The 72,089-nt window shown below is 34.1% G+C and overlaps 5 protein-coding genes, 1 long non-coding RNA gene and 1 pseudogene across 11 annotated transcripts; 1 reads left to right on the forward strand and 6 right to left on the reverse strand.

The window, feature by feature from the left end:
• The first annotated feature begins 3,793 nt into the window (after window positions 1-3,793).
• On the forward strand, window positions 3,794-10,935 carry LOC110657949 (SUMO-activating enzyme subunit 2). Its single transcript, XM_021815418.2, has 11 exons — window positions 3,794-4,118; window positions 4,231-4,320; window positions 6,197-6,280; window positions 6,366-6,584; window positions 7,041-7,142; window positions 7,693-8,151; window positions 8,256-8,485; window positions 8,880-8,973; window positions 9,074-9,256; window positions 9,361-9,458; window positions 10,344-10,935. Exons 1-11 carry the CDS (start codon window positions 4,086-4,088, stop codon window positions 10,681-10,683), a joined length of 1,932 nt encoding a protein of 643 aa, XP_021671110.1. The 5' UTR covers window positions 3,794-4,085; the 3' UTR covers window positions 10,684-10,935.
• Window positions 10,936-11,047: 112 nt separating this feature from the next.
• Window positions 11,048-11,966, reverse strand: LOC131179929 (protein OXIDATIVE STRESS 3-like). The gene is made up of 2 exons (XM_058147143.1): window positions 11,645-11,966; window positions 11,048-11,517 (listed from the first exon to the last, which is right to left on the reverse strand). The coding sequence occupies exons 1-2, from the start codon at window positions 11,707-11,709 to the stop codon at window positions 11,307-11,309; spliced, it is 276 nt and encodes a 91-aa protein (XP_058003126.1). The 5' UTR covers window positions 11,710-11,966; the 3' UTR covers window positions 11,048-11,306.
• Window positions 11,967-13,403: 1,437 nt separating this feature from the next.
• On the reverse strand, window positions 13,404-16,728 carry LOC110657466 (probable receptor-like protein kinase At4g39110). The gene has a single exon (XM_021814705.2). It carries the CDS (start codon window positions 16,380-16,382, stop codon window positions 13,812-13,814), a length of 2,571 nt encoding a protein of 856 aa, XP_021670397.1. The 5' UTR covers window positions 16,383-16,728; the 3' UTR covers window positions 13,404-13,811.
• A 143-nt stretch (window positions 16,729-16,871) lies between these two features.
• LOC110657808 (bifunctional phosphatase IMPL2, chloroplastic) lies at window positions 16,872-21,405 on the reverse strand. The gene is made up of 9 exons (XM_021815214.2): window positions 20,904-21,405; window positions 20,126-20,204; window positions 19,801-19,895; window positions 19,661-19,710; window positions 18,606-18,730; window positions 18,340-18,406; window positions 17,791-17,880; window positions 17,266-17,377; window positions 16,872-17,127 (listed from the first exon to the last, which is right to left on the reverse strand). Exons 1-9 carry the CDS (start codon window positions 21,247-21,249, stop codon window positions 17,057-17,059), a joined length of 1,035 nt encoding a protein of 344 aa, XP_021670906.2. The 5' UTR covers window positions 21,250-21,405; the 3' UTR covers window positions 16,872-17,056.
• Window positions 21,406-33,368: 11,963 nt separating this feature from the next.
• On the reverse strand, window positions 33,369-35,511 carry LOC131179930 (uncharacterized). The gene is made up of 3 exons (XR_009148898.1): window positions 35,155-35,511; window positions 34,356-34,412; window positions 33,369-33,781 (listed from the first exon to the last, which is right to left on the reverse strand). It is a non-coding gene; the product is annotated as an uncharacterized LOC131179930 (long non-coding RNA).
• Window positions 35,512-50,667: 15,156 nt separating this feature from the next.
• Window positions 50,668-51,986, reverse strand: LOC110657876 (embryogenic cell protein 40-like; annotated as a pseudogene).
• Window positions 51,987-52,188: 202 nt separating this feature from the next.
• LOC110657535 (uncharacterized) lies at window positions 52,189-57,655 on the reverse strand. 6 transcript variants are annotated; one of them, XM_021814802.2, is made up of 5 exons: window positions 57,492-57,655; window positions 56,081-56,526; window positions 54,315-54,361; window positions 53,229-54,204; window positions 52,189-52,494 (listed from the first exon to the last, which is right to left on the reverse strand). In XM_021814802.2, exons 2-4 carry the CDS (start codon window positions 56,394-56,396, stop codon window positions 53,251-53,253), a joined length of 1,317 nt encoding a protein of 438 aa, XP_021670494.2. In that variant the 5' UTR covers window positions 56,397-56,526; window positions 57,492-57,655; the 3' UTR covers window positions 52,189-52,494; window positions 53,229-53,250. The 6 variants fall into 6 exon arrangements, with proteins under 6 accessions (XP_021670494.2, XP_021670792.2, XP_021670570.2 ...); XM_021815100.2 differs by having other exon boundaries at window positions 57,442-57,641; XM_021814878.2 differs by having other exon boundaries at window positions 57,439-57,641.
• Between the last annotated feature and the right edge of the window lie 14,434 nt (window positions 57,656-72,089).

Raw genomic sequence — 72,089 nt, forward strand, 5'->3', positions numbered from 1 at the left:
CCAAAGAGCAATAAAATTGTAAAGACCCAAAAATTATGATTTGCAAATATTATTTCAATTGTTAAATTATTGTTATTATAAATTATACACCACTAAATGTTATGCTTAGCGCGTTGGTTTCCAATCGCATAGGCACTGGAGATCAGTCCTAGCAGCCGCAACAGCAGCACTAGTAGTGCACTGACAGAGCTCTGACCAGATCTGCCACTGTTTATAGTCACCTCACCGGTCTTTTATATTTTGGTAGAGCCCATGTATAGACTAGTATTTTGGTTCATTATGTCTAGTCATGATGTATTTCATTTTGGACTTGTAATTAAACTTTGAGATTGAAATGAAAACTTGTAATTTATTATCTATGAATTTCTATATGAATGCAATATATGATATTTCATTTTTAGATCTCATAAATAATTGTAAATGATATGATACAAGAGAATATGATATGGAAATGTGTGAAATGAATATGGACATGTTAACAGGTAATTAGTGGAACCCGCCAGATGCTAATAAAATAAGGGAGGTTCTGTTCGGGTCTCCACAGAAATAAGTTATAAAAAAAAAAATTTTACCCATTGATTACTACTTTTAAATGATATTAAAAGCTTACAATAGATATGATAAAACAAGATAGGGTGCTCAGGCACCGAATGTGGCACTTCTTGCTCGGTTATACAGTGGACAGGTAAGGGGCGTCACAAAAGCCCTGTGTGTTGCTGTTGTTATGTTTTCTTGTAGGGGAGTTAGGTCCAGTTATAAGGGATGCCTTACTAAAATTTTAGTAAGACCTTCGGAATTATTCTTACTTCTTTAATTAAATTAATTGATTAATTATATCAGCAAATTGATAGAGGTCATTGTGTCTGTAAAGGTGATCGGTGTCAGCTAGCATTTTTTCTTTTCAGCCAGACTAGTTGCAATCAGATCACCAGTATGTGAGTTTGTTATTGATTATTTTTATAATTTTAATATTATTTATATTCTTAGCATGCTCATACATTGTGTGTGTGTGTGTGTATATATAAGATGACAATCACAGATAATTAACAACAATTGAGTTTGGTATTGATTATTTTTATAATTTTAATATTATTTATATTCTTAGCATGTTCATGCATTGTGTGTGTGTGTGTATATATATTTATATATATTTCATACTTAGTTAAATAAATTAGAAGCATTCTTATTGCAGCACATTTAATTGTTGTTAATTAGCTGTGATTATATATATATATATATGAATGTGGATTGGACGGGTAGTCGCGGCTTGGGCTAGTCTTGTTAGAATTTGGTCCTTATGGATATAGAAAATCGAGGTGAGGCACGTCTTTGAGTTGATCTCATTGGCTCCCGCTCTTGGATTTAAGCAAAAGTCCAGCTTAAGTTGAGCTCACTTATAAGATTTGAATTGAGAGAGTTGTATAAGAGATTGGCTGCCATTTTTTTGTACAGTGATGTGATACACTGGATGTGTGAACAACTCCAAATTATTTACTCATGCGAATATTGGGTAGATTAATTGTTTTATGAGGATTGGAAGGATAGTCGCGGCTTGAGCTAGTTTCGCTGAAACCTTATCCTTATGGATATAGAAAGTCAGGGTGAGACACAGCTTTGAGTTGATCTCGATGGCCCCCGCTCTTGGATTTAAGTGAAAGTCCAGCTTGAGTTTAGCTCGCTAGCAGGATTTAGATTAAGAGAGTTGTATAAGGGATCAGCTCCCATTTTTTTATGCACTGATATGATATATTGGGTGCGTGAGTAGCTCCAAATTATTTACTTATGCGAATATTGGGTAGATTATTTATTTTATGTGATAGATGTGCATTTCATGGTGGGTTTGCACTAGTTTTAGGTAGTTATAGAAATTGCATCTATAATCAATATCTAAACTCTTTGAGTCGAAAGCTCATTCCTATTCAAATATTTTTCTCAAGTTGCAAAAGGTGTAAGTTTATTTTCGGATTTAACCTGTATTTTTCTTCTCAGGTTATGATGCTTCTTAGTTAATAGTTTTTATAGTTTTTATTTATTTATATATTTATTTAATTATTAGAACTCCACTGTAACACGATTGTATTTATGTATTATATTAATTAATGGAGATTAAGTTGTTTGTGCATGATGGATATCAAGATTGAGCTGAGTTCCCATAGTTTTGATTTTTTGATAGTTATTGAGTTGAGTTGGCCTAAATAAATTTATAATATTTTATTTTATTTACATGTTAAGTCTTGAATTTGGTCATGATTATAGGTTTGGAAATAGTGTAACTTACTACGGGTCTCGAAGCCTTTATGCCAGCTCCAATTCTAATGCTGGTCTGGTACACACAGTTGGATCATGACATTAATAACAGAGTGCAATTAATTCGTCCCTAAAAGATTGTGATGTAATTGTTAAGAATAAGGATGTGATAGAATTGTAAAAATTGGCAAAGATTAGATTTTTTTGATAATTTTTCTTTTTTTTTTATAAATATATCTCTTAAAAGAATACTAAGGAAACACCATGCAAAAATATATGGCTAATAATAATTTTAATTTATATATTTTTTTAAATTTAATATATAAATATAAAATAATGCCCTAAATTTATTATTAATTACTTAATATTTTATTTTTATTACTTTTATGTAGATTAAATTTTCTACCTCTTAATTTAATAATTTCATGGTAAGAATAATAGAAATATAGCAATATTATAACAACATTTATTAGATATACTGAATAATTTGACATTGTTTAAATCATATCATTATTTTTATCACTTTAAAATATTAAAATTTTTTATATTCTATAAATATATTATATAAAGAAAATATATTTAAGTATCATCTTTATTTAGTGATATTAATAATGTTTTAAAAATAAAATCAATACATAAAAAAGTCTAAAAATAATATAATAAGAATATATATATAAAATAAATATATGTCAATATATTATAATTGTCTAATAATAACAGTAATTTATTAGAGTATTAAAAGGATATTTATTAAATAATTTTTAACTTATATATATATAAATAGTAAATTAATAATTTAATTATGATTTAAAATAATTAAATATTAAATTAATAAAAAATAAAATATATGAGAAAATTAAATATATTATATTTTATAAATTAATTGTCACTTATTTTTTATATAATAAATATCACATCACAATATATATAAATTATATAAATAAATAAATAAATACATAAATTTATCTTTTTCTATTATTAATATTAATAATAATTTAAAAAATACACTAAATATATATATACTTAAAAAGTTATAAAGTCTATATCCTATCATTTCTCTTGAAAGGAAATGAAAGGAAATGATAAGTAGGCCAATTTCTCTTTAATTTCTTTCTTTTTTTTTATCATCTAATTATATAAACAAGTTTTATTCTTGCGCTTCAAAATGATGCTATTCTCACTTGTATTTTAGTTGTATTTTTAATTTTATAATAATTTAATTTATTCTATTATCATAATTATTAATAATAAAAATTGAGTGAAATTTAATAAATTAAACTTTAAAATTATAAATTAATTATATTAAATTTTTAATAAATATTTACTATTGAATTTTCTTTAGTTATAGAATGTATAATTAAGTAGCAGATCATTTTATTTATTTAATTGTTATTTTTTATTTTGAATAATTTGTCTATTTTTTTTTATTACACTTTGTCTTTTCCTATTAAAAAAAGTGTATTTATTTTCTTAAAAGCAAAATTAATAAAAAAAAATATTGTAATTATAGGACAAGACTAGTAATAAAGAGGGGTGGGGTTGTGGCTCCCAATGTATCACAGATGGGATGGGTGTAGACTGCGAGAGTGGCCTCCGCTACCCTTCCAAGCAATTGCCTAATACCGTACACTGTCAGTCTCATCTCATGCCGCCCTTTCATAAACCCAGACCAGATTCTCCACATTCCTTGACGTCCCGTGTTCGATTCTCCACTCTCCCTTTTCTCTCTCTCGCTGTCTCTTTCTATTTATTTTTATCGGTAACTAACCATTTTAATAACAAACTCCAACTTCTTCGTCACTCTTCTTTGTTCCTCTTTTCTCTCTCTCTCAATCTAAATGGCTTCCCTCCACCACTCATCCGCTGTTAAGGTACCATAATTACTTTAACCTGCTTCTATTCATTCTTTGTTAGTTTTTTTATTTTTTGGTCCCTCAATTTGGGGAAAATTTTAAGGGTTTTGTTCCGTTTCTGGTTTTTTAGGCCGCCAAAGTCCTTATGGTTGGAGCAGGTGGTATTGGCTGCGAGTTACTCAAGACGCTAGCTCTCTCTGGTTTTCAAGATATTCATATCGTGAGTATTTCACTTTCCCTTACCTTTTCCTTAAGTGGGATTTTAGAAATGTGCTTTTTTTTTTTTTTTAAATTGTGGTTTTAGGTTTTTAGTTTTCTGGGTTGTACTAGTGCTTTTAGAAACAGACTGATTTTCACCTTTTTAGACTCATTTAATGTTTTGGGAATTATTTTTACATTTTGTTCATAAATTGGAGTTGAACCTGTGTAATTCGGAATGAAAGAGTTTCACAGTTAGTAAGGGTTTCAATATTTAATAGTCTGTAGAAAGATTTCTGAGAATTTTGTTAATCTTTTAGGAATTTTAGTTATGAGTTTATGAAAATTGGAAAGCACCAATGATCGTGAAATGGCTTCCCCGTAATGCTACTTGTGTAAGAATATAAATTCTGATGTTGCAAGTACAAGTATAATATAATCTATGATTAAATGTAAATTTGAGATGGTGCAATTATTTGGTGGCTAAAGGTGGTCTTGCATGCCACATGTGGAGCTGGCAGGGTTTGCAGTGTTAATGAGGTGTTGAGGCTATTTTCCATTTCAGTGGCCCTTCGCTGTTGTGAATAGCTTAATAGCTTGTTATGCATGGTACGATCCAGTGAGAGCTAGTGATATGAATCTGCCTAATTCTACCTCAAAAGCTAGCTCACAAGGGAAGATTTGCAATCTCATATATACAACACCCAAACCCTAACTGCAAAGCCGACGTGGGATGCATAATTCCCGACCCCTTTAAACAGAACGTCCTTGTGAAGCAACTGGGGATATGATTTGTTCTCCCCAACCTATCCTGAAGAACCTTTGTACATGGCCCACCAACCTATACAGAGTGAGGCTCTAATACCAAATGATATGAACCTACCTAACTCTGCCTCAAAAGCTAGTTCATAAGGGGAGGTATGCAAAACCCATATATATATAAGAAGCACCCAAGACCTCCCTGCAGAATCGATGTGGGACGCATCAGCTAGGGTGGTGAGTTGGCAGAGTTTGTGTATGAGAACTAAACATGGTCCCAGGGCAGTTGTAAATGTGCTTATGTACTGATGGTGTTTGTGACGTGCTAGGTAAGTAGGAATGATATACAGCTTAAGATGGTGGGATTATGATTCACTGATGGTTTGTGTTTGCTTTTATGGACTGTTAAGAGGCAGTGGCCATGGATTGCCGAAGCAGTTTCATTAGTATGTAGTGGTGGTTAATGGGTAGAAGTCCTTATGAAAGAGGTTGGTGAATTTTGATGTCTTGTTAGGGTCAAAGGTAGTGGTGGAAGTGGTTTTAATGATCTGTGTGTTAATGGATGGTAATGAGAACAAGGAGGAGGAGGCACCTAAGATTTAAGATAGTGGGTAACTAGGACTATGTCACTCTTCACTACCCCTTAAAAAATGCGTAATAGGTTGATAGATTTTTTTTTTTTTACTGTTGTAAAATTGTAATTCTTATGTTGCTAAATTCAACTTAAACCAATTGCTCAATGAAAAATTTGGAAGTAAGAGTATGCTGGGACAAATAATTGCTTTCTTGGTAATTTATTTATGGGTTGTATCATGATTTAAATTTCATCAACAAACCAGCATGTGTGATGGATACTTCTGAAAAGTAATAGGATGCCGGACTAAATGATTGCTTTATCAGTAGGCTAATATTTGCTTGTAGCTACATGACTGCTTTTGTGGTAAGATATCTATTTTCTCATGGAAAAGTTAAGTTTTATTGCTTCTAATCTTTAATTTCTAAAAAGCCAAAATTAAGGAGATGTTATAGTCTCAACGATGAAGAAATGTTTTTGCATTGAAATTTCAATTACCCCAAGCATTTGCATCTAGATATCTTTTGCAATACTGGTTGATGTATTTTCTTGTACCTATCTGTAGATTGACATGGATACAATAGAAGTCAGTAACCTTAACAGACAATTTTTGTTCCGGCAATCACATGTTGGGCAGTCAAAGGCCATGGTAACTGTTTTTCGCTATCTATTTTGCTCACATGGGAAGTATTCAATTGTACATTGATATTATTTCTAATAAATGTTTCATCCAGGTTGCTCGGGATGCTGTGTTGCGATTTAGGCCTAACATAAGTATTACGCCATATCATGCAAATGTGAAGGATTCTGACTTCAATGTGGAGTTTTTCAAACAGTTTAATGTTGTTCTGAATGGTCTTGACAACTTGGAAGCAAGGCGGCACGTGAACCGTCTTTGCTTGGCCGCTGAAGTTCCTTTGGTTGAAAGTGGGACTACTGGCTTCTTAGGACAGGTGATCTTTTTTGTTACATGTCCTTTGTCAGGAATTCACTAAAGACGTTCTTTTGTTAATTGTCTGTTATTGATAACTAGTTTGTTCTCATTTTTTTTCATCTTTTTTGCCCTTCTTCTTTTGGTCTCCAAGTTATGACCAATAATTTGAGGTTTCTGGCTTTTCTTTTGCCAAAAAATGTTTTGATTAACAAAGAAACAAATAGATTGTGAACAGGTTGTGAATTTGGAATATTATGAGTATATGGAGGTGGCTAATTAAGCAGCTGAAAGAATTGGTTCTGCTTCTCTTCGTGGATGTAGCTAAATTACTTATTCTCTATTGCACTTAACTATCTATCACGCTTATACACACACTCAGCAAGTTAATTTTCTTGATGTTATTTCTTCATATGTTTCTGATAATGATGATAATATATATGTATATATCTTTTCTTTTTCTGTATTACGGAGTCAGGTCACCGTACATGCAAAGGGGAAAACTGAGTGCTATGAGTGTCAGCCTAAACCTGCCCCAAAGACATATCCCGTGTGTACAATTACTAGTACTCCATCCAAGGTACATGGCTATTGAGCCTTGTCGCATAATTTATTATTATTATTATTATTATTATTATTATTATTATTATTTATTTATTTATTTTGGGGAGCGGTGATGATGGATGCTATCATTGGTTTGTTTGGGCTTGCAGTTGACAAAGGCAATTAAACATACCCTAGATCTTAGGCTTACTGTAAATTTCTTTAGTTAAGAGGAAATATCTCAAAACACGGAAGAAATGTGGAATTATGTGGCATTAAATTTTAAATGTCTCTGAGCTGCCTTTATTCTTGTTTTCTGGAATTTTTTGGGAAACTCCCCTTTGGATAGATGTTGACAAATAGCTAATTGAGAATTGTGTTTACCTGGATTGTTGACTTCCACAGTCTAGAACCTGCCTTAATGATATGTTACCAACTCCCTTTTCAATGTGGAAATTAAATCATTTACTTCTAAGATAATGTTTGATCTGTGAGAATTATGATATTCTTCACATAATTATCAAGAAATATATCAAGACAATGTGCCTCATGTATTTGATATTTGTTGTCTTGGTTTAAAACTGCAGTTTGTTCACTGTATAGTTTGGGCAAAGGACCTACTTTTTGCAAAGTTGTTTGGAGACAAGAATCAGGAAAATGATTTAAATGTACGGTCTAGCGATGCTTCCAACTCACCAGAAAATGGAGAAGATGTATTTGAAAGGAGAGACAATGAAAACATTGAGCAATATGGAAGGAGAATATACGATCATGTGTTTGGTTATAACATTGAGGTAGCTTTGTCTAATCAGGAGACATGGAAAAACCGTAATAGGCCAAAACCTATATATAGTAGGGATGTTCTTCCTGGAAAACTGAATCATCAAAATGGCAATGTTGATAAAAGCTGTGCAACTGATGATCTTTCATCAGTGTCTACCATGGCATCTTTGGGCTTGAAGAATCCACAGGATGTATGGAGCCTTGCAGAAAATACAAGAGTTTTTCTTGAATCTTTGAAACTATTTTTTGCTAGTAGAGAAAAGGTTTGCTGATATGTTACTTTTAAATAATTGATTGATAAAATCCTTTGACCTCTTGATGATTTTTTTTGGCCTTTCAGATGAACAATTGAGACTTTTTGTGGCAGGAGATTGGAAACCTGAGTTTTGACAAAGATGATCAGTTGGCAGTGGAATTTGTTACTGCTGCTGCAAATATTCGAGCTGCTTCATTTGGGATTCCTTTGCATAGCCTTTTTGAAGCTAAAGGTATTGCAGGTAATATTGTGCATGCTGTGGCAACAACTAATGCTGTTGTAGCTGGTTTAATTGTCATTGAAGCAATCAAGGTGTTGAAAAAGGATATTGACAATTACAGGTGGGGCTCAATTCCCTTTTCCTCTTTGTGAACTTCATTTCTCGTTTTTAAATATATATCAGGTGGCTTTGTATGGTTGAGGGGTATGCCTGAGGAACTGAGGCTGGTCTTTTTAACTGTTTCTGAATTACTCAACTAGTCAACTGTCAGCTAAGACTCAGTTTCAAGACTCAAATTTCTTTGTCTTTCCATACTAGGAGGGGAAAGAAGGTTTGAGGTTGGACATGATGCTTTCTCTGTTTTCCTTAGATGTATAGTCTGGCTATCTTTTACTTTTGTTTTGTGAAAGTAAGGCTAGTGGTGTATAGTTTCTGTAAATTTTTATGCATTCTGAAATATTAGCTATGATTATTTTGCAGCATTCTTGTTCTAATATTATCTACTATCCATTCAGGATGACATATTGTTTAGAACATCCATCAAAAAAGATGCTTCTTATGCCAGTGGAACCCTTTGAGCCTAACAAATCATGCTGTGTTTGTTCTAAGGTAGAGCTTTATTTATTTACTTCAGAACTTTGTGGAAGTACCTTTACACGTGTTTTGATTCATTGGTTTCCTGGTGCTTATATTCTCATGGTTGTGACAGTCACCGCTATCACTGGAGATTAATACTCATCATTCAAAGCTGCGGGATTTTGTCGAGAAGATAGTTAAAGCCGAGCTTGGCATGAACTCCCCAATAATTATGCATGGAGTAACCCTTCTTTATGAAGTTGGTGATGATCTTGAAGAAGATATGATAGCAAATTATACTGCTAACCTGGAAAAGGTATTTAAACACTCAGTGCCTGAATAGTAGGTTGCCAAAAGTGCAATTAATGTGGTATATTTAGTTATTTCAATATGTTGCCCTCTTCCATCGTTCCCTATCAGGTGCTATCTGAGCTTCCTTCTTCAGTTATTGGTGGCACAATGCTCACAGTAGAAGATCTTCAACAGGAGTTAACTTGCAATATCTATATCAAGCATAGGTTTGTGTTTATCTTATTCTTTCACACTTTCTCACATTATGTTTGAGAAAGGTTTTCAGTCTATTTACTGTTCAAATCTGTGGATGGTCTCAATGGAAAAATTTTGCATTCTGCTGTTGTTTCTATTTCATCTTTGTCCTACTTATAATATCATTAGCTTGGTTATGTAGGGATGGTGTTTGGAGAGGTTCTTCATTAACTTTTTCTAGAAGTTCTTGGTGCTGTAAATATTCTTTCTCAACTTGTTCATCTTGCTATAGTTATCAGATCAAGTTGTTCCTTGTTTAATTTTTTTGTCGCCAAGCTTGCTCTCTTGGGTTACAAATGGTGTTTTCTGATGATTAAATCACATGGTATCGGGTGTACTTTTAGGGCTTAAGAAAATAGCCATAATTATTTTTCTTTCATTTATTCAAGTAAGGATACCATGACAGTGTGGTGTAACTTGTTGTATTAGCAATGAAGAACATCCAAACTTGTTTGCATCGCCGTTCAAGTTGATTTTTTTTTTGGGTATGTTTGTATTTGATTTTGAGGGCCTGTGGTCATACTAGAAAAACTGTTTTTAAGTTGTCTTATGGTTTAGTGTCTTGGATCAAATTTTCTTTTGAATTGAGACAACGTCTACTATCCATTTTAGTGGACTATTAGAAGTCGTCTTCTTTTGTAGTTATCTAATTAAATAGCTGTGATGTTATATAGATTAATCAGAGACCAATTTAGTTTTAGTGACAATAAATGCATTGCTGCCTGAAATCTTTGCATAAAATTAGACTGTTAAAAAAATTTAATTTCAGATTGAATATGATGTTTTATAGCTGATTTATTTATCTTCCCTGTCCTGATGTTGGATTGGCTATTTTATACACTCTTGATTCCTTTCAGGGAAGAATTTGACGAAGAGAAGGAACCTGATGGAATGGTTCTCTCTGGATGGACACAAGCGCCTCTTGAGAAGAAGGATGATAACAAGAAGTTGGTTGGCAATGGTGGGAGCACATCAACGGCATTGCCAACAGAGGGTCAAAAAGAAGTCGAGCTTGTTGAAATTTCAGAAGAGACTGAGATTTCTGGGAAGAAGAGAAAACAGCCTGGGATTTCAGGAGATGAAACTAATAATCACAATGAAATCCAAAAGCTTGATGTTGTTGACGATGGTGAAGATGACCTTGTGATACTTGATCAATGCGATATAGACAAGAAGAAGAAGAAAAGATTGCAGTAGTATTTTGCTTCAACTTTTGTTAGGGCTTCTTACATCCTAATTTTGTAAAATTAGGGAGAAATGGTGATTCTTTGGTGCTCATAATTGCTATTAGGTCGCAGCTTAGTAGTGTTTTTGGATGAGTAGATACCATTAATTGTATCCCCATTTCCCCTTTGTGGCTAACTGGTGTAGTAACAATGTGCATTCTTCCTGGCTAGCTGAGATTAACAGAGTGGAAAGTAAAATCAGTGTTCAAACTTGTTCGTAATATTCCTATCCTCTTTCCGTATTCAAACTTGTTCATAATATTGCGTTGTTTTAATATCGAGTTGAAGGAAAAATATTATATATGCATATCAAATTACCGGCTATATATTAAATCTAAAAACATTAAACATTATATATAGAGTTTCTTGTTTTGATAATTGTGAACCCGGCTAAATAACTACAAGGGAATATATGAGTTCACTCTTGAATTTTATTAAAAAAATTTCATGTACATCTTCTGTTTACTGAATTAAGATATTATGAGATATTTTAAAAGTTTATTGTGTTACCATATTTTTTTAGTAAATTCAGGGGTGAAGTGTTGTATTTGGCGTGACTACAAAATCGTTAACTAATTTGGTTGGTCAATTAATCTACACACCAACATAAAGCGTGGCACATTGGGTGGTGCTAGATATCCTTCGACATGGATATGGAGGAGCTTGCATTTCCCTCCCCTCTGAATATTTCTTCCTTTTCTTGGCATCTGGGTGTTCTTTTTTCTTTAAATCTTCAAGACACTGAACATCTGCAATGCATGTAAATGATCTTGATTTGCCTGAGTAGTACCTTGACAACCCTCTCCTGCTGAAACAAACAAATTATAATTAATGGGTATCAATATAGTTATACCAAGAAAAAAAAAAAGAGAGATTATGGAGTTTGTGATCAGATAAAAAGGAATTGAGGATGAAAGAATTTGTATCCTTACTTCTTTGGAAGATTGTTTCGCAGTGAATCCAAGTCGAAGGTCATCGTTTCAACTGGTTTCTCCATTTCTGTGAGGGAAAGAAAGGTTTGAGAGCATTTATATGAGAGAAAACAGTTGGAATCATGGGAATGGCAATGGGGATAAGGACTCACCCGTCATGAAGATGACTAATGATTAAGGGATGGTAAAATGGAGTTTCGACAAAGGTGTTGAGCCTCAAAAACAGAACTATTATTCCACGTCTTTTATCGATACTCTCTCTTGTTCATTCAACTCTTAACCCATAAATTCACTTTTTTAAGGCATATCTCACTGCATCTTCTTCTTTTCTAATTTTTTTCACCCAATTATTTGCATCGAAGATAAATACGCGTACACACATATTCAAAAAAGGGACATATCCTTAATTAAAGCTCATTCATATTAACTACGTATAAATTCCTGGTATCTACAAACTTTTCTTTTAAAACAGCCACTAATTAAGTCTCCAGCTATAATATAATGTTATTTAGTCATTCAATAATTAAATGTTTGTTTTAAACAATTTGATATAATTTGATTAGTTTTCCTTTACTTATAAGTTGTAGGAAAGGAAAAGTCTCGAATTTGAATTTTCTATTACTTATTTTAAGATTTTTTATCTTTATAGTAAAACAAAAATATTTCTTATTGTATAGTTTATCAATTATTACTTAGTTATTGTACTTCTTTTGAATAAAAAAAATGTTTGTTTCGTTAATACAATATTATGTTGGGTTCAAATTTTGTCAACCCCAATAATTCGTGAAGTATTAAAAAAAGAGAAATTATTAAATGCACTCATTGCACATGTATTATCTATCACAATCATGTGTGACTCACTCTCTATATTATAGGGAGGACTCACTTTTCTGTGAGAGAGAATATTATTTTTTAATACTCTCAATATATCTAATAATTAATAATAAAAAAAAACTCTAATAGGTTGAGAAGTAAGATATTTATATCTATGGTCTACACAAATATAATAAAATTGGTATCTAAAATAGTTCACCTAAAGGAAACAAGTGTCACTCTATTAGCCTTTTTTTTTTGTGTATTTGTCAATTTTATCCTATTTTATTAGTAAGACTATTTAATATGAATTTTTAATTTCTTAACGGTTAATATAAAAATTTAAATGAAATTAATATATATACATATATATTATAATTACAAAAGAGTACATGTGCTAGGGCGATGAAGTTTGGGCAAATGTGGCGGACTGCAATAGGGATTGTTTGTTTATTTTTGGAGTGATTTAGAGCACAATCAATAGTAAGTGGGGTTTGTTGCTTCTAGTTCCAGAGTCTAGCTGAGTTGATGTAAAAGGCGGTGGCTTTTGGTTAGTAGGAGATTTTCCTATTATGTTGTGAAAGCTTCTGTTTGTCAGCTCTCCAGGTTGCTCTAGCTTCTGTTACAAGAATTAGCGACACTGAATAGGTTCTTTTAGCAAATAAAGTATTTTTTTAAGCAAAAATCAGAACAATTTCTTTTAAGGGATACCTTGAATTATATAATTAGAAGGCAAAAACTTTACTGAGTGAATGCACTTAGTTGTTTAGTAATTGCATGGAAGTCTCTAAAATACACAGAAATACCATTAGCTACTGCTAGTCCAATAGCAGCAAACAAGCAAGTAAGATCTTGAAATTGAATGAGCTAATTTTCCAACAGTAGGGAAATCAAATGATATGATTGCAATTAGATGAAGATGTTCTTTGTTTGCTGCTAAGAGAATGATAATTACAAAATTTGCAGTAATAACATAAGTGGAAAAATGATATATATATATTGCTGCAACTATGAATCTATCCATCCCAGTTAATAAAAATGGCGTCTTATAATAGATACAAATCTCTACAACCACGAAATCAAATACTAAGAAAAGGCAAAAATAGCAAGATTAAAAAAAATGGATAGAACACTTAGCTAGATACACCATCATATATATAAAAAGTATATGAGCAATCCTAGCCCTTGAGAGAGCTCTCCAATGCTGCTAAGTATTATCCAGTTTTTGAAGCAAACAGCAAAAGCTACCAACAGTGGTGGGTGCTCCTCAGATAGTACAAAGATGAAGTCAAATGCTTGAACCGTTACTGATTTAAGGGGCTCTTCAGTTAGTGAAGCACATTTTTACAGGGTTTTATCTACCATTCAACCCTGAAAATTGGGCAAACATTGCAGTTCCTGAATGTTCATTAATGGCCCTAACTTCAGCAGGGCTATTGTTTTCATCAGGTACAGAAACAGGACGATCATCAGTAGTGGGAGTAACAGGACTTGGAGTTACTACAACAGGGGAGGCTGCTACACCTGTGGATGATTTAGTTTCATCCTCACCTTTCCCTTGTGAGAAGGCTTCCTGAAGTTGTAAGGCATACTCCAAGTTCCAGAGAACATCTCCCATTGAAGGCCTGTCAACTCCATGTTCAGCCAGGCACTTCTCTGCAGCCTCAGCAAATTTCTTCATTGATTCAGGATTGATTGTGCCTACAAGTAGAGGGTCAATGATCTTTTCAAGCAATCCTTTTCTCTTCCATTGCATAGCCCACTCAGCCAAGTTAACTTGTTCTCTAGGGAGTTGTGGATTAATGGCAGGCCTTGCGCATAACACCTCGAGCAGCACCACCCCAAATGAGTACACATCTGATTTATCTGTTAGTTGTTGTCTCCTGAAGTACTCAGGATCTAAGTACCCAAAGCTTCCCTTCACTGCAGTGCTTACATGGCCTTGACCCATAGGTGCATCTTTAGAAAGTCCAAAGTCTGCAACTTTGGCAACAAAGGCATCATCAAGCAAAATATTTGTGGTCTTTACATCCCGGTGAATGATACCTTGTGCAGTGCCAGTATGCAGGTAATGAAGTCCACGGGCAGCTCCAATAGAGATCTCTAATCTCTGCTTCCATGACAATGGAGGTAAATTCTTACCATATAGATGATCCCTGAAAGGCCCATTAGACATGTACTCATAAACTAGGATCATTTCATCGTTCTCATCACAATACCCAATTAATGACACCAAATGCCTATGTCTGAGCTTAGATAGCATCTGAATTTCTGTCTGGAACTCTGTAATTCCTTGTTCAGATTGTGGATTACCTCTCTTGACGGCAACTTGTGTACCTTCATCAATCACACCAAGATAGACATTGCCAAACCCACCAACTCCAATTATTGCAGTTTGATCAAAGTTCTTGGTGGCCTCCTGCAACTCTGAGAAGGAGAAATAACGACCTAGACCAAGAGAAGATTTATGAGAGCCCATTGAGGTTTTGCTATTCATGAAACTATTATCACCAGCATGGATAGGAAGCAACCAAGAAGAGAAGCTATTCCTCTTTTGCCAGTCTTGGGGTCTCTTATGCCATTTGATCACCATAGCACCAAGACCAACAAATGCACCAAACATCATAGCAAAACCTACAGCTGCAACCGTGCTACGACTGGCAAAAGCCACCCTGCCATCAACCCCAAACTCTCCATCCAAACTATCAACTGAGCTGCTCATTTTCATGACCTCCAATCCATTTAGAATAGCATTTATGGTACCTGTAGCCTCACCCATTGGACCTACTTGAACATTCAGTCCATTAGTCATCAACGTTGAATTCACCACAATGTCTTTAAAATAGGGAGCTGCCAATTCGCTCGTGAGGGATGACAAATCCAAACCAGAAATTGCCATTTTTCCATTAACATACACATTGAAGTAAAGATCATTAAGTGATTTACTCACAATGTCACAAAAATGTAGCCGAACCAGGTAATTAAACGTTGTATCAACCTCAAATTGCCATGTTATATTGAAATTTGCCTGCGATGTTTTTGCATCAGCCATCTCCTGAGCAGATGAATAAACTGTTGCAGGTGCAATCAGAGGCGAGATACCTGTTCCATACTTGATGGAGGAAGTAGGGATGGATACGTTCTTAGCCAAGGCTATGTCTTTAAGGTACTTATTGTCATTTTCCCAAGTCCTCCCAAGGGTATCATTTGCTGAGGTAATCAAAGGTCCTCCAACATTAAGCCTGTACACAACCTGGTATGCATAACTGGTCAAGCCTGAAAAGCTCGAAATGGGGAAGAGGCCAGTGCCTTCATCAGGGAGCAAAACATCGGGGGCAGAAACAACCTCAATGGCATTGATGAAAGCAGCAGAATTCTTTATAGGTTGAAAGTGAAGGGAAAACTTTGGATCAGTCACATTAATAAGGTACTCCCTGAGGAAAGGTCTAGTTTCATTGTTGACGTTGAAGTTGTGGAGGAGAACATACTTATCGGCAGTGACTGAAAACGTAGCTGTCTGGAGATCAAACCGTGTGTTCTTGAGCGGGAAGAAATGGAGGCGTACCCAATGCCATCCTGGAGTTTTCATTGTAAAGGTATAAGTGGCTTCCTGAACAAAAATCCTGGCAGATAGATATATAGGGGAAGGAACATCTGCAGAAGGGACAGAAACTAAGATATTCTCTTCAGTCTGTAAGTAACTTTCAGCTTCATGGTCAGTCTTAAAGACCCTTCCATCAGGAATGGCTGGCAGGCTCTTAGAGCCACAACTGATAAGAATCTGATCAGCAGGAGCAAAGGTGGTGGTTTCTGCAGAGGCAGCAACGAAGAAGGCATAGAGGAGAGCCAGGAGGATAGCCATCGAAGATGACGACAATGAGGAAGATAGAAAAAGATTGAATAAGTGTTTCTTTTCTATCTCCATCCCTCCTGGGCGAGGGTGGATGATGGTTTTAAAATTTAGAGTAATTAAGAGATTTTGAGAGAAAAGTGTTTTATTCCCTATAATGAGAATTGGAATTGGGCGTCGTTGGTTATTTTCATTTTCTTGATTATAGGTGAAGCAGAAATGACTTTGTTTTTCCTGATAAGGAGGCAATGTTTTAGGAAGGAGAGCTTTTGGTCATGAAAATTTTAACACCTTCTTCTAGTTGCTGCTAAAAGGATAACGGTCATAACTGATTTACATTATTTGGAAATGGTCAATCACCATTCCTCTCTCTCTCTCTCTCTCTCTCTCTCTCTCTCTATAGAGAAAATTTGACCGAGTTGTTTTTTTGTTTCCATTTAATTTAAGAATAAAGATTGTTGATTTTAAACAAAAGGACTAATTAGTTAACATTTTAAAAATTAAATATTTAAGTTTTTAAAGCACAGAGATAACCTTACTAATTTTGTCAAACCTCAAAGATACTTTTGTGAAGTCAATTTATTTAACTCTTGCTGCCACTTTGTTCATTTCTACAGGTCATCTACCTACCCTAGATTGCACTAAACTAAATAACAAAATGTAGAAATTTTACAATTCAGAGCACATAGTCCCACCAATTATCCCCAAGCAATAGGGGAGAGGAGGGCTGCACAATTCTGTGGAAATCTTCAATGCCATTGTAATGAATCTAGTGCTTGTTGGTGAATCTGTTTGTCCCCAGCTGCCACCACGTTGAAACCTGAAAAATAAATGAAGAATTGAAGGAAGTTTTCCGTCTGCAAATAATTGGAAGACTAGGCTCACAACTTTTGGGATGAATCCTGTGTCAAATGAAGGCAAATCAGAATAATGTGACCTTGAAAGAATGGAAACCTACTTGTTGCACGAGAATCTGGAGAAGCATCCCAATGAAGATGATGTCCTTTCCAATCAGTTATGATACCTCCAGCACCCTCTATCACGGGTACAAGGGAAAGGAAATCGTATGGCTGGTAAAGGAGGAGGGGGAAAAAAAAGGATAAATTTCATCATATATACAGAAAATCCAGAACACATGATTTACAGGGTATGAAAATGAAACAAGACCAACATGCTATTGAATCAAATTAAAGAGAAGAAAATATGTAAATGCAAAAAGCTTGATCTAGATTTGCATTGTTTAGTGCATTGGGCAGTTTCACAATATTCATTACGAAGATGCTGTATAAAAAGAATATTAATAATGATAAAAAGAAGGTCTCCAGTTTCTATTAAATCTTCATTTCCTGGAAAAGATCTGCCACCTACAATGAAACTGAATAGTTAGGACAGTCCTTTGTTCTCCATGAAGACTGAACCATGCATGTCAAGTGTACTGATAACTGGCCAATCAACAATGCAGAAGAAAATGAGCACCACATACCTTGAGACCAGACTCAATGACAAGATCCACATATCCCGAAGCCAAAAGGGCATAGGCATAACAGTCACAGCCATATAATGGCACTTTCACCTGCAAAAACAGGGAAAGGGAGTTCAAAATAAATAAATAAAAATAAAAAGGATCAATGAAACTAAAATGCTTTACAAAAGTTCAATTGTTCATTGAGAAAACATTGCAGTTAGGCCTCTAGGAATCAAGCTTGGTCTGGCTACCAAGAAGTCTTGCCAAAGAGTTAATCAAATGATGCAAGTTTGAATTAGCCTACAAAAAATATGAATTTCAATACTGATTTGTCATGATTATGCAAAAACACAAAGTAATGGTAAGACATTAGAGTGAGAATTGATATAGATTCTGAATTTGAAACTTGTCAAATTTAAAGAAGAGCAGCAAAGTAATGTTGCTTTGTTATTCTATAATTATGATTCTCTATGTATTTCCGTTACATGTATCAATATTCCACCGGTACAAAAGTATATCAGCTAGAAATATCTTAGCCAAAATCCATTTTGAACAGATTATACGGACCTTACTTCTGACACGAGCAAATGCCTCTTCAGCATCCCCACTGAATAGATGTGGGCTGGTGGTGTACCTGACCAAGGGAGGGAGAAAGAGAGAGAAAGAGGTAGAAAGAAGAAAGAAGAGTTAAAGATACACATTACTCATGTGAAATGCATGAGAAGAATCAACTAGATCACCAGCAGTGCAAATACTTTAATTAAGTCACTTTGATTCATGAATGACAACCCTTTTTTATAAGTAGAAAGATAAACAAGAGCATGAGAACGTACAAATATGCCTGTGACAGTTTTGCACAAGTCCGTGTAGACAATTCCTCCCCATTCAGTGTTGTCCTCCTTCCACTTATCCCAATCCATCTTTCCCTCAGTATAGGTTGATCAATTATGCCAACAATCTGTGAAAAGATTTTTGGCACTTTAGGAAGAATAAAACACTCATAAAAGCTGCGCACTCAAAACTTACCATGCATTTTTCTAGCAAATAAATATTATAGTGAGATTAAATGCTTAAAATATTACAAGGATATGCAAACCAACAAATGAATAAAGATGAGTGATGCTTTTATCAACCATTCATAAGACATGCTCTGATAATATTACATGAAGAGGACTGTTGCCTTGCTATGTTTGCACCAAAGAAAAGTTCAGGGGAGAGAACTCTGTAGACACTCCTATTCTTCCCTATTTTCCTGAAGTTGGTTGTTCTCATGCCTTAGACCTGTGACTTGGTAATTGCAAACCTAAGACTTTTGCACAACATAATGCCCTTTCTGAAGTGATAAATAAATGAACAGCTATAAAATAATTTAAGCAAACCAATTAGATCTATAATGATGTAAGGAATTGGTAAGCTATACAATCAACTGTTGTCAAGCCCAAAGTTACTGCAAACAAGCCCTTCTTTATAGTTATACCAGAATGACAACATTCTAGTTCTTCTATAAAAGACAGGAACAATTGTAGCTTGCTCAATGTTAATGAACATTGCCCTTCTTAAAGATCCAATAAATGCACCGAAGTTATCCAGTCAGAAAGGAGAACATGAGTTGCAATGCCTTATTTCCTACAACTCCAGTTCACCCTGCCTTATAAATTTTTGAGAATATGATACTATTAACTTAGGTAAGCCTGATCATGTAGGTACTTTCCTCTATTTTCAAATTTAAGAGGGGAAGAAAAGCATCTTCCATTCCAAAAGCTATAATACACAAAAACAAAAAGTTATCTTATTTTTATTTATGCAAAATACTGCAACAAGCCTATTTACTCTAAAAACCATTCCTTTCTTTCTTTTCTTGCAACCAGAAGGCAGGTGGTAGACTTACTGGTTTGCCCCTATGTAGCAGAGCAATGAGTGTACCAAACAAGGGCTTACCTGAAACAATTGAAAGTAGCATTGAATTACTTGAGAAAATTCTTCAAAGATCGTAACTTGATGACAGAAAAGGAACAGATAGAGGCACACCAGTAATAAAACTCTTTGTCCCATCTATTGGATCTAAAACCCAAACATAGTCAGAGAACTTCTCTTTACACCTCCAACCATTCTCCTCACCATAACTACAATCAAAATTCTTCTAAAAGTTAAAGCAGAAATAAACCAACTATTGAACAGGTTTATTAAGTTTAGCAACTCAACCAAGTATCCATTTGAGTTGATTAAGCAAGTAATTCAATTTCTGGGATACAGAAAAGCCACAAAATAAAGATTGGAACACTTCCCCCCTACTTTTAACTCAGCAATCAAACAGAAGTGCTACATGGGTTTAAGAATATGATGAGCAACTCACATTGCATGAGATGGAAAATTCTCCAATATAATTGAGACCATAGATTCCTCTGCTGCTTTATCCGCAATTGTTACAGGACCTTTAGTGAATTGAACACCAGAATAATGAGGATATAAATAGAAACTAACAAACGCACTAAGTTACAGATGCCAGACACAATCATTATTAGCGTTAAAGGAGCAGAATAAGAAAAGAAATAAAGATAGGTGCCTAGATGTTAGGCAATTTGAGACTAAAGAAAAGGCTTGTCTGCCCTTCAAGTAAACCAGGCAAGGACTTGGCTTAGTGATTTAATTACTTTATAATAAAAATCTAAAACAGAAGCAAAAGAGAAATTTCCTAGAACCAGCGTTTCTTTTTCCAAAATACTCTCATTATAGAACCGAAGTTAAGGAATTTGATCAAGCTACATTTTAATATCAGATAATCCTTTATTAGAATTTCGAAACCTCTACGCAAATATCAGCAAAACAACCATTATTGAACAATTTAAAGGCGATAGTCCAGAAATATGAAGGTTCTAATTGCTTTCAACTTAGAAAAGCTTGCTAGAACTCCATTGAAGCAACATAAATTACAAAACTAAAAAATTTCCAGTCTTTTCCCTTCCCTTTCCCACATTTTCTAGACAACAAAATGAAACGAAGCCCGCCATTCCCCATTGTCAATAAAAACTCAAATTCAGCTGGAAATACGATTACTTGAGGTAGCAAAAAATACTACACACATCATAAAAGTAAATATATTTAAAAAAACACATATTATACATCGCACATACTCGAATCCTCCTTATCAAGAATTTCAAATTTCTTTCGGAAGTACTTGCGAATGACTTCACCAGAGGCATCAGCAAGCTTGTTGGCGACATGAGCGAAGCGGTCGAGGTCGGCGTCGGAGAGTAGTGACTGAAGAGTATCGGAGTGATCAGAAAATTTTGAATTTGAGGTCATTGTAGAAGCGAACTTAGGGTGGATTTGAAGAGAGAGAGGAGAGTGAAGTTTGAGGGCTGGAAAAGAGAGTGTAGTGGCGGTGGCGGTGTTTGCAGAGAAGTGGAGGGAGTGGGAGGGAAAGAATTTCGGGGATTGAGAGAGGAAATAGGATTGAGATTGAGATTGAGAAAGCATTTTGGAAATATGAAGAGGATATATATAGGCTGGAAATACACAGAGGGAAAGACGAGAGAAAGTGAGTGAGTGAGTGACGACTGACGACGGCTGAGAGAGGGAAAGGGCAGTGCGGAAGGTGGTGGATGCGGGGATCTCGTGATATCCGACCCGATCTGACTAATAATTATTATTATTATAATAATTATTATTATTATAATTATTATGACGTAAAAAAGTAAGTTTTTCTGTTTATTTTTTCATTTACCACGATATCTTTATGTCCATTCGGCTTGCTGACTGCTCTAAGACTGCTTCTCCCAAGAATCGAATCCTAGGTTCTCTCTTTCCATTTTAAATGCTCTAGTTATCAGCCGCCATCAAATATTGTAATTGACGTGAGTAGATTAGGTGTACAAAAATTTATATACAAAAATATATAAATAGGGTTAATTTATTAAATTTTATATATTTTTTTATATGCAATATCTTTTTAATTCTTTATGATTTAAGTTTTAAAATTTATAATTCTCTCCCTTTTATTATTGGTCATTTAATTAAATATCGTTAACTCTCTATCTTATTATATTTCACCAATTATTCAATCAATAAGAGGTCATTCTACCATTTATTTAATTCATCAGAATCTATTATTTATTTAACCTATCAGAATCTACCACTACTCTAACTAATAATGGCACATCTTAACCTCTAATTCCATAACGGATTCTCAAGTAAAAGACTCCATACCTATCTGAAGTATCCTCTTCATGTATCCATTTTTGATTTTTTTTACGAACTAAATTTATATTTTCCATCTCATACATCCTTCAAGTTCTATAACAATGAGTGATGGGCACTCACAAACAGCACCTAAGTTCATCTATCCAACAAGGCAGACTTTGCATCCACTCAAAACAATATCAACCAATGTGATAAGACACTAAGAAGAAATGCAGAAGAAAATGTATTGATCAAGTGTCAAGATACAATTAAAACCTGTCTAAGAGCAACTTGATCATCAAAATAAGATAAACAATGTGATCAGATTGCTTGAATCCAAATTCTTACAAGAAACAAGGAAGAAAATACAAGCTCACTTATTCAATAATGGTGACAGAATTCTCTGCAGTATTTTCTCTCAAAAATGACTCTTCAAGTTGCCTAAAAAAAATAAAGAAGACAGGTATATATAGATGGGGCACCAACAGAATGCTGCCTACATGGCACTAGAAGACAAAAGAAATGAAAATATCCTCTTTAAAATGTGGCATCTGGTATGGGAAAGAATATTCCAAATTTGGGATGGTTGTCATGGGAAGAACATTCCAGATTTGCTCAATTGGCCAAATCATCTAAAGCCATGTGTACTGGTAAGATGGCAGCCAAGTAATCTCTAAATGCCAGGCTGGCCAAATGTGGGAGTGACAAGTCATGTGGCACTCCTTACCCGACTACAGTGCAGTCGAGCGAGGCATGTCACACTCAGTGCCAGAGCACCCTATCTTATCTTACTTTATTCCTTTAAAAATTTTGAATTCGTTTAATTTAATATCAATTATTTTTCGACAGAGAAACTAATGGAGTTTCTCCTATTTTATTAATGTTTGACGTGTTTCACTATTCACCTGCTTGAAATTCAATAATATTTTCACAATAAAATCTTATCCATGCCAATGATAATTATTTCATCAATCATTCTCATAATTATCTCATATTTCAAATCTCATCCATATATTTCAATTTCATAATCATTTCTATACATTTCCATTCATACTCAATTCATATGTAAAAATTTTCAAATTACATAAATTTATATGATTTATAAACTAATTACACTAGTTCATAATTTACATAATATACAAAAATACATAAAATAACTTATATGGGCCCTATCTACATGCATTGTTGAGGAGGTGACAACCTTGAGCATTTCTAACACTTTTGCAGATCAAAACTCCAAAATCTCTGTTTAATATTTGCTAGGCTTTACCTTCAGTACCTGCGTGAGGAAACAAATCCATCGCACTAAGCATTACTGCTTAGTGGTGCGATAATATAACAAGAAAATAATATATACAACATTCATTTATTTAACAATATTAAATTTAGTCTTAATTTATTATGAGAGACACATTTGTAACATTTATTTACGTTCTACTTCTTTTGCAAATCTTCTTATCATTTCATTAATTTATTTCCAGGTATTTTGAATCATTGCATAGTAAATAAAATTTTAAAACAAATTCTAGTATCTTTCTTATTCATTCATTTAATTCACATTATTCTTAGCAAATTTCACTACCCAAGTAACCTATGACAGGCTGACTAAACTAGATAACTGGTCGTTGGCACTGGACACCGCAGTGCCTCGGGCTGTCATACCATGGGACGCGGAATGTCAACCACGTATGCAATCAGAAAGGCTAAAAAGCCATGATAACACATAATCAGGCATAAAAGCCATGAGTGCGGGCATAAAGCCATGAATACGGGCATAAAGCCAAGAATACAGGCATAAAGCCATGAATATAGGCATAAAGCCTTACGCAGTACTGCTAAAACAATACTCTATTGGCATGCCAATCTATCCAATCTGACACACGTGTCTAGGCAATACATGGGCACATTAGTACGATTAAGAGTTTATATGTTTCATCATTTCATTATATTTTTCATTTATATTTTTATAGCATTCTAATTTTGTTTATAGTGGAAGCATAATTTCCAAATTCACATTTATAGGTAATTTATGCATTCATCGTAATATTTATACTAATTACAATTTACATTCATGTGATCTACCATTCACATTCAAAACATCTTTCCTTTCTCTCTTGATGGTAACCTAAATCCCAAATGACACTTTTATCTCATTTATACATTCAACAATCTATTCATGTAAATTACATTTTATACTTCAAGTTGTATTGCTAATATATTATAAATTCCCTTGGTGTTGGGAGTATAAGTCTTAATTACCTATTCACAAATTTTTAGTATTCATTAAGTCATTCAAATTCACCAATTACAATATATATATATTTATACATTACTCATAATGACTTTTTTAATTTCTTTTATTATTTCTTATGTCTTTAAAGTTACTATTTATACATTATTATTCACTCAAATTGTTGACTTTTCATATATAATAGGTGTGTTAATTCCAATTGCACTAAGATCCCACATTTTGAGTTCTAAATTTGTTGGCATTGATTGCCAATTGCAATTCAAAGCCTTCTAAAAGTATTTCTAAATTTCAGTTTTTATGTCCTATGTTTACTATTTCATTGGTCTATGCTAAAGTGAGAATTTGGCTAATCTTTCTTCATGAAAGTTGTTCCTTTATGTATCTAGTTTAATTTCCTTTTTGAATCACTCTATTTGGAGTTTTTTAGCTCAAGTTATGGCCTAAATACCATTACTGGCCGGATAGGGCAGTACCCAGAATTTCTAGGCAGAATCCATTCTAGCAGTTTTGGTGTCCTGAGTTTGATGGGCAATTTCGTTAAGTTCTGGTCAAAATTTGAAGTTGTGTCCTTCATGAAAGTTGTCCTAAATTGTCTAAGCTTTCCATTGATATAAATATTAGGTCAATTGAACATTTCTACAGTGAGTTATGACCAAATGAATGAACAATGTTCATTTGGTCATTTTGCCTAGGCAGAATGTGTATTACCCGGATTTGGTCAATTTTTTGGACATCCTAAGTTTGATTTCTAGACAGGGTTCCTTCATTAAATTTGTGCCATTATGTGTCTAATTTCATGTCCAATTGGCCTTGCACCAATTGAACCTACACAACCCAAGTTATGGCTGCCCAAACATGCTGGACTTACATCCAAACCTGCAGTGCACACTGGACAGCATAGCTAACCTCAATTCCCATGGCATAAATCACTTCATTTCCTAATCAAACACAGCCAAATGGTCACTAATTAACCATTACAATATTAATTTAAGTTCAGTTACATCAACCTCCAAAATTGAGTTTCAAAACCCTAACCCTAATTAACCAAGCCTCTAATTCATGCATCTTACTCCTAATTTGCTATACTAATCATATAATTTATACTAGGGGCAGCTAATATGTCACTTCAAATCAAAGAATTCTCCTAACCCTAACTCATGTCAAGGCTGCCAAAATTTCATGGAACATAATCATGCCTCATTAATTTAGTTTTTATCAAATTTTCAACTTAACTTAGCTTAAATTCATGTTTAGAAAGATGTAAAAGCAAAGAATATGTCACTAACCTCTTTGGGGTCAAACTTGGTCTTGTGAAACTTTAAGAACTCCTTCAATTCTCGGCTGCCATAATCTTAAAGAGGAGCTAAGGAGTATTTTTAGTGTTGGAGCCTTAGGGTTTTGGGCAAAGAACAAGGAGATCCAAGCTTGGACATAAAAGAAAATAGAGGAAATGGGGAGGAGCTGGTTCGGCTGAAGAAGAAGCATATTGTTTCCTGCAATTTTTTTCTACCCATTTTATGCTTTTTAAGTGGTTTATGGACATGTGTCATAATGTGATTGAGTGGGAGTGCTTTAGTGACATCATATGATGTCATAATTCCCAATTTCTTTCATTTTTCTTTCCTTTTTTTTTCTACTCAGTTTCAATTCAATTTTTAGCAATACTTATTCATATTTTAGATCATAATAATTATTTACTTAACTGGACAAGTGATGAGAATCAAGCTACATCCATGCCAAAGGATTTCATCCAAGGTTCAATTACTAGAGCTAGAGCTAAATCACTTCAGAATTTAATTTGTGAAATCTTAAAGAGCAAGGATTATAAGCCGGAATGGCATGAAGAAAATTATAAAGGATTAAATTTGGTGAAAATTAAGCTTGGAAGTGACTAGGTGTCATGTGGAGCATTATGTTACGTGGAATAAACTGTGGATATGCATGTACCAGATCCAACCCATGTACATGCATCTGCTGGCACCTTTTTTCAAAGAATATTCCTTGCTGTTATAACCACCTCTCTTTTGGACTTAAATGCCCTTATTTGCTGCTGTATTAAATTTACTTTTTGTAAGGAGTTTTTAGACTTTTGATAGATTAATTTTTGTTTAGACTTAGAGCTCCTTGCAGCTGTTATTAAAGTAGGGATATTTTTGTCTTTAGCTTTGGAGCCAAGAGACTATAAATACAAGTGTAATGAGAGAGTAGAGGACACACTTTGAATATTAATGAAAGATTGTTTCTGCTCCTTTAGTGAGTAAATTGGCTGTTGCCTTTGTTCTTGTGAAGCTCATTAACTTGCTGAGACTTCTATCTTGCAAGGTTTAATGTGCATAATATTCTTGGTTTATTCATTCTCCATATGAATTAGGTCAAGAATCCCATTTCTGATATTTTCTTTGAATTACACAGCAATCTGATTGTGTTGGTTCAAAGAATCAAATTCATACATCTTGATCTGGTGCTTTCCATATTGTTCCTTTAATCCTTGAATGTGGGTTTTCAAGTTACCAATTACTTGAAGGTTCACATTAATTTTGGTATCAGAGCAAAGGGACGTCCAAATAAGGTAGATTCTCTATTTGCTTCTTATTCTTTGTGTGTTTGTTACCTTTTTCATATTTGCTGTTTGGCTTTAGTTCCATATTTGTTTCTTCTTCTTCATCTTGCATCTGGTTCTTTCTTGCTAAACCTTGTTTTGCTTCTTATTGTATTTTTGTTATTCACATTTTTATTCATTGTGTGCTTGACCGAAATTGGCTCTTGGGATTTAGTATGACTTGTTTGTTTAAAATTTTGTTTTGTTGAGTTTGTCTTAGGGTTTTGGGTTAATCAAGCCAAAGCCATTATTCTAGCTTTCCATCTTGCTTCCTTCATTTTGATATCAAGCATGAGAGATTATTTGGGTCATTGAGTTCGACTTACCTATTAGGCTTGAAACTTTACCAGCATTATTTGGGTATGTTTAAGACGTTGGGTATAAATTTTGGGGGTTGTTTGATATTGTTTGCCTACTGAACCAAAATTTTGTGGCAGACCCGATCAAATTAATTTCACAGAGCAAATAGATCCAGAAATTCCTGAAAATTTACAGGGTGTTTATACCCCACTTCAGTAGTTCCCAAATTAAATTTCAGCTTAAAATTCAACCGTTTATGTAGGGAACCAAAATTTTGCGGCAGAATCGGTCAAATTAACTTCACATAGCAAATATGCTCAAAAATTTCTGAAAATTTATTGGTTGTTTATACCCCATTTCAGTAGTTACTGAATTAAATTTCAGCTTAAAATTCTTCCGTTTGTGTGGGGAGCCAAAATTTTGTGGCAGACCCGATCAAATTAAGTTCACATTGCAAATCAGCCCAGAAATTCCTGAAAATTTACAGGTTATTTATGCCACATTTTAGCTGTTCTCAAATTAAATCTTAGCTCAAAATTTAATCGTTTGTGTGGGGAACCAAAATTTTGCGGCAGACACGATTAAATTTGGTTTACATTGTAATCCTGTCAAGAAAAGCCTGAAATTCTAGCAGTAATTAGTCAGTATTGGCTTGCATTTGCCTACTCAATTTCAGATCAAAATACACTCGTTTGCTTGGTGATCCTAAATTTAGGCAATTCTTGGTGTATTGTGTGAACTGCTGATAATTGTGATAAGTTGGTGGCAAACTTGGATATTTAAGCTTGATATCACTTCTTTAGGTTGTCACTTTTCCAGCTTATTACTCTTTTATTTTGGTGTCTTCTTTCTTGATTCCTTATTGCATTACATTTCCATGCTTGAGCTTTTCTTTTCTTGACTTCTTGAGTCACATTATTGCTTTCTTGATTACTCGTTTTGATCCGTCTCGTTCAAGAATTTTATTGTGTGTTAAATTTTTTGTGAGTACAGTCTTGGTTTGAGTTACTTGAGTTTGATAAGAACTTGTGGACATAGCCAAGAGAGGTAAAAGGCACAGAGTGGTGAGTTCATAAGAGGGAAAAAGCCTTGTTGAGTTAAACACGAGTAGAGTGTCCCCTGTTGAGTGTAAACACGTAAGGGAGTGAGTGAGGTGTTTTCTTTACACTAACCATTTTCTTGCATGTCTGAAAACTTGTTTAGAAGGGGTGATGGTAGTGAGGGGGAAGGTGAAAATCCATTCTACATGCAAGCTGTCAGACAACAATTTGAAAGAATGAATGTTGTGTGCAATGGAATCATAGATAGGTTGGAAAGATTGGAGCAAAGAGGTAGGCAAAATGAGAGAAGGCCAAATAGGAGGGATCTTGTACCTCCCATAGTTGAATCTGATGAAGATGAGGTTGATAACTATGATTTTGAGGTTGAAAGACCTAGGAGGGGTAGGTATGAGAGAAGAGCTGAAGATAGGAGGAATGGGGATAGGAGGATAAAAAGAGAGGAAAGAGAGAGGAATAGGGTAGATGACAATATCAAAAGTATTAAAATGAGCATCCCTTCTTTCCAAGGGAAAAATGATCCGGATGTGTATCTAGAATGGGAAAGGAAGGTAGAAGCTGTCTTTGATTGTCATCACTATTCAGAGGAGAAGAAAGTAAAGTTAGCAGCAGTAAAATTTATTGATTATGCTTTGGTATGGTGGGATCAAGTGTTGATTAGTAGAAGGAGAAATTATGAGCAATCAATTGCAACCTAGGGTGAGATGAAAACTATAATGAGAAGGAGATTTGTTCCTAGTCATTACTATAGAGAGCTACATCAGAGGTTACAAAGATTGACTCAAGGTTCTAAAAGTGTTGAAGATTATCATAAAGAAATGGAAATTGCTATGATTAGAGCAAATGTGGAGGAGGATAGAGAAGCCACCATGGTTAGATTCTTGAATGGGCTAAACAAGGAGATTGCTCATATTGTTGAGTTACATCACTATGTTGAGTTGGAGGATATGGTCCACATGGCTATGAAGGTAGAAAGACAACTTAAAAGCAAGTCAAAATTTGGAGGAAATGCAGGTACTTCTTCATCTTGGAAGTCTAACTGGAAGAAGGAGGGTAGGAAAAAGGCTGTTAGCAACTATAAGAAAAATGAGGATAAGGAAAAGAAGGTGGAGAAAAAATTTGTAGAAATAAAGGAAAGGAGGTTACAACTACTACCCGAAATAGAGATGTGAAGTGTTTTAGGTGTTTGGGCAGTGGACACATAGCTTCTCAATGCCCTAACAAGAGAGTCATGGTCATGAGAGAAAATGGTGAGATAGAAATGGAGGAGGAAATTGTGAGTGATTCCACATCTTCAGGGGAGGAGAATGCAGAGGTAGAATATGCTGCGGAAGGAAGTGCTCTAGTGATTATGAGAGCATTAAATACTCAAGTAAAGGAGGATGTTGGTGATGAATTGCAAAGAGAAATAATTTTCCATACAAGGTGTCTTATCCAAGACAAAGCTTGTAGTGTCATCATTGATGGGGGAAGTTGTGCCAATATTGCTAGTACTATTTTGGTGCAGAGATTAGGGTTGAGGACTTTGAAACACCCTAGACCCTATAAATTGCAGTGGTTGAATGAATGCGGTGAGGTGAAAGTAACAAAACGAGTGATGATTTCCTTTGCAATAGGAAAGTATCAAGATGAGGTTATGTGTGATGTGGTTCCAATGCAAGCTGGCCATTTATTGCTTGGCCAACCATGGCAATTTGATAGAAAGGTGATCCACAATGGGTATAAAAATAGGTATTCTTTTGAAATGAATGGAAGGAAAATCATTTTGGCACCTATGACACCAAAACAGATTTATGAAGACCAAACAAGGCTTAAGCAAGCAATGGGTGAGGTAAAATCAAGAGTGGCCGAAAAGAGAGCAGAGAAGAACAGAAGGAGTGAAAAGAAATTGACTGAAAATGTTGTGAGTGAGCAAGACAAGGGTGGTTGTGAGGAAAGAAAAGAGAGTAAAGAAAACATTCCAATAGTGCTTGAAAAAGGTAAAACTTCGGCGCAAAAGGAGAGCTGTGTGGAAAGAGGGAAGAGAAAATTAAGCTTGTATGCTAAAGGAAGAGATGTGAGGAATGCCATGTTTGCCAATAAGCAAATGTTATTAATTGTGTTTAAGGACTATTGTTTATCCACATCTGACCTTGACCCCAATTTGCTTAGTGTTGTTGTCTCCCTTTTGCAGGAATATGAGGATGTGCTACCTAAGGAGATGCCAACTGGACTACCACCTATTCGAGGGATTGAGCACCAGATTGATTTTGTACCTGGAGCAGTTATTCCCAACCGTCCAGCCTATAGAACTAATCCTGAAGAAACCAAAGAATTATAAAGGCAAGTTGAGGAATTGCTAGGTAAAGGTTACGTGAGAGCAAGTATGAGCCCTTGTGCTGTACCCGTCCTTTTGGTACCAAAGAAAGATGGCACATGGCGCATGTGTGTGGATTGTAGGGCAGTCAACAAAATCACTGTAAAGTATCGCCACCCTATACCTAGATTGGATGACATGTTGGATGAACTTTGTGGTGCTTGTGTTTTTACCAAAATTGACTTGAAAAGTGGATATCATCAAATTCGCATGAAAGTAAGTGATGAATGGAAGACTGCATTTAAAACAAAGTATGGACTATATGAGTGGTTAGTGATGCCTTTTGGGCTAACTAATGCTCCTAGCACTTTTATGAGATTGATGAATCATGTGTTGCGTGCTTTTATTGGAAAATTTGTTGTTGTTTATTTTGATGATATATTGGTTTACAATAGAGACATGAATGAACATATGCATCATTTAAGAGCTGTATTCGATGTGTTAAGAAAGGAAAAATTATATGCTAACTTGAAGAAATGTTCATTTTGCATGGAAAAGGTTGTCTTTTTAGGATTTGTCATTAGTGCTAATGGTGTTGAAGTTGATGATGAAAAAATTAGAGCTATTAAAGACTGGCCCATTCCAAAGTCTGCATCTGAAGTACGTAGTTTCCATGGACTAGCTAGTTTCTATAGAAGATTTATTAAGAATTTTAATACCATTGCAACACCATTGAATGATCTTGTCAAAAAGAATGTTAATTTTGTTTGGGAACAGAAACAAGATGATGCTTTTCACAAAATTAAAGAGATGTTATGTTCCGCTCCTATGTTGGCTTTACCTGATTTTTCTAAGACTTTTGAGATTGAGTGTGACGCATCAGGAATAGGTATTGGAGCCATTTTAATGCAGGATAAGAGACCAATAGCATGCTTTAGTGAGAAGCTTAATGGAGCAGCTTTGAACTATTCTACATATGACAAAGAGTTGTATGCATTGGTACGTGCCTTGGAAACGTGGCAACATTACCTTTGGCCAAAGCAATTTGTCATCCACACAGATCATGAGTCATTGAAGCATATCAAGGGGCAAAATAAGTTGAGTAGGCGTCATGCAAAATGGGTTGAGTTCCTTGAGACCTTCCCATATGTGATTCAATACAAACATGGGAAAGAAAATGTGGTTGCTGATGCCTTATCTCGAAGGTATAACCTTCTTGCCCTTCTTGATGCAAAGTTATTGGGATTCGAATATGTGAAAGAATTATATGCTGAAGATAATGACTTTGCTAGAGTGTATGCAGCTTGTGAAAAGAATGCTTTTGAGAAGTTTTATAGGCATGATGGATATTTGTTTAGAGAAAATAGATTGTGTGTGCCTAAGAGTTCCATGCGTGAATTACTTGTGAATGAGTCTCATGCTGGTGGATTAATGGGTCATTTTGGTGTTGCCAAAACTTTAGATGTGTTGAAGGAACATTTTTATTGGCCGAATATGAAAAGAGATGTTGAAAGAGTATGTGTTAGGTGCGTCGTGTGTGCTAAGGCTAAATCTAGAGTTTTGCCACAAGGTTTGTATACACTTTTGCCTACCCCTAGTGATCCTTGGGTTCATTTGTCTATGGATTTTGTGTTGGGATTACCTAGGTCTAAAGACGAAATGACCAAAATATCCGCCATTTGACTTATTGAGCCAAAATCTTCTGTACCGATCGAAAATTTTTTCTAAGCCTTTTCTTGGCATTCTAATGTCATAGAAACCCCAATGACTCTTCTCTGGAGTGCCAAAAATTATTTCATAAATTTTTCCCTAGATTTAGGGCTCCTAGCTGCGAAGACCGCAACTTCCCACTAGGTTATCCATCGCTAGGGCATCGGCTCATTTAACTTGGTTGTATTTTATTTCTAAAATTTTTCCTAAATTTTTCTTACCATTATTTGAGTTATTTATAAGTCCTCACTCTAGTCTAAATATTTTTTTAGATGTTCTAGCTATCCGGATCGACACCGGTCATCGAAACAGTAGAATGTACAGAATTACTACAATGAGGGTGTTACAAGTCACCTCATGGGTGATGATATGGCACACTTGGGTGATGACATGTCACCACTTGGGTGCTGACGTGATGCATTCGGGTGATGACTTGGCACACTTGATGACGTGGTGCACCTGGGTGATGACATGGCGCTGTGCTGCATATTGCCTATTTGGGTGAGAATGATCCACTTAATCTCTAATAGTAAACATGATGGTTCAATGTGATTGGCATTTGTCTCCTAGCGCCTCCAATGCTCAATGACTAGATTTTGAAGTTCTCTTGCCCTTGCTCTAGTAATGGGACCTCTGAACAATGGAAGTGGTTCTGGTGGCTCCTCATCATCCCCTCCCTCTTTGAAAGAGTTCGTCCTCGAATTCGGACCTTCGTCAACAAAAGGAGAGAGATCATAAATATTAAATGAATGGCTAACAGCAAACTCACTAGGTAGCTCTATCTTGTAGGCATTGTCATTGATCATTTCCAACACCTTGAATGGACCATCACATGGTGGATGCAATTTCGACTTTCTTTGATTAGGGAACCGATCCTGCCTGAAGTGCACCCAAACTAAGTCACCTGGTTCAAACACAAGTGCCTTTCGGCCTTTGTTAGCATGAGTTGCATATTGAGCATTTTTCTTTTTAATTAGCATTTTAGCTTGCTCATGCAACTTCTTAACCAATTCAGCTTTTCTTTTACCATCACGACTATCAATATGATCAATAGGTAATGGTAACAAGGCTAATGGAGTTAAAGGATTATAACCATATACAAGCTTAAAAGGTGAAAAACCAGTGAAAGAATGTACAACACGATTATAAGCAAACTCAACAAAAGGCAAGCTGTCACGACCCAACCTATGGGCCGGACCGGCACTAGGACCTGGGCCAGCCTAAAGCCCCCGAGGCCCGTAGTAAGCCTAACTATTCCTCAACCCATAACCAAGCCCACAATTTAGGCCCAATATGCATATAAAAATAATTTAAATTAAACTGTTATAATTTTATTTCGGGCCATCTTAGCCCAGAAATCATCAGAGACTAAAATTAGGGGAGCCCGGCTCAACCCTGTTACCTCATTTTACAAACTGTTTAAATACCATACAAATCTTCATTTATTAATCTGAAAAATTTAAATTACACGATTCCTAATAAGGTCCATACTATTACTAACACATGCGGAGTTCTAGATTTTAAATTTAGAAAAGAGAGTAAAACAATTGAAATAACAGACGTTAAACCTGCGAGGAAGAAAACAGGTTGCTCTGTAAAATAACTCCTCCTGTGGCCTGGAAAAATATTGAACAGGAGTGAGCGTTCGACTCAGAGAGTAAAATATCAATTTTAACCATAATCTCTATAACTATCTAAAGCTAATGCACCATGTGGAGTGAAATGCAGCATCAGCAATAAATTCACATCATAACAGCAAAAAGGTAATTTGGAGCACTCACACACCCAGTAATATCAATCATAATATATGGGAGCTGATCCCCTATACAGCTTTCTTAAATCCAACCTGGTGCCAGCGAAGAACTCAAGCCGAACTTTCGCTTAATAAACCAAATCGGGGTCCCAGCGAAGAACTCAAGCCGTGACTACCCCGAAGGACCGAGTCCCAGCGAAGATCTCAAGCCGTGTCTACCCGTCCTATCCATAGTCCACACCACATCACACGCACGCCAACGCACGCACACTGCTCCAATTTACCACAACAACACACATGGCACTTTCACAGTTATGAATGCAACATAAAACGTGCGTAGAGTTTAACTACATAGATACATACATATAAGTGATGCATGGGCATGCTTGAACATATAATAATAGTGAAATTACAATTAAAATTAATATTTTACTCACAGTACACCGATGACTATTATGGCTGCTGGATGCAGAAAAATAGCTGACCTCGATCACCTAATAATTAAATTATAAATTTATTAGTATTAAGTTAAGATAAAACTTTAAAGAGGCAATAGACAGCCTAATTCATGCAGAAAATCCGGCAGAGTTTCCCCTATACCTGGGACCTACCCAACCTGCAAAAAGGCTCAAATAACACTTCTAAATTCTCAATTTCCACAATCACATCTCATCAATATCACATGGCCCCTCCTGGCCCTCCAAATCAGACAATACTCAAAATCTTAAAAATTACGTTTTAGTCCCTATAATTGATATTTTTCAAAAATCCCCTCAAACAAGCTCTAAAAATTCTAAAATTTTGTCCCGCGGTCCTTAATAATATTATAAGGCTATTGCAAAATGAATTGTAATTTTCTAATCACCCATGAATATTTTATTCAAGAATTTTACTCAATTCCATAAGTTTTCAACATCTAATATATTCTTAATTCAACCCAATTAAATATTCACCTATTTAGACCTCCATCCTCAAGCTTCAACCAATTATATAAAATTTAATTGTCTTAATTTCAAATAATCTTATATGCCCATATGCTAAAAATCTAACTAAAATCCATCTATATTTTTCAAAAATATTCTACAATCACTCAAAAATTCCACAAACACCATAGAATATCTCCAAATAATTTTACTTTCAACATATATTTTTCTTAGAATTTTTCTCCAATTTTTCCTGTTTAAGAAACACTGTATTTATACTCTATAGACAGAGAAATAATAAAAATTCTCTTACCCGAAGTTTATCTGTGTCTCAAAAATTCCAAAAATTTACGAGGAAGCCTCTAGAAGTTGAATCATCTCCATAGCCCACCGGAGCCACTGCCGGAACCACCGCGCACGGTGGCCGGTCGCCGATCGCCAGAAACATTTGCCGGATCTGATCATACCACCATGTTCCTCTCCTCTTCCTCAGTCCATAAGTGGTCTCGGATCGTCGATCCAACGGTCGGATCGTCGTAGATCTGACGAAAAAGCTTGAAAAACCCGAAACTTCTCTCCTCCATATCTCACTCATCCGACCTCCATTTGTTGCAAAATTGGTATCAAAAGAAAGGTCTCAGAACAAGCTTTCCAACGCCACCTGAATCGCCTCGATCGGACATCGGACGAAGCCGAAATCGGCCCGGAAAGTGGTTCTGGCCACCACTGGAGGGTCGCCGGAGTTGTGCCGTGTTGGTGGGTGTCGCCGGCAATGGTGGTTCGCCGAAAAAAGAAGGGAAGAGGTAAGGAGAGGTGAGAGAAAGAGAGTGAGGGAGGTGAAAATGGGGGGAGGGGGTGTCTGCTGCATTTTTGGCTTTCTTTTTTTTTTTGTTTCCTGGTTGTTACATTCTTCCCCCCTTAAGAAATATTCGTCCTCGAATTTTCCAATAAACAAAGAAATAAGGAAAAGAAGATTATTAGAACAAGTGCAATCATTATTCCTTCAGCTATGCAGAGATTGGTAAAACATTTATTCTTCAAACTCTTCGTATTTTATATATGACATTCTACCGCTCCCTGATTTTACTATAGTGTCCTATTTGTCATCATTTTTTTCTAGAGGGCTTTTATCTTGTAACTATTCATTGACCATTTTTCTGACATTTCAAGTGTTCGCTATACCTCACTGTTCTTGACTTGATGTCTCATAACTTCAATCAACTTTGGTGCTTACCTCACTTTTATTACGCCCCAACATGCCTCTTGGTGACTTCAGTCATCATTCTTTTGTTTTAATAATCTCTGTTTCCCCAATGACACAACTTATGTTCCTTATTCTATGGTATCCTATGAGTAGCTTTCCTGTAGCACCTAATCTAGGCATCTTGTTTGAGATCTTCACTCTTCCTATGACCTCAGTGGTTAATACCTATAAATCTTCTCACTCCCATGATATTTCAAATTTTTAATCTCCTTTTGTGTCATTACTAAGGTACTTAAACCAACCTCTGTCCATCTTATGTAACCAGTCAGGTAGAGTCTCCTCCAAGGGCCAAGTGTATCATTTATTAATATTGGAAAGTGAACTGGGTCTCTCCTTCTAGGTAACAAAAGTGTTTATTGAAGGAACAGAAGCGTGAAAACACAAGTTTATACCATTGAAATTCAAAATTTTTCACCTAGGGTCACATGCATCATGCAAGATTTATTTTTATCTATTTGATTTCAATGATAAACAACATATTAAAACTCTTTTAATATGTTTTTGGATCTGTATTTGCCATTTAAGATTTTAAAATTAATCAGATTAATTTTAGAACCCTAGATTAAATCAAGAACGATTACACTAACCTCTTAATGTACCGCAATGTTCGCGCGCTTTGAGATTCGTCTTGAGACACGGATGTTGTCCCTCCAGCTTGTCCACACCAAGAACACCTATGGCAGCCCTTGAACGGCTTCTAAAGCTTTTTCTATTAATTAGAAATTCAAGTTCTGCCTTTTAAGAGATTAGAGATAAACAGACACTAGAAACAATTTCTAGTGTTCTTAATTCAAGAGATTGATGGCTAATCTCTTTGAATTGATAAGAGATGAAGAAGAAGAGATAAAAACCCTCAAAGTGGCGTGACAAAGGAGTGTGGCTGCTGGTTGTGTTTTATTTTCTCATAACAACACTTAAATAGCTAGGTTAACACATTAAACCCTTGCCACATGTCACCCTTTGATTAGCTCTAGGTTTAAGTGACCCAATCACATTGTGCCAAGTGTCAAACCTATATTTAATCTTGATTTTAATCATCTTACATGATTAAAAACATTTGGCAAGCTTATGTGTCACCATCCCATGGTGCCACGTGTCACACCGCAAAAATGACCAAAATGCCCTGTGTCTTAATTTTGAGTTCTTAACCCAAAATAATTATTTTCTTCTTCTAATTAATTTATATCAAATATAAATTAATTAATTAATCTCTATTAATTAATTTCTCATTAATTAAATTCATATTTAAACACTTTAAATATAAATTTAACTTATATTATACATCCAATAATCTAGATTTGGTTTCAAGTCATGCTAGAGACTTTGCAATTTAATTGCAAACCAAACATATTTAATTAATCAATTAAACTCTTTAATTAATTAATTAAATCATATTTAAATAGGTGATAACTTGTGTATGTGTGTGACTTACTAGGCTCATCACTAATTGGCAATGAGACATGATATCAACTCTTAATATCATCAGAACTCTTTCTTACCATAAATGATTTCTCTAAATCATTTTATGAACCTCATAGACCATGGTTAACACCTAGCATAGCATGTCATGGCCACCCAATTAGTAATAAGGTTTACCTTAAATGAACCTATAATCATATGTTACCATGCACTAGAATCTCTACATTTACAAAATCCCAACTCAAGCTGAGTCATGGTTTATGTCAAACTCCATTTGCTATGAATATTATGTTCTCTTTTAATTCCAGTTCTTGATTAAAAGATTTTCTCATCGAAACTCTTTTACGAATAAATCTATCTGTCTGGCAGGAACTTGAAACATCAAGAACAATTAAATGAACATAGGATTTTATCTCTATTTACTTAGAGGAACAGATTCCATCTTGATCAACACCTACCTCCATATATAACTAGTAGGAGCCAACACATGCCCATATACCCATACAGTACAAGTATGAAAGCGATCAAACTCAAACTACCTATATACAAGATAATCGTGCTATCTCGTGTCTAAAGATTATATGCATCGATATGATTTATGACAAAACATTGACAAGAGTAAACTCCATGTGCTTGTCATAAGTGTCACAGTTCGACCTACTTATCATTTATAAGTGCCTATCATGTTTGTTATATGGCATGAGACTCACCATTCCATCTTATTTATATCTCATATAAATAACTTGGGAACAAACACGAATACAATCTTTCTGGATAAGTCATGTCCTTATTATGAAGTATCCTCGATTGTGAACCTATTTATGATACTTTGTGCTAGAAATATTGTCACTCATATTCTTAACAACTTAAGAATAATATTTCTAACAAAATATCAATGGACCTTTTCTATTACACATAAATATATTATATAAATAGAAAAGTGAAAATGCCTTTTATTAATAAAAATATGTACAAGATACATACTAAATGATATGCTCTAGGGCATACTACTAACAGTTTACGCTGTGACCTAGGCAACCCCAATATGAAATCCATCGAAATATCAGTCTAAGGTTCCTTAGGTACAAGTAATGGTGTATACAAACCATGTGGCATACTCCTAGACTTGGCCTTTTTACACTTAACACAACTAGAACATAACTTTTTCACATCTTTTCTCATTTCAGGCTAAAAGAAGTGTTCTTGCAATATGCCCAAAGTCTTGGATACACCAAAGTGACCCATCAGGCCACCACTATGAGACTCCAAAACAAGCAGGTCATGTATAGAACATTTAGGCACACAAAGCTTATTCTCTTTAAATAAGTACCCATAATGTCTATAATACTTTTGGAATGCACCTTTCTCACAAGCATCAAACAAACCAGCAAAATCATCATCATTAACATATAATTCCTTCATGAACTCAAATCCAAGCAACTTTGCATCAAGAGTGGATAATAGTGTGTGCCTCCTAGAAAGAGCATCAGCAACAACATTCTCTTTTCCCTGCTTGTATTTAATTACATATGGAAACATCTCAACAAATGCAACCCATTTCGCATGCCTTTTACTCAACTTATTTTGACTCTTAATATGCTTCAAAGATTCATGATCAGAATGTATGACAAACTCTTTGTTCCACAAAAAATGTTACCAAGTCTCCAAGGCTCTAACTAGTGCATACAATTCCTTATCATAAGTAGAGTAATTCAAGGCAGCACTATGCAATTTCTTACTAAAATATGCAATAGGTCTTTTTTCTTGCATAAGAACAGCACCTATACCTACACCACTGGCATCACACTCAATTTCAAATGTTTTATCAAAATTAGGCAAGCTCAACAATGGTGCATAGGGCTGAGCAGAATTCGGTTCAAACCGAAAAATCGAATCGAACCGAATCAATTCGGTTCAATCAGTTTGGTTTTAAAATTAAATCGGTTTGGTTCGGTTTTAAATTATAAAAATTTCGGTTATTTCGGTTCGGTTCGGTTTTGAAGAGAAAAAAAATCGGTTAAACCGAACCGAACTGAATAGTAATTTATATAGTCAAATCAAATTAAATCGAACTGAATTGATTTTTGAATTGATTTATTTTTATGAAAAATTTATGAATTATATTTAATTTTATATATATTAATTGTTTAATTTCATTGATTAATGGTTATTAGGTTCAAACCAAAGTTAAAATTAGACCAAATAACTTGAAAATCAAGTCTAAATTCAAAAATCAATAAAAAATCAAACCGATCGATTTAAACCGAACCGAACCGAAATGGAACGGTTCAGTTCGATTCGGTTTTTCACACATTTCGATTTGGTTCAGTTTCTAAAATTTACAGTTCGATTTTTGTAATTTAATTCGGTTCCATTCAGTTCAGTTTGAACCGAATGCTCACCCCTAATGGTGCAGAACACAACCTATCTTTCAATTTAGCAAATGCAAGTTCATGTTTCTTCTTCCACTCAAATGCAACATCTTTTTTAACAAGTTCATTCAAAGGAGCAGGAATAGAGCTAAAATGAGGCACAAATCTCCTATAGAAACTAGCCAATCTATGAAAACTCCTAACTTCATATGCATTTTTAGGAGTTGGCCAGTCCCTAATGGCTTTGACCTTCTCTTCATAAACTTCAACACCCTTACCACTCACAACAAAACCAAGAAATACAACTTTTCCCAAGCAGAAAGAACATTTCTTTGCATTCGCATATAATTTCTCATGTCTCAACACATCAAATACAAGTCTCAAATGATGCAAATGCTCATTCATGTCTTTGCTATAGATCAAGATCTCATCAAAATAAACTATCACAAATCTGCCTATGAATGATCTCATCATATGATTCATCAAACGCATGAAAGTGCTAGGTGCATTAGTGAGTCCGAATGGCATTACCATCCACTCATACAAGTCATATTTAGTTTTGAAAGCAGTTTTCCATTCATCTCCTATTTTCATTATAATTTGATGGTAACCACTTTTCAAATCAATCTTGGAAAACACACATGCACCAAACAACTTATCAAGCATATCATCAAGTAGAGGAATGGGATGCCTATATTTTACAGTGATTTTGTTGATGGCTCTGCAATCCACGCACATATGATAGCTCCCATCCTTCTTTAGTATAAGAATCACTGGAACAGCGTAAGGACTCATGCTCTCACGCACATATCCCTTTGCTAAGAGTTCTTCCACTTGTCTTTGGAGCTCCTTTGTTTCTTCTAGGTTACTTCTATAAGTGGGTCTATTCGATATGGGCGCCCCTGGAATAAGATCAATTTGGTGATCAATCCCTCGAATGGGTGGTAATCTAGGTGGCAACTCCTCCGGAAAGACATCATTATACTCCTGCAATAAAGAAATAGCACCACTAGGCAAATTGGGGTCAAGGTCAGAAATACACAAATGTGCCTCTTTGTACAAAAGTACGCAAAGTGGCCTCTCATAATGTAAAGCCTCTCTCACTTCTTTTCCTTTCACAAACAAGCTCATTTTTTTCTCACGACTCTCCTTTTGCCCTGAGCCCTCACTCTTTTTCTTTTCTATTACTTCTTTTACTTTCACACTCCTCTCATTTTTCCCCTTATTAAGCTCGATCTCTCTTGATTTTTCTCTCATACTCTCTTTTTTTTCTTCCATGGATTTCATAATCCTCATTTGGTCTTCATGAATTTAAAAAGGTGCCAATGGAGTCAAGTGATATCGACACCCATCCTTCACCAAGGTGTATTTGTTCTTCCTACCATCATGCAAAACACTCCTGTTATACTGCCAAGGTCTTCCAAGTAAAAGATGTGTAGCAACCATTGGCACCACATCACAAACAACTTCATCATAATACTTTCCAATGCTGAATGGAACAACCACTTGCTTCACCACATTTACCTTGTTGCAATCATTTAGCCATTGTAAGCCATATGGTTTGAGATGTTTGGTAGTACGCAATCCCAACTTCTCAACCATAAGAAAACTAAGAACATTACAGCAGCTCCCTCCATCAACAATCACACTACACACTTTGTCATTCACAAACACCTTGTATGAAAGATTGTCTCCCTTTGTACAGCATCATTATCCTCCAATTCAACTTGTGCACTAAGTGTGCGCATGGTGACGAGAGCATGACCCTCCATGGGCGATTGGTCTCCCTAATCCACAAACTCAACATCACTATCTTCATGCTCATTGTCTACAGCACCCTCTTCACCACTTTCCCATTCTCCATCATCTCTCATAAACATTGCTCTTTTGTTAGGATACTCATTGGCATAATGTCCTCTCCCCAAGCATTTAAAGCATTTCACATCTCTAGCTCGGGTATCCCCCTTCTTAATCTTTTCTTCTGGTTTTCCTTCTAGCTTACCTTTGCCCTTCCATTCTTCCTTCTTGAATTTAGGCTCCTCTTTCTCTATTTTGGAAGTTCTACTCTAATTTGGTTTCCATGGTGGCTTGGAGATTGGATTGTATGAGGGTTGAGTGTTCTTGGCAGCCCGCTTCCTTCTCATGTCCTTTTCAGTCTTAATGGCAACCTGCATCATTTGCTCCACTGTTCTGCAATTTTGCAAATCCACCATAAACCTGATGTCTGGATTTAAGCCATTTAAGAACCTAACCATGGTAGACTCTTCATCCTCCTCCACTTCAGCTTTAATCATTGCAATTTTCATGGCTTTGTAATACTCCTCCACACTCTTAGCTCCTTGTGTAAGTTGCTGCAATCTCAACTTCACTTCTTTACTATAATGTGGTGGCACAAATCTTTCTCTTATTATTTCCATCATTTCAGCCCATGTCCCAATTCCCTTCCAGCCATTTCTCATTCTCCTTGTAATTAATTGGTCCCACCATACTAATGCATAATCCTTGAACTCTACTGCTGCCAATTTTACTTTCTTCTCTTCACTATAGTTATGGCACTCAAAAACCATTTCAATCTGCCTTTCCTACTTAATATATGCATCTGGATCCTCCTTACCATAGAAAGCTGGTATTTTCATTTTTATGCTACCCACATTTGCATCAATTGCCCCATTATGCACTCCCCTATTTCCGTAGTCATCATACCTAAAATTTCTCCCACCAAATTGGCCTCTAGCTCCTCTACCCCTTGGTGGCCAAAATTCCCTACCACCAAATTGATAATTCCCATGCTCATATGCTTCTTCAAACTCATCTTCATCCTATACTAGATCAGCATACTTTTCCATCCTAGGTTCTGCCCTTACAACTCCTCTACCTCTACCTTCATTTCCCATATTCACTTCCTCTTCCTCCCTTCTATTCCTAGGCTCCCTTTCGTTCCTCATTAAATACTCCATCATCCTATTCAAATCAGCCCTTATTCCCTTTAATTCTTCATCATGATTGGCTATCAACAAGGAAAGCCTTTTAAATTATTGTGCCAAGGCTTCCTTATATAGTCTTTCATCTCCAAAGTTCCTTTCCTCACCCTCAGCTCCACTACTACTATTAATATTTGGATCCATTTAAGTTGCAAAGAAATAAGGTTAGTAGATAAATGGCTCACCCTCTCAAGTGTTTAGCACACAATTAGGCTTTTACCCTTCAATTGCTCTTAACACTCCTGCCTTTTACCACTCAGTTTTCCTTCCTTCGTTTCTTTAGGGAACTCAAAAACAAAACAATCAAAACACTCACAAACTTATCAAATGATCAAGAACGACAAGGAACAAGACGTGACACAAGAACAGGCAATGTGACACTGGAGTCAAAGATAAAAGATAGACATCAAATGGAAAGATTTTATAAACAGAAAAAGAGACAACCTAAGAGAGTGATATCAAGCTCAAATATAGAATTTCACCATCAACTTAACACAGATACCAGCATTTCACACAATTCACCAAAGATATACACCAATTTTGGTTCACCACACAAATTAATGTATTTTGATCTAAAATTTGGTAGACATAGGCAACCCAATACTAATTAACTAGTGGTAAAATTTCAGGAGTTTCTGGGTAGGTTTGCTATGTGAACTAAATTTGGTCAGGTCTGCCTCAAAATTTTGGTTTGGTAGGCAAAAAATATCACACGACCCCCAAAATTGACACAGAAACTACTAAAATAGATAATAATTAGCCTGTAAATTTTTAAAGTTTTCTGGGTTAGTTTATTATGTGAACTAAATTTAATCAAGTTTGACGCAAAATTTTAGTTCAGTAGGTAAACAATCTCAAAAACCCCCCTAAAATTGACAAAGAAACTACGAAAATGTAGTATAATCAGCCTGTAAATTTTCATAGCTTTCCAGATTGGTTTGTTATGTGAATTGAATTTAATCACGTCTGCTACAAAATTTTGATTCGGTAGGCAAACAATGTCAATCAATCCCCAAAATTAACACAGACACTACTGAAATGGAGTATAATCAGCTTGTAAATTTTTAGTGCTTTTTGGATTGGTTTATTATGTGAACTAGATTTGATTAAGTCTACCACAAAATTTTAGTTTAATAGGCAAATAAAGTCAAATAGCTCCCAAAATTGACACAGAATGTCCTAATGACGCTAGTATAGTTTTAGGTCAAATGGGTAAGTCTAATTTCAATGACTCAAACAAGTTACCAATCAGATTTGGTATACCAGCAGGTCTGATATCACCAATCAAGAAAACAATGCACATCTATAGCACAAACTCATCCCAATCAGTAACTTATTTCCAAACAACCCCTCATGCTTGATATCAAACTCAAAGAAACAAAATAAGATAGCTAGAAAGATGGCTACAGCTTGATTAACCCAAGACCCTCAGACAAACTCAACAAAACAGATATTAAAGAAACAGAAGCAAAATCATACTAAACCCCAAGAGTTGGTTTTGGTCAAGCATAATTTGAACAAAACATGAATAAAAAGACACACTAAGAAACAAAAAAAGGTCCAGCAACAAAACCAGGCACAAGATGACCCCTAGGCAAAATATAACAGAACTGATTGGATTTTAACAATCAAAACCAGTCGACAAGTATGGAAGAAGAAGCAAACAGAGGATAAACAATAGTAACAGATATAAATACCTTGTTTGGACGTCTTATGCTCTGATTGTTAGTAGTATGCCCTAGAGCACATCATTTTGTATGTATTTTATACATATTTTAGTAATAAAAAGCAATTTCACTTTTCTATTTACATAATATATTTATGTGTAATAAAAAATGTCCATTGATATTTTATTAGAAATTCTATTCTTAAGTTGTTAAGAATATGAGTGACAGTATTTCTAACACAAAGTATCATAAATAGGTTTACAATCGAGGATACTTCACAAAGGACATGACTTATCCAGAAAGATTGTAATCATGTTTGTTCCCAAGGTATTTATATGAGATATAAATGAGATGAAGTGGTGAGTCTCATGCCACATAACAAACATGATAAGCACTTATACATATAAGTAGGCCGAACCAGTGACACTTATGACAAGCACATGGAGTTTACTCTTGTCAATGCATTGTTATATATCATATCAGTGCATATAATCTTTAGACCTGAGATAACACAGTTATCTTGTATATAGGTGGTTTGAGTTTGATACTGCTTTCATACTTGTACTATGTATGGGTATATGGGCATGTGTTGGCTCCTACTAGTTATATATGGAGATAAGTGTTGATCAAGATGGAATCTATTACCCTAAGTAAATAGGGATAAAATCATATGTTCATTTAATTGTTCTTGATGTTTCAAGTTCCTGGCCAGGATAAACAGATTTAGTCAGAAAAGAGTTTTTGATAAGAAAATCTAATTAATCAAGAACTAGAATTAAAAGAGAACATAATGTTTATAGCAAATGGGGTTTGACATTAACCATGACTCCAGCTCGAATTTGGATTTTATAACGGAGAGATTCTAGTGCATGGTAACATATGATTAAAGGTTCATTTAAGGTATTCCTTGTTACTGATTGGGTGGCCATGGCACGCTATGCTAGGTGTCAACCATGGTCTATGAGATGCCTAAAATTATTTAGAGAAATCATTTATGGTAAAAAAGAGTTCTAATGATATTAAGAGTTAATATCATATTTCATTGCCAATTAGTGATAAGCCTAGTGAGTCACACACATACACAAGTTAATCACCAAGTAAAATGTGATTTAATTGATTAATTAAAGAGTTTAATTGATTAATTAAATATGTTTGGTTTGCAATGAGATTGCAAAGTCCCTAGCATAACTTGAAACCAAATTTAGGTTATTGGATGTACAGTATAAGTTAAATTTATATTTAAAGTGTTTAAATATGAATTTAATTATGAGAAATTAATTAATAGAGATTAATTAGTTAATTTATATTTGATATAAATTGATTAGAATAGGAGAAATAATGATTTTGGGCTAAGAACTCAAAATTACAACGTAAGGGTAATTTAGTCATTTCACATGGTGACATGTGGCACCATGAGATGGTAACACACGGCACTATATAAACTTGCCATTTGTCTTCCTATCATGCAAGATGATCAAAGTTAAGATTAAGTCTAGCTTTGACACTTGGCTTAATGAGATTAAATCAATTAAAAATAAGATGCAATGTGGCGGTGACATGTGGCAAAGGGTTTAAGTGATTATTTGACCTAAGTATAAAAGGAAAAGAAAGAAGAAACAAAATTAACATTCTTCTTCCTCTCTTCAAAGTGGATGGCACCTTTGGAGAGTCCATATCTTCTCTTCTCTTCTTTTCTCACTTGATTCAAAGAAAAATCCCTTGGTTTCTTTGAATTAAAATTGCTAGGAATTGTTTCTAGTGTCCTATACACACATATAACCTCTCTAAAAGCAAAACCCCAAATTATAATTGATTGGCAAGGCTTGAGAAGCAAAATTGGGGGCTGCCATTGGTGATCTTGGTGTGGACAAGTTAAAGGGACAACACTTAGAATCCTAGGAGCTTTCTAAAGGTGTCAATTGCATCCATAGTACATCAAAGACGTTAGTGTCCAAATTCCTCTTTCAAATTAGGGTTTAATTGAATTAATTTTTTAATTCACAATCTTAAATGGCAAATAAAGATTCTAATATATATTAAAAGTGTTTTAATATGCAATTGAGCATTGAAATTAATTAGGCACATAAGAGATGTGGTATGATGCATGAAACTCTATAAGAAAAATTTTAAAATTCAATGCTCCAATGCACCAATTACCATGCTTCCGCTCCTTCACTGATACCAAGATGATGGGCACTCACAAACAGCTCCCAAGTTCATCCATCCAACAAAGCAGACTTTGCACCCACTCAACACAATATCAACCAATGTGATAAGGCACTAAGAAGAAATGCAGAAAAAAATGTATTGATCAAGTGTCAAGATATAATTAGAACCTGTCTAAGAGCACCTTGATCATCAGAATAAGACAAGCAATATGATCAGATTGCTTGAATCCAAGTTCTTATAAGAAACAAGGAAGAAAATACAAGCTTACTCATTCAACAATGGTGGCAAAATTCTCTGCAGTATTTTTTCACAAAAATGACTCTTCAAGTTGCCTAAAAAAAATAAAGAAGACAGGTATATATAGATGGGGCACCAATAGAATGCTGCCTACATGGCACTAGAAGATAAAAGAAATGAAAATATCCTCCTTAAAATGTGGCATCTAGTATGGGAAAGAATATTCTAGATTTCGGATGGCTGTCATGAGAAGAACATTCCAGATTTGCTCAATTGGCCAAATCATCTAAAGCCATGTGTACTGGTAAGATGGTGGTCAAGTAATCTCCAAATGCCAAGCCGGCTGAATGTGGGAGTGACATGTCACCTCATGAATGATGATGTGGCACACTTGGGTGATGACAGTCACCACTTGGGTGATGACGTGGCATATTCGGGTGATGACGTGGCACACTCAGGTGATGACAAAGCGCCATGCTACATACTGCTTATTTGGGTGAGAATGATCCACTTGGTCTCCAATAGTAAACATGATGGTTCAATGTGATTGACATTTGTTTCCTGGTGCCTCCAATGCTCAATGACTAGATTTTAAAGTTTCCTTGCCCTTGCTCTAGTAATGGGACCTCTGAACAATGGAAGTGGTGCTGGTGGCTCCTCATCAATGAGAGACGATTCGTTTTTCACAAGAGTGAAGAAAAAAGAAAAATAAGTTGTCTCCAAAATCAAACTGAATAATCCAAAAAATTCAAAAATAAAAATTGAATCGAACCAAATTTCTATAAAAGTTAAACTAAATTTTTTGAATTAATCAATCCGGCTGATTATTTCAGTCTGAACTGAATAATGTTCACCCATATCTAATTGATTAATTATGATGTATTTAATCATAGTTGCTTAATTTATAATTTATTTGACTAATAATTACTTAATTAATTAATCTAATTATTAATAGTTATTTGATTAATTAATATAATTAATTATAATCTAATTTATCATAGTTACTTGATTTATAATCTAATTGGTTAGGTTGTTCGATTTTCACAAGAGAGAGAAAAAAAGAAAAAATATTATATTATCTCAAAAAACAAACCATATAAACCAAAAAATTCAAAAATAAAAACTGAACTGAACTAAATTTTTACAAAAACCAAACTGAATTTCTAAATTAATTATATTTGATCAATTAGTTATTTGAGTCTAAACCAAATAATGCTTACCCCTATCTAATTGATCATGGTTGATTTATTCACTAATTGAATATGATCTATTTGATTAATTTATAAAATAATTGATATTTCTGGATCTAATTGTTAATAGTTATTTGATTAATCAATTTAATTGATTATAATGTAATTGATCATATTTACTTAATTTATGATCTAATTGATTGTAATATACTTGATTAATTGATAAAATATCTGATAATACTTAATTATAATCTAATTGATTATAATTAATTAATTTAGATTTAATTGATTATGATATACTTGATTAATTAATAAAACACTCGATAGTACCTTATTATAATGTAATTGATCATAATTAATTGATTTTAAATTTAATTGATTAATCATCACTTAGTTAATTGATCTAATTGATTATGATATAATTAATCACAATTATTTGATTTATAATCTAATTGATTAATAGTTACTTGATTAATTGATCTAATTATTAATAGTTACTTGGTTAATTGATCTAGTTGATTATGATCTAATTTAGCATAGTTACTTGATTTATAATCTAATTAATTAGGTAGTCCAATTTTCATAAGAGGGAGGAAAAAAGGAAAAAAAAAATATTATGTTATCTTCAAAATCAAACTAAATAAACCGAAAAATTTAAAACTAAAAATTGAACCGAACTGAATTTCAATAAAAATAGAATCAAATTTTCAAATTAATTCAGTTTAATCAGTCGGTTATTTCGATCTAAACTAAATAATACTCATTCCTATCTAATTAATTAATTGATTATGATATAATTGATCATAGTTAATTTATTATATAACTAATTATGATTTACTTGATTAATTGATAAAATATCCATTAATACTTGATTATGATCTAATTGTTAATAATTATTTAATTAATCGATCTAATTGATTACGATATAATTGATTAGAGTTACTAGATTTATTATCTATTTGATTAATTGATAAAATATGTGATAAGACTTAATTGTAATGTAATTTATCATAATAAATTGATTTATGATTTAATTGATTAATTGATAAAATATCCGATAGTACTTGATTATTATCTTATTGATCATAGCTACTCGATTTATAATATAATTAATTAGGTGATCCGATTTTCATATATATATATATATATATATATATATATATATATATATATATATATATATATATATATATATTATGTTGTTTCCAAAACTGAACAAAATATATTGAAAAATTCATAAATAAAAATTAAACCGAACTGAATTTCTATAAAAACCTTACCGAATTTATGAATGGATTTGATTCAATTGGTTATTTTAATTTGAACCAAATAATACTCACCCTTATTTAATTGATTGATTGATTATGACATAATTAATTATAATTACTTGATTTATAATCTAATTGATTATAGTTACTTGATTTGTGATATAATTAATTATGATTTACTTAATTAATTGATAAAATATACTATAGTACTTGATGATGATGCAATTGATTATAGTTATTTGATCTATGAGATAATTGAATATGATATACTTTATTAATTGATAAATACTCAATAATATTTGATTATGATGTAATTGATCATGATTACTTGATTTATGATCTAATTGATTATAATATACTTAATTAATTGATAAAATAACCGATAATACTTAATTATGATGTAATTGATTATAATTACTTGAGTTATGATCTACTTAATTAATTGATAAAATATTCAATTGTACTTGATTATTATTTAATTAACTATAGTATTTAATTTATGATCTACTTGATTAATTAATAAAATACTCAATAGTACTTGATTATAATCTAATTGATCATAGTTACTTGTTTAACATCTAATTGATTAATTGATCTAATTGTTAATAGTTGCTTGATTTATTTATCCAACTGATTATGTTGTAATTGGGCATAGTTACTTGATTTATGATCTAATTATTAATAGTTACTTGATTTATGATACAATTATTAATAGTTAATTAATTAATTAATTTAATTGATCATAATTATTTAATTTATGATCTAATTGGTTTACTAGTTGTTCGCCTGGTTTAGATGGGTCAACTCCAATTTGCTAAATAAATGGATTAAAGTTTAAACCAAACCAGTCATTGGTTGAGTTCTCATTTAAATCGATTCGACTGATCCAATTCGATTCGATTTTAATACACTGTATAAATCAATTATGATTGGTTAAATTTTTGGCATGGTTAGATATGATTGGTTAAATTTTTGATAGGCTATAATTTGTTAAGAGATTAGTAAGAGCTATTGATTGATTAAAAATTTGATTAAATATGATTGGCTAAGAGATTTATGAGAGCTAATTGATCAAAAAAAATAGGAGGATGATGATTGGTTAAATTTTAGAGGGAAATGATTTTGGTAGAAAATTAAATTAATTTATAACCTAAATGATTTAAGTATAAAATGGACATTTTATTTCATTTGTATAATTTTTATAAGCATTTTTTTGTACACCAAGCATTTTTCCTATCATAATTGTTCTACACCCAATCAAGCGTAACCAGTAAATTTATTACAATAAACCATACAATTCATCACCCTAACATCTTTTGCACTAGCTAAAGATAGCATGCACACACAATTATCCCACAGTTTTGATATACGACATGTCGCTATGTACACATAGTTTGTTTTAGTGGCTATGGTGTCCATGCCCATGCAACTTTTCCTTGATCTCTTCCATAACGCTCTTCTTCTCACGCTCATGGTGTTCGCCGCCGCCTGGGGTGGTTGCTGTGGTTGTGCTCGATACACTAACTGTATGACCACGCTCTTCCTTGAGCTTTCCACCTGTTAGTTTCTCCTTTATTTTCTCCTTCAATTCCTTCTTCTTCCTTCTCCCTCCTTACCCGTCATCCTCTGACTAAAAACATAAATCAAAGAAAAAAGATGGCAGTGCTATTAGACATTGACGAACATCTAAGGGTTGAAGTTATAGATAGTTGGTATTTGCATCGTCATTCAAGGCAAAAGGTTCGTTCATACATTTTCGGTCAAGTATGTTTAGGTATATACATATGTGTATCTCACCAAGCTAGCGCTTGAACTAGATCTTTCAAATTCTCTCTGGAACCCTGATTCTGCTGCTGCTCCTCTTTTCTACGCTTTTCGTCATCGCCACAAACGCCACGCTCACCAGTCTGGCCCTTGGATGCATGATCCGTTCCATTAGTACTGGCCAAAAGGCCAGTAGCAGGCACCTCACTTTGCACTACGGTTGTCCGAGGGTTAGAGGTTTTGAGGTGGCTACGCCAGTGATGTGCACTGGGTTTCCTAATTCATTGGTTGGTTGAACTGGGTTGCCATGTTCATCAGTGAGTTGAATGGGATTTCCATGTTCATCTCTTAAATCAGCCATCTTAATTTCCTATACTGTAACAAATATGGCGTAATGGTATCGATTTATGGCGGTTGGAGGTTGATCTTGAAGGAAATGGATAGCTGTGGAAGCCAGAAATGTCCGTATGGATGTAACTAGCTAGATTTCAGCACGTGTTGTTAAGAATCAAACCTATTGACACGTTAAACTTGGCAAGTGTGACTCAGCTTGCGTGACATATATGATCTAGGCTTGTGATAATACTGATCAGTTCCCAACTTCTCATCCAGCACAGCTTGTGGATCAATTCTACGTATACGATCCAAATCCCACAAATTAGCTAGAAAACAATTCTTCTGGGCCATCAACTTATTCTTGTTAATGCTTGTTCTAAATTTGGGCCACAAGCATTTAGACAGGACCCTCTTCAGCTAAAACAAATCTTCTAGGCCATCAACTCATTATTCTTCTTCTTCAACTCCTCTCCCTCTTCCTCCTCTTCTTCTTCTTCTTGAAGAAAAAACTTTTGTGCTCACTTGTCTCCCTACCTGTTCTTCTTCGCTTGAAGTGACGTATCAAGGGCCCAAAAAAATATAATCGGCCTTGAAAAACATACATGCGTACAAGTCTGATGACACGAATTTTGTAATTAAATTTAACAATCATTACTATTTATTATTCACTCCCAACGAACTTAGCAAGAAACAAATTAAATTGGATCAACTCATGAATTGTCTAAGCAAGAAACAAATTAGATCTGTACAAAATAAGAATAAGATCACCAGTCTCGTGATGCATTTTCATTCCACTAATTTTCCATGATCGGTATAGCATTTCTTTTTCTATGAAATTCTTTACTTCTCTTTACAGTGTAACTTCACAGCTAATCCTGTTGCCATATCAGAATGCGTATGCAGGGGCAGATGTTTCTAACCAAGCTTGAGGATGATGCTCCCTGTGTTCCTTGCAACCCCTTCTCCATGCAAGTCAAAACCTGAATCTGTATGCATAAAGCTTACAGTCATGGGAAGTCCCAAGAATTTGACAAACTAACTTGATTATTGCAGAAAAAAATGTTAACGACCACAAAGTTCAGTACTTGTATTCAAATTTGCAATTATAACCAATTCTTTTAATTGTCAAATCAATTACACACACAACCTTTTCGCATTAGTGTCAATTGTAGCTAGATTTATAAGTGGCATAACTTACAAATTGTCAACCTAGCATATGTTGTCAATAAAAATTTCACATAAACATATTTAAGAAAAGGGGCAGAGAGAAAAAACATGGTGAAAAATTCATATTTTTCTTCTTGTTTTAAGTGGTAAATAATACTTAAAATAATTTTTAAAATATAATTAATCATTTTTTGCTAGGTCTTACATTTAAATATACCATATCAAATGCTAGTTGCTTACATAAAAAGTTCTCCAAATAAAATATATATCACGAATTTGACAGTTTCAGCATCAACTTGTTTAAATTTAGCTACAATTGACACCAATTTGAAAGGCTAAGAGTATAAATGATAAAACCAACAACAATAGTCATAACTGCAAATCTATTTTTTTTTCTGATCAATAATTTCAACAGCACTGTATAACTAGAGGATAAATGATGTTATGTATAAAGGCCTAGAGGCAACAATCTTTCCATTTTTCATAATGGGAAGACAGCTTTCAGTTATTTGTACTTGCAAAAGCAGTACACAAATGAGATGGACGTGCTCACCTCTTAAACGTTAGTAAAAACCTCACACCTTCAAGGATCTAGTCCAGAAGAATCCCTTCTTTTTGGTTGTGTTGTTCTCTGCTGCTAAGGATTTACTTACCTTCGATCCAAGCGAAAAATGCCTCTTCAAGAAAGGCTTTGCTAAGGAGCCCTTCATGCTGGAACTGGTGGCCATCTTGGGATCCTTTCCTGCATGCCCACTAACTTTCAGGCGATCAAACATAATGGAATCACCATCAAAATCACTGTCCACAACCCGGTTCCTTGACTTCTTGTTTTTTGCATTCAACTCCATTTCTGCTTTAAAAGCTTTTTGAGACAGCTTCTGTGTCTGCTTCTCCCCCAAAGTACAAACAGGGCAAGGAGGATCATACTTGCTAATTTCAGGCGTCATAGTCTCCAAACACTCAGCATGATAAACATGCCCACAAGTTAGAACGGCAACCATAGACAGCTCATTACTTAAACCGAGCTTATGGCTGCTCCACAAAGATTTCTCAGCCAACAGCTTTGAGCAAATCCCACATGTTTGAAGATCAACAGAGGGAGAAGATGATATTTGACCACTGGATCTAGTTTTCTCATGATTGAAGCTCAAGGAGTCATCGTCAAAAGACCACCTTTCTCTATGAGAAGTGGCCATGAGCTCAGAAAATGCGTGCATAGACCAACCATCTGAAGAGCCACCATGGGATCCCTGAGTTGATTCGTTGCTCCATGAGGGGACCGAGGACCTCTCTTCAGGAACTGAACAGCTGTTTGATGACTTTAATTCTGGGATTTGTGTATCAGGAACTTGCCCCATTGACTGATGGGGAGAAGAGTTCTCAGGCCAACTTGAAGTGGTTGAGCCAACAGTATGCGGATTAATTTGGGATGAAATTAGAGATGTTATGGATGAAGTTGAAGGCAATGAGATGGATAATTTTGTGGGAGATGGATCCAAAGCTGCTGGGGATTCTGTTGACTCCTTCACCTACAAGAGTACAGATTTAAGGAAACATGTCAAATTAAGGGTAAAAGGAGCATCAAATCAAACAAACTTAAAACAAATAAGGAAGTTCCTTTCACAAGAAGAAGCTCTACCTGTTCCAAACTTGTGTCCATTGAGATGTTCCTTAATATGGATTGATCTGCCATATACATAAATATTATCACACTACTATGATAAGCTTGCTAATATAAAACTAAAGTTCAACAAAAATGAGAGCAAGATGCATTACATTAAGAGGCAGTTTTCTGAGGCTATCATTTTACCATGAAACATACCTACCAAACTATAAAGAAACATATCTACCAGCTGAAAATGGCTAGAGGAAAAAAAATCCATACTATTTAGCCAAGGATGGTTCATAAAACTATGAATCTGATGTTTAATAATTATTATAAAAAGAGAGAGAGAGAGAGAGAGAGAGAGAGAGAGAGAGAGAGAGAGAGAGAAATGAATGACATTTATAGGGTGCAGAATGCTATTAATTCCAACCTTTAGAGCAGACCCATATACATACACGAAACTTAAAGTTACAAACCAAACTACCTAAATAATCTGCACAGAAGTTAACTCAAGAAGCTAGAAGTAAGTTACCTAAGGATTTTAATAAGTCTTCACAGAGCTCAAACTTGGGCTGTTTATTGGATGAGCTTTATTGAACTTGGCTCATTAATTTTAATGTACAAATTTAATTAACCTTTTATCGAGTCAAGTATCAAGTTGCTGAACTCATTTGCCATCCTAGTGGAAACTCTAGGAAAAAGGGTTAAAGAAAAAAAAAGGCCCCTTCTGCTCTCTTTTCTCAAATTCAGGCTCAAATAAACAAGTAAGACTTCTCCCTTCACATTTACAAATCTTCCATTCAGAGATCTAAAGATCACTCTTAATTGCATTCAAAGAAAGGCCACAAATTATTGTCCTTAATAGTTCATTCCACAACAGATCAAGTCTTCTTCTTTAACATTCCCAATGCTCCTTACATCTTCTCTGCCTCTTGCTTACACAGAATTTCACTTGACACTTCTGTTGCAAGTTAGCATTGTTATATGTTCAGTTTATATCTCCAATCTCCAAATTGCCAAAACAGGGGAACTTTCCACCTTTGCATAACTATAAGGAGTTGGATCAGTTTAGCATAATCTTACCATTCAAACTCCTTTCCACTTAACTGTCAAATATCTCCAAACATGTGCATAAGCCCAGCCCTAAAAAGAGGGCTCAACTTTGCTCCAATTCTATGCTTTCAATTATAGCTTGGTTAATTTTGCTAATGTTCAACAATCCTATGTTTTAGGGCGTGATGAGAGAAAAATCAAGAACTTTTTATTCTCACCTTCTCTCTTAAGAAACCTTCTGCATATAATCCAGAACAGATTGTATCACAAATGAGTAAAAGCCTTTTTGTTATTATTCTTTCCATAAATTTTAGAAAATCACAAACCGTGTAAGACCAGTTTCAAGCATTCATTGTTTCTCACCACTTGCCTTGTATACATAGGAGGTATCTCCCTCTAGATTTTTCCTTCACACTTACTATGATAAGGTTTCATTTATTAACCCCTAATAAAATTTCCTGTAAATAATACCTCTGACCCTTGCATTTTTTGAACAATAACTAACTATACTAGCGACAAAAAATTTACAGCAAGACTCCTACCTCTATTGCTGTTTTAAGTATATTTCATCCCAATGCATGCTTTAAATGCCTATACAAAAAGTAATTATACAGCTACATACAAAACTAGCTTGCAGACATGCAACATGTCACCTTAAAAACAATATAGTGATCAATTTCCAGAATAAATTGCAACATCATGTGAACATGTCATAAAATTACAAGCTCCATCCATCAGTTATTTACCTGAAGCAGAAGTCTTCACAGGTGCAGTCGTAGCTTCAGATGACTTCTGCCTTGCACGCCTCCGAAAACTATGTAAGGGGCTTCCATCCTCTGAAGCATAGGCTGATTCACATTTAATATCTGGTCCACCATTCCCACGATTTGCATCTGAAAACCAAGGTATGGAAGTCTCTTCCCCAGCTACTCGCCCTCTATTATCCCACCTAAAGCTCCATGTTGGCGAACACCGAATATTCCTATGCAATATTTCACTGCTTGTGCTTGGTCCATTTACTATATTTTTGTCTCTAGCAGCAACACAACAAGCACCCCCCATGCTAAAACACACAGTGCTGCAAAGTTCTGATAGAAATCCCAAAATTTTCACTCACGTGTTCTGATGTCCAAGCGAGTTCTGCACCATCACTTCCAGGGGAGGAAAAAAAAATCCAGTTGTGGTTGTCTTTCTGCAATTAAAAAGGGGGGGTTTAAACATAACCGTCATTATGATGATTACTAATTTGATAACCAGACACTACAAATCATATAAAAAATCAACCATGTAAAAGAAGCGCAGCTTGAAAATTGAGGAAAACACTTACAACCCTTCAAAGGATTAAGACCCAATTCCTCTTAACCCTACACAAACTTTAAGTTTTGCTATTTTAAGCCAAACGTGAAAAGAGCAAAAGGACTTGATCCTCATGCCTCAAAACACTAGCGAGAGCTGCAGTAACTCAAAAAATGGTTTCTACTAGCCACACTAAAACACTCAACCCTCCATAGCAAGTTCAAATTGAAAAACAGAATCAAAACACAAGCAAAATCTTATTCTCCAAAAAGGGGAAAAAAAATACCCAATTTTAAGAAGAATAGGAGGGTTTCATTTCTCAAGTTGAACATCAAATGGAGGACCAAAAAAAAAATAAGTGAAGAAAATTCAAAGTCAAGTTACTTCATCTAAAGTCAATAATGAACAAACAGAGTTCACAAACCTCAACAAAGATGTAAAACAGATACAAATTTTCTCTGATTTCAACACTCACTTGTTCACACCAACCCCACCAAACCAAAACCACTTGAAAGGAAAAAATTAAAAAAAAAAAATCAGAACAACCACTGGCAAAACCAAAAAAGGAAAATTTCGGGAGCAAATAAAAAGATACTGAAAATCGAATCAATCTCCTACTCTCCAGGGAAGTGAGGAGTGAGTCTTCATCAACAAACCCCTAAAAATAGAAAATCACATAAAAAAAATGGAAACATTGCACATGTAATAAAAAAATAAATAAAAAGATCCGATTTTTCCGCCGAGAAAACAGCACCCATAGTCAAATATTACAAATAATAATAATTTTAAGAAAAAAAACTGATATTACTACATGTGAAAAATCAAACACCGAAAATCTGTGACTGACGGATCGAGCCGCACCTCGATCGGCGCCGAAACCCCACCGTTTAATAGAGAGAGAATTTTTTCTACGGAGACTAGAGAGAGAAATTGGTGGAGCGTCTTTAGAGTTTAGAAAGAATAAAAATGAGACTGGTCCGAGAGAGAGGCCGCTGCTTCTTCATCTCTTGCAGAAAGAGTGAAAGAGAAAGGTCGTTTTAGACGGTTCTATTGACGGCGTTAGATGCGGTCTAGGATTTCTACGCTTACATATTTACGGAGTTAGGTGAACGTACGTCTCCGTTGTTTCCTTTATTAATTTTTTGCCACGTAAAACTTTGAAAATTTTTCTCTCTTATTCGCGGTAAAATTTTAAAAAGAAAAATAAAAATAAAGTGAAATTCTTTGTTTCGTACGCTTTACCCAGTTTGCCTTTTTTCTTTTAATTTAAAATTAATTAATAAAAAAATAAAAATAAAAGCGGGAAAGGAGCGATGCCTTCTGCAGTAAGCGGAGTGCGTAGTACGCATCGCATGACATGGTTCTCACGTTTGGAAGAGACAAATCGAAAAAGAAATCCAATAATCTTAATTATGTTAATTATAATATTTGGATTCATATGAGGAGCTTATCCGAACTCCAATCTTATCACTTGAATATCTAATATTCATGAGGTTTATATATTTTTTAAAAATTTTTAATTTATAATTTAATTTTTTAATTAGACTCAAAGTTTAATATGATATCTAGTCATGATTATGAAAAAAAGATAAAGGGCATATAAAAAAAAATTTATATCGCTTAAATATCTAATACCCGTTAACTTTATATACACTTTAAAAATTTTTAACTCATGAACATTTGATTAATATAGCATTTATATTTAGAAATTGAGCGTGTAATTCATAAAAAATTACTCTTATTATAAATATTTTGATTATAATCAATAAAATATTATCATTATTTTTTTATTTAATAATTATTTTTATCAAATATTTTTAATTTAAATTACTGTATAAATAGTTAATTATTAATGAATAATAATTATTAAAATAATTAATAATTATTAAAATAGTTAATATTATTAAATAAAATAATTTTAAGAAAAATTATTTATATAAATCCCTGATTATAAGCACTTGATGCACAGATCCACCTTACTCCAAATGTTCTTCAAAAATTTTGGCTAATTCTTGAAGTATTTTCTTATTAGCAGAAGAAAAAACTTTTCACAGCATTACTTTAACGTGAATAAAATTTTGTTCCAAAGAAATTAGCTTTATCATATTTATCCAAGCAGCAACTAAAGCTATTATTTTGTAGGACTTTTGTAGGACTTGATTTGGCTCTTTCTAATCCTTCTCAAAGAAGAATTTGTCCACGTCTAACACTTCCTTTTCTGAAAAGGATTTGTGGCCCAAATATATATATATATAAATATATATTAAACTTTTTATGCTATCAAAGAACATGATTAATATTCCATTTGAATTATTAATTTCTAATTATTTAATTAAATTATATTTTTTAATTTAATTATTAAATAATAAATTAAAATAATTCATTAATAAAAATTAAAATATTAGTGAGTTTACAATCTCATAAGTTGTAATTTAATGTAGTTATCACTATATTATTATGATTGTAAAATAAAAATAAAAATAATATAATGATAATTTTTATTATAATATTTAATTTATATACGGTGTTAATAATAAGTAATAATAATTATAATGATCGACAATTGAATGTTTATAATAGCTAAATGATAGAGGTAGTGACAAGATGGTGGTGATAGTGGTCAGATGGTGGTGATAATAGTTAAACAGTAGTGGTAGAGGTGTTGACAATAAATTAAAAAATATATATATATTATGATTATATTTTTTTTATATGTAATTATCAATATTATAAATCATTAAAATAATACTATAAGACGAGTAACAAGCAACCAAGTAAATGGGTAAGGAGCAGTCTTAACCAGACGACATCTAGGCACTCGGATAAATGAATTACTCGCCTAACTATACTAGTGATGCTCATATTACTTTAAGAACAAGTATCCCGATATATTAACTACTATTAAAATTCCATTGGTACAAGGATTCAATCAGCAGGGCAGACCCCCAATTTCATTCAACCACATAACTCCTATCCTAGTAGGAGACTATATCAAAGGCCTATATAAAAGTTATTAGGTATGCATACGTATATTTACACTCTACGTTACTTGAAATTAATTATCTAAATTATATTTTTAAATTATTTTTTAAATATATTGAATATCTAAAATGGCTAAATTATAATAATTAAATACAAATTGACATATAATTACAATCTATAATGCAAATAAACAGTAATAGATAATCTGACACGGCAATTTTAAAGACTTTGTCATTAAGAAATGATTTGATGGCCAAAAGGGGGAGGAAAAAAAATCTCCAGTCTTCCCTCCATCTTTTGACTGAAGAGGAAAAGATAAGGACAATTGGATATTAAAAAAAAAACTTAAAATTTTTATTAATTTATAATTTTATCATATTTAATACTAAGTATAATTATATATATTTTTAAAATAAAATTTATAATTAGATATAAAAACTAAGTATTTATGGTAATTTATAATTATATTTAAATATTTTAATTTTAAATCATAAATTTAATTTTTTGAGAATTATAATTAAAATCTATAATTAATTTAGAGAAATTAAATTTTATCTATTAAATTTATAATTATGATAATTAAATATTCTAAATTTAAAATTTTATTACTTAAATCTATAAAAATTTATCTATATATGTTTTAAATGAACTAATTTTATTTTTTTAATTGATACTGTCATAATTTTTAAAATAATTCATCAGCTTAATTATTAAAATAAAAAATCTTTTTAGAGTATTTAATTATCATAATTATAAATTTAGGATATTTAATTACTATAATTATAAATTTAATAGATAAAATTTAAATTTTACTAAATTAATTTTAAATTTTAATTATAATCATACCTGTTCTCAAAAATTGATATTAATTTTATTCAAAATTGAAAAGTTTAGATATAATTAAAAATACAAACAAATTTAGCTTTTATATATCATTGCAAATTTAATTTTAAAAATTAGATATAATTACACTTAATATTAAATAATAAATATAAAAATTAAAATTAAAGTATTAGAATAAAATTATAAATTAACAAAAAGATTTAGTATTTTTTTATCTGATTGGCTTAAATATAAACCCATTATCCATGCAATAAAATACAAGACGTCAAAAATTATGCTCAAGCTCAGGCGCAAATTATCTATTTCGATCAATCAGATTCAAATAAAAACTCGAAGAAGCACGTATATAGAGAAAAAGGAGAGATGAGTTGAAAGTCGGTGCCGCCATGGTTGACACTGAGATTGAAGTGGTCAGTCTGAAAGCAATTTGGTTGGGGGTGTCCCTAATAAGGTTAGGTTCCTTTATTATCATGGAAGAGAGAGTTCATATTTGAGAGGGAGAGAGAGAGAGAGAGAGTCAACAATAATTTGCAGAGGAGGATCAGTTTTGGCGTCTTAAGTGGGTCCTCAATTGAATTTGTCTCATTTGGACCCTCCAGAACATTTATCTGGCCGATAATTTCTTCATTAGTACTCCCACTTCTCACTTATCATGCGTTGCCTCCATGCTCGCACCTTCTTGCATTGACTAGGGTGTGCGTGAGGAATGGCAGCGACTCAAATTTTTAAGTGTTTAATTTAATTAAATTTTAATAAAATAAATTTAGATTATATATAATTAAATTTAAAATAAATTTATATAAGTTAGGTATTTATTATCTAAATTTTTTTATAAAATTTTTTAATTAAATATAAAATATATATTTTTATTATAATGTTTGTAAATTTTTATTTCAATTTTTAATTAAAATATATAAAATTAAATAGTGTCAGGATCCAATCTATGGGTCGGACCGGCACTAAGATCTGGGCCAGTCTAAAGCCCCCGAGGCTCGTAATAAGTCTAACTATTCCTCAATCCATGACCAAGCCTACGATTTAGGCCCAATATACATATAAAATAATTTAAATTAAATTGTTATAATTTTATTTTAAACCAACTTAACCTAGTAATTATCAGAAACTAAAATTAGGGGAGCCCAACTCAACCCTGTTACATCATTTACAAATTGTTTAAAACTCATAAAAAAATTTTCATTTGTTAATACAAAAACTTAAATTCATGCAGTATTTGACAGGATTAATGCTATTACTAGTACATACGGAGTTTTAAATTACAAATTTAGATAATAATGATACAGTTAAGAAATTTTTATTTTTCATAACTTGCGAGGAAAGGGACAGGTTATTCTGAAAAAAGTCTCATCCTGTAGCCTGGAAAAATATGGTGAACAGGAGTGAGAGTTCGACTCAGAGAGTAAAATATCAATTTCAACCATAATCTTTATAGCTATCTAAAACTAATGCACTCTATGAAGTGAAATGCAACATCGTCATAAATTTCATATAAATCACATCAAAAAGGCAATTTGGAGCACTCACACACCTGAGAGTGTCAAACAATACATATATGGGAGCTGATCTCCTATACAGCTCTTTTAATCCAACCTCTGCCAGCGAAGATCTCAAGCCTGACTTTCGCTTAATAAACCAAATACGGGGTCTCAGCGAAGAACTCAAGTCGTGTCTACCCCCGAAGGACCAGTCCCAGCGAAGATCTCAAGCCGTGTCTACCCGTCCTGTCCATATCCAACACTATACCACACGCACACCAACGCACGCACACTGCTCGAAATTACCACAAACAACATACATGGCACTTTAACAGTTGTGAATGCAACATAAAACATGCCTATAGTTTAATTACATAGATATACACATATAAGTGATGCATTGTCATACTTGAATATATAATAATATTGAAATTACTTAATATTTTACTTACAGTACACCGATGACTATTGTGGCTATTGGATGCAGGAAAATAGCTGACCTCGATCACCTAGTAATTATATTATAAATTTATTAGTACTAAGTCAACATAAAACTCTAAAGAGACAACAGACAACCTAATTTATGCTGAAAATTTGACAGAGTTTTCTCTATACTTAGGACCTGCCAAATCTACACAAATATTCAAATAATACTTCTAAATTCTTAATTTTAGCAATCACATCTCATCAACATCACATGGCCCCTCCTGGGCCCTCTAAATAAGACAATAGTCATAAACTTGAAAAATTAAGTTTTAGTCCCTATAACTAGCCTTTTACAAAAACTACCCAAACGAGCTCTAAAAATTCTAAAATTTTGCTCCACGGTCCTTAATAATATTATAAGGCTATTGCAAAAGGAATTATAATTTTCTAATCATCCACGAATATTTTATGAATTTTATTCTAAAGCGGTATTAGCCGAAAATGAGCACCTTGGAGTTCGGGTTTGCTTATGCCAATTCTGACACCTAGGACGCATCCAGAACGTCTGAAAATGCTAGGATTGACTGTGATATCGGCCACGTTCTGAGACGGGTTGCCAGGCAGCCGGATCTGACTGAAAACGCTGTCCCGGCGCCGGTGAGCTATCCTCGATCCAATTGTACCTAAATTAAGTCCAAATTGTGTTAATAATTATTATAAAATTTTTTTTAAATTTTGGAAATCGAAAAAGTTTGAAAATCTTACCAAGCGATTTGGACCGTCCGATTGTCGCCTTTTTCAAACGGTGTCCAATCGGAACGGAACCGGTCCTATCTCGAAGATCTCGTCGTCCTGAGTCCATTGGTAGCCTCGGATTTCTGATCCGACGGTCGGATCGCCGGAAAAGTGGCCAAAAAGCCACTGCCGTCACTTTCTCTCTCCTCTTTCTCTCTCTTCATTTCTTATCGGAAAACTCCATTAAAACTCGTGAGTCTTGGTCGAATGAGGAATCCAGTGCTGCTAGAAGCTCGCTGCCGGCGTCCCCTGTCTTCCCATCATTGGAGATGGCCGGAAACGGCCTTGGATGGTCCTCGCCATTGCTCTCTCTCTCTCTCTCTCTCTCTCTCTTCAATTCTCGTCGCCACCGCCGTTTTTCGTCGTCGTTTCCTGTCCCTGGTGGTAGCCCGGTCACGTTGGAGGCGCTGGGGTGGTCATTGGCAATGGGTCCCTTGCTGACAAGAAGAAAATGGGAGGGAGGAGGAGAGTCGAGGAGAAAGAGAAGGAGAGTTGGGAGTCGATGCCTACGTTTTTCAAATTTATGAGGTTTCTTTTTATCTTTTAATTACATTATTAGTCCCTCAACTTTTTAGGGGTTTACAATTAGGTCCAAAATTATTTTATTATGTTAAAGTTTAATAAACTTTTAGTAATGATAAAATAAATATAATCTAGGAAATTTAATTATTTTATTCTCATTTACTAAATTAACTTTAATTAATTTAATTATTATTAATTTATTTATCATTATTTTTATCTTCCTTTATTTTTAAAATCAGTTCAAATAAATTCTATGATATTAATAACATAATATTTCCTTTTTATTTTATTTATAATTTAAAAATTTTTGGGTTATTACATTCTTCTCCCCTTAAGAAAAATTCGTCATCGAATTTTCGAATAAACAAGAGATAAGGAAAAGAAAATTATTAAAACAAGTGCAATTATTACTCCTCCGGCTATGCAGAGATTGGTATAACATTTATTCTTCAAACTCTTCATATATTATATATGACATTCTACTGCTCTTTGATTCTACTATAGTGTCCTATTTGTCATCATCTCTTTCTAGAGATGTTCTTATCTCTTAGCTATTCATTGACCATTTTTCTGACATCTCAAGTATTCACTATACCTCCACTACTCTTGACTTGATATCTGATAACTTTAATCAACTTTGGCGCTTACCTCACTTTTATTACTCTATAACATGTCTCTTGGTGACTTCAGTCCTCATTCCTTTGTTTCAATAATCTTTATTTCTCCAAAACATGACTTATGTTCCTTATCCTAAGGCATCCTATGAGTAGCTTTCCTGTAGCACCTAATCTAGGCATCTTGTTCGAGATCTTCACTCTTCTTATGACCTCAGTGGCCAATACCTATAAATCTTCTCACTCCCATGATACTTCAAATTTTTACTGTCTTTTGTGTCATTACTAAGGTACTTAGACCAGCTCTTGGCCATCTTATGTAACTAGTTATGTAGAGCTCCATCCAAGTGTCAAGCGTACCCTACACCACTTATCAATATTGGAGAGTGAGCTAGGTCTCTTCTCTTATAGGACAAATGTATTTGTATTCACTGACAACCCAGTTAATGTCACTTTATCGTTTCCCACTCCTTCTTTGGAATGGAAATATCTAGACTTCTTCCTAAAGCTTCTTAGTATGTGGCCTACTTTTGACACATTGGCACTCCGATCGGGGCTCTACTACTCCTTTAATCATCATCTCAAACTAACTTGTTTCAAACATCTTTTAGTGTATTCCTAGCATACCTATTCCTTCTTATCCTCATCATTATAACTAGCTCTACCGAGCTTTCTTCCTATCCTTTGAATCTTATCCACTTTCTTTTCTTATTTCTGCTATCTTTGATATCTTTTCAACATGTTGTACTTATTCCTTAATCTTAGTCCTATCTCACCCTTACACCTATCTCACCCTTACAACTTTTCTTTCAAGGATGTCCATCACATCATCAACTTTAACCCTTTTTTTTTTCTTATCTTAATTACTAGTTCCATTACTTCAGAAATTCTAACCTTACGATTTATTCCTACCAGCACATTCTTCACCTTATGTAATACTTGTAATTAACCATGGAAAATTCTTTTTGTATCCCCTTTTTCCAACTTAACTATCAGAATATTATCATTCCCTACCAGTCTTAGTAGGAAATTGCTCATCCTGGATGGATAAGAGCCCCTGAAACTATAAGTTCCATCTGAACTAACACGGCTGTGGGAAATATGTGCCATGCCTCAATTCCAAACAAAATACTTCACGTGTTCATTCTCCTTAATATAATCACATATACTGCCTATAGCTTTCCAAAGTTCAGCCTCAACTTTTCCCATTAGCAACAATTTCATCTATTGAAACTCATCCACAATTAGTATTTCCTCTAGCTCATAGTTTAAAATAGTTGCAAGCCTTAGTAGCTAACTCAATTTAACTCCTGTCATTACTCTGATCGTCCTTTCATACTTAACACTAGGTATGCACTTACTATCATTCTCATATCAGGAAATTGCGTCTGAATTGGTGCCCACCAAACTCTCAAATAACTAGGTCTCCTTGACTCAGTCTCTGTTCCTTATATAACCTTCTAGAACCAATAGTATGAACTAAACTTGAAAAGAAATAAAAATATCCTCTTATATTCAACTACGCCCGATTGTCCATATAATAACGTTGAACCTATGTTTCTTGGTCTTTCTCTTCAAATTTCATCATCACCTAGCATAATTGTGCTCTACCTATAAGGTATCATCTGCATGAACCCTTTACCATATCATTGTCTTTCCTGACATAATATTTTATAATTTATTAACTTTAATTATACTCGACCAATGATTCATATCTATCATCGTTTATATTGTGCCCTTAACTTTTGTTGAATCCTGAAAGATTTCTCTCACTAATAGATTCTTCCAGCACTAATTCCACCCTTATCTAAGGTTATTAATTTGATCCTTGAACTTTCTAATGATTTATAACCACCCATACTTGTCACTTTTCATTCTACCCCTATTATTGTTCTGTCGTTATTACTTCACTGCAAAGTGATTCTGTTGATCACACTAAAAATGTTTGCCTGACATTCATAATGAACTTCTAACTACCTTCTCACTATCTCAAAAGTCTAAACTAAAGCCTATGTGTCATTAACTATCATTCTTTTCCTCTCATCATACCTATTTGACCCCTTAGATTGACTTTTATTCAACTTATTACTTACTAACTTCTTTTTCTCTGCCTAATTAGATAGTCCACAATACCATCGCACACCTTCTAACTTTTGCTCATTATTATTGTATTCCTCGCCTAATCTTCTTGATACTATTAACAAGTTAAAAGAATCTTGCCCTATTGCTATTCACTTCACTTTAAGAATAGGGAATAGATAAAGTATAATCCAATCATGTAACTCCAATCTCTATATTTTAGCCCCTGGCACTACCTCAACTACATCATGCTATGAGTATCACATTATTAGATTCCATACCTCCATCTCTATTCTCACTAATGTGGTCGCATTTTGGGTTCTCCATCCTTGTCATTTACCTTATTCCTTTTTATTCTACACCCTTCAGGTTGTCCTTTCATTTATTTCCTTTGTCTTACCCAAAATAGAACTTGACTATTCTATCCCTAGTTCCATTCTTCTTCCTAACATGATAGCTATACTTGCTAACTATATCTTTCAGAGTCTCTACCGCGTTATCCCATATCTGTGCTACTCAGATTTGGTCCTTTGACCACTCTAGCTAGTACTTTCACTGGCATTTAGATTATATTGCATCTGCAATCAATTTTCTAAACTTTAATTCTGCACTTTCTCTATCCATTGGCCTTTTGTGATTTATCTTCGCTAATTATTACTCTTAACACTATTATAATTAGATTATACTATTATTTTGAACAATATAAAGTTAGAAATAAACTCAGGAAATTACAGTCATACTTTTATTGTATGATCTCTATTCTTATCCTTTAGCTTACATAATACCCTTACTACCTCGAGAACTGATTCTGCAGTAATTTTATTTATTTATTTATTTATTTATTATTATTATTATTATTATTATTATTATTATTATTATTATTATTATTATTATTTATTTTTTCCATGTTTACTCAATTAGCCAAAACTTAAGATACCGGACACCCAAACCCGTCATCCAATTTAAAGGATTTACATCCATCATGATCTGATTATATATGATTCCTATAATGGAACTTGTATCCTCTCCAGGATACCCAAGCGAACTATTCTCTACCACACTCTACAGTCCCATCTGGGGCACTATTCCATAAGTCATCATTATCAGTAATTACCTTCTATCCCTTCGGAAAAGATAAGACTATACCCTAACTTACTAAAACAAAGGTACTATATTTACCCCCTTGCCAAAACCATGTCAAATTAATGACTCTCTTATCATATCATAGCTCTGTAAATCATCAATTCACAGTTCCGGCCTTCTCTAGGTAGTAGGGTTGTACTTTACACCTTGTTAATACACACCAGGTATACTATTCTCACTAAGCTCTAAGCAAAACGTCTGTCGTATTACAAAAACCATCCAAAATTCCATATTGAAGACTACATGATCTCACTCTACAGGTGTCACCTTTACTTTGCAACTAATCCGAAACCTCTGGTTTGATGGCAACTCTTGATGTAACTCTAGCTCATGCTAGAGTAACTGAGTCACTGACTCTAGCTACCTTACAACTGTGACCCTTTAATATTCTAGCTATAGGATTTTAAATCTCTACCTAGGATTTCCAAACTCTTTTGCAGTAATAGAACCCTATTCTGGCATAACTGTACCAAAACAGAGACTACCTGCAAACATCCTCATAATAAGCACTACAGGGAAGTACGCAGCTCTACACAATAATCCCATGTCGGTACTGTAATCTGCAGCTTACAGAGTAAATATTGAGAACATTGTATAGTTACTACAATATGTCCTGACAGACTAGGTTTCCCAATTTCTTATCTCTCTTGAATCTTCTATTATCATAAACTTATTCTGACTGGGTCATCCACTGATAACTGCTAGCAATGGTATCCTCATCCTTATTTAGGGCAACTGTACTTTCAAGACTCACCTTTATGTACCCGTGCCTTGCACGAAATGGGCACACCATTTAAACCCATACAGACAGAAACATAGCATTTCTTAGAGTATGTATCCTCATGACAGACCTCAACATGTCTGCTAACTCTATTTCACATTTCTATGTACTCCACGAAAATCAAAACACTAATTGAGGCACTTTTATATTTCCCGAGGTATAACGCAGAATCTAGAAACAAAGAATTACAGAAAAAGACAAAACAGAATCCTATACTCCGCATGTAACATCCTAACAAGACTCATTTTACACTCCCAAGTATATTATTTCCCATGAATCTAGAGCCTAAGCTCTGATACCACTCTGTAACGCCCTGCTCCAACTACTAGAGGAATTGTCCGCTTTAGCCATAAGCCTCATGATTTTGTCCCATACGTGGAATGGAGAATTTCCCAGGAGGTCACCCATCCTAGGATTTCTCTCAAGTGAGCACGCTTAAATCTGGAGTTCTTCTAACTCTCCAGGCCATTCCACTAAAAGGCGCTTCTAGTGATTAGTTTCCCCCATTTCAATGTATGATTCAGTTCATTCCTACTCCCCATTTGGACAAGGGCACTAGCGAGCCTTGTCCTCCCAGAGGACCGCTCCAGCCGAGACCTTCCCTTTTCGCACGGGATGTTAAAGGCCCACTAGCTTCCGCCTGGTTCGTCCCCAAACCATACATCTACTGGAGGGGGTCCTGCTCTGATACCACTTTTGTCATGACCCAACCTATGGGCCGGACCTGCACTAGGACCTGGGCCAGCCTGAAGCCCCCAAGGCCCGTAGTAAGCCTAACTATTCCTCAACCCATGACCAGGCCTACGATTTAGGCCCAATATGCATATAAAATAATTTAAATTAAACTATTATAATTTTATTTCAGGCCAACTTAGCCCAGTAATTATCAGAAACTAAAATTATGGGAGCCCAGCTCAACCCTGTTACATCATTTACAAACTGTTTAAAACTCATAAAAAAATTTTCATTTATTAATACAAAAACTTAAATTTCATGCAGTCCTGACAGGATTAATACTACTACTAGTACATGAGGAGTTCTAAATTATAAATTTAGATAATAATGATACAGTTAAGAAATTTTTATTTTTCATAACTTGGAGGAAAGGGACAGGTTATTTTCAAAAAGTTCTCCTCCTGTAGCCTGAAAAAATATGGTGAATAGGAGTGAGCGTTCGACTCAGAGAGTAAAATATCAATTTCAACCATAATCTCTATAGCTATCTAAAGCTAATGCACCATGTGAAGTGAAATGCAACATCGTCATAAATTTCATACAAATCACATTAAAAAGGCAATTTGGAGCACTCACACACTCGAGAGTGTCAAACAATACATATATGGAAGCTAATCCCCTATACAGCCCTCTTAATCCAACCTCTGCTAGCGAAGATCTCAAGCCGGACTTTCGCTTAATAAACCAAATACGGGGTCCCAAAGAAGAACTCAAGCCGTGTTTACTCTGAAGGACCGGCTCTCAGTGAAGATCTCAAGCTGTGTCTACCCGTTCTGTCCATATCCAACACTATACCACATGCACGCCAACGCATGCACACTGCTCTAAATCACTACAAACAACATCCATGGCATTTTAATAGTTGTGAATGCAACATAAAACGTGCCTAGAGTTTAATTACATAGATATATACATATAAGTGATGCATGAACATGCTTGAACATTAATAATATCGAAATTATAATTAAAATTAATATTTTACTCACAGCATACCGATGACTATTGTGGCTGCTGGATGCAGAAAAATAGCTGACCTCGATCACCTTGTAATTATATTATAAATTTATTAGTACTAAGTCAACATAAAACTCTAAAGAGACAACAGACAACCTAATTTATGTCGAAAATCCGATAGAGTTTCCCCTATACCTAAGACCTACCCAATCTACACAAAGATTCAAATAACACTTCTAAATTCTCAATTTCTACAATCACATCTCATCAACATCATATGGCCCCTCCTGGGCCCTCCAAATCAGACAATAGTCATAAACTTGAAAAATTACGTTTTAGTCCCTATAACTAGCCCTTTTGCAAAAACTACCCAAACGAGCTCTAAAAATTCTAAAATTTTGCCCCGCGGTCCTTAATAATATTATAAGGCTATTGCAAAAGGAATTATAATTTTTTAATCATCCACGAATATTTTATGAATTTTATTCTAAAGCGATATTAGCCGAAAATGAGCAACATGGAGTTCAATTTTACTTATGCCAATTCTGACACCTGGGACGCGTCTAGAACGTCTGAAAATGCTAGGATTGACTATAATATCGACCACGTTCTAAGACGGGCTGTCGGGCAGCCGGATCTGACTGAAAACCTAGTCCCGGCACCGGTGAACTATCCTATATCCGATTGCACCTAAATTAAGTCTAAATTGTGTTAATAATTATTATAAAATTATTTTAAAATTTGAAAATCGAAAAAGTTTAAAAATCTCATCAAGCGATCTGGACCGTCCGATTGTCGCCTTTTTCAAACGGTATCTAATCGGAGCGGGACCGCTCCTATCTCGAAGATCTCATCGTCCTGAGTCCATTGGTGGCCTCAAATTTCCGATCCGACAGTCAGATCACTGGAAAAGTGGCCAGAAAGCCACTGCCATTACTTTCTCTCTCCTCTTTCTCTATTCATTTCTTGCTGGAAAACTCCATTAAAAGCGGTGAGTCTTGGTCGGACGAGGAACCCAGTGCTGCCAGAAGCTCGCTACCGGCGTCCCTTGTCTTCCCGTCGTTGGAGATGGCCGAAAACCGCCTTGGATGGTCCTCGCCATCGCTCTCTCTCTCTCTCTTCAATTCTCGTCGCCGCGGCCATCTTTCGTCGCCGTTTCCTGTCCCCAGTGGTCGCCTGGTCACGCTGGAGCCGCTGAGGTGGTCACCGACAGCGGGTCCCTTACCGGTAAGAAGAAAACGGGAGGGAGGAGGAGAGTCGGGGAGAAAGAGAAAGAGAGTTGGGGGGGGGGGGTCTGCTGCGTTTTTCAAATTTCTAGGGTTTTTTTTTAATCTTTTAATTACATTAGTAGTCCCTCAACTTTTTAGGGGTTTATAATTAGGTCCAAAATTATTTTATTATGTTAATGTTTAATAAAATTCTTGTAATGATAAAATAAATATAATTTAGAAAATTTAATTATTTTATTCTCATTTACTAAATTAATTTTAATTAATTTAATTATTATTACTTTATTTATTATTATTATTATTATTATTATTATTATTATTATTATTATTATTATTATTATTATTATTATTATCTTCCTTTATTTTTAAAATCAGTTCAAATAAATCCTATGATATTAATAACATAATATTTCCTTTTTATTTTATTTATAATTAAAAAATTTTTGGGTTGTTATAAATAGATTCAGGTATTTTTCAAGTAATAATCTGGTTCGAGTAGTTAAAAATAAATTTTATTAATCGGGTTTAGATTTTGAAAAATGAAAATATTAATTGGGTTCAGGTTCAGATATGATGATTTTCACAGGTACCCTACTCATTGTCATCTCTAGCGTATGCTGTTGGATTCAATTTGAGATTTGTCTAAAATTTAGAATTGAACTAAAATTTGGTATTATTTTTGTTTTATTTTTAGCCATTTTGATTTCAATTTGATTCTTATTTTGATGTGTACGATTTCAATTTGATTCTTAATTATCGAAATAATTTTATACAATTATTTATATAATAAATCATATTTAATTAGTATTTAAATTTTAAAATGTTATAATATATAATACTCCATATAGTATATATTTTTTAAA

This window comes from Hevea brasiliensis, chromosome 1, assembly GCF_030052815.1.
Source record: "Hevea brasiliensis isolate MT/VB/25A 57/8 chromosome 1, ASM3005281v1, whole genome shotgun sequence".
In the NCBI taxonomy this organism is placed as follows: Eukaryota; Viridiplantae; Streptophyta; class Magnoliopsida; order Malpighiales; family Euphorbiaceae; genus Hevea; species Hevea brasiliensis.

What these genes read in the sequence shown, in the direction of transcription:
- LOC110657949 (XM_021815418.2), top strand. Translation starts at nt 4,086, where the DNA reads ATGGCTTCCCTCCACCACTCATCCGCTGTTAAG. An exon ending in GTTTTCAAGATATTCATATC is followed by an intron (nt 4,321 to 6,196) that starts GTGAGTATTTCA and finishes ACCTATCTGTAG; the next exon opens with ATTGACATGGATACAATAGA. An exon ending in TTTTTGCTAGTAGAGAAAAG is followed by an intron (nt 8,152 to 8,255) that starts GTTTGCTGATAT and finishes TTTTTGTGGCAG; the next exon opens with GAGATTGGAAACCTGAGTTT.
- LOC110657466 (XM_021814705.2), bottom strand. Translation starts at nt 16,382, where the DNA reads ATGGAGATAGAAAAGAAACACTTATTCAATCTTTTTCTATCTTCCTCA.
- LOC131179929 (XM_058147143.1), bottom strand. Translation starts at nt 11,709, where the DNA reads ATGGAGAAACCAGTTGAAACGATGACCTTCGACTTGGATTCACTGCGA. An exon ending in CGAAACAATCTTCCAAAGAA is followed by an intron (nt 11,518 to 11,644) that starts GTAAGGATACAA and finishes TTGTTTCAGCAG; the next exon opens with GAGAGGGTTGTCAAGGTACT.
- LOC110657808 (XM_021815214.2), bottom strand. Translation starts at nt 21,249, where the DNA reads ATGCTTTCTCAATCTCAATCTCAATCCTATTTCCTCTCTCAATCCCCG. An exon ending in GACAAAGAGTTTTATTACTG is followed by an intron (nt 19,711 to 19,800) that starts GTGTGCCTCTAT and finishes CAATTGTTTCAG; the next exon opens with GTAAGCCCTTGTTTGGTACA. An exon ending in TCATTGAGTCTGGTCTCAAG is followed by an intron (nt 17,378 to 17,790) that starts GTATGTGGTGCT and finishes CTCCTTTACCAG; the next exon opens with CCATACGATTTCCTTTCCCT.
- LOC110657535 (XM_021814802.2), bottom strand. Translation starts at nt 56,396, where the DNA reads ATGGGGGGTGCTTGTTGTGTTGCTGCTAGAGACAAAAATATAGTAAAT. An exon ending in TGTGAAGACTTCTGCTTCAG is followed by an intron (nt 54,362 to 56,080) that starts GTAAATAACTGA and finishes TGTATATGGCAG; the next exon opens with ATCAATCCATATTAAGGAAC. An exon ending in TGGACACAAGTTTGGAACAG is followed by an intron (nt 54,205 to 54,314) that starts GTAGAGCTTCTT and finishes GTACTCTTGTAG; the next exon opens with GTGAAGGAGTCAACAGAATC.